The 72,089-nt window shown below is 40.5% G+C and overlaps 4 protein-coding genes across 6 annotated transcripts in view; 3 read left to right on the forward strand and 1 right to left on the reverse strand.

The window, feature by feature from the left end:
- LOC136678465 (unconventional myosin-Ie-like) overlaps positions 1–19,287 on the reverse strand; it is a 73,202-nt gene extending 53,915 nt beyond the window's left edge. Inside the window, exon 1 of the mRNA XM_066656518.1 lies at positions 19,081–19,287. Within this exon, the coding sequence (XP_066512615.1) occupies positions 19,081–19,083 (3 nt within the window). The 5' untranslated portion in view covers positions 19,084–19,287. The remainder of the gene's footprint in view (positions 1–19,080) is intronic.
- A 1,874-nt stretch (positions 19,288–21,161) lies between these two features.
- Positions 21,162–25,465, forward strand: LOC136677624 (uncharacterized). Its single transcript, XM_066655199.1, has 8 exons — positions 21,162–21,206; positions 21,409–21,726; positions 21,833–22,282; positions 22,398–22,484; positions 24,616–24,717; positions 24,823–24,844; positions 24,954–24,988; positions 25,098–25,465. Coding segments are annotated over exons 2-8 (867 nt in total). The 5' UTR covers positions 21,162–21,206; positions 21,409–21,725; the 3' UTR covers positions 25,268–25,465.
- An 11,465-nt stretch (positions 25,466–36,930) lies between these two features.
- On the forward strand, positions 36,931–43,655 carry LOC136679635 (uncharacterized). 3 transcript variants are annotated; one of them, XM_066658276.1, is made up of 7 exons: positions 36,931–37,282; positions 37,539–37,856; positions 37,963–38,424; positions 42,808–42,909; positions 43,015–43,036; positions 43,146–43,180; positions 43,290–43,655. In XM_066658276.1, exons 1-7 carry the CDS (start codon positions 37,231–37,233, stop codon positions 43,436–43,438), a joined length of 1,140 nt encoding a protein of 379 aa, XP_066514373.1. In that variant the 5' UTR covers positions 36,931–37,230; the 3' UTR covers positions 43,439–43,655. The 3 variants fall into 3 exon arrangements, with proteins under 3 accessions (XP_066514373.1, XP_066514374.1, XP_066514375.1); XM_066658277.1 differs by lacking the exon at positions 42,808–42,909; XM_066658278.1 differs by lacking the exon at positions 37,963–38,424 and having other exon boundaries at positions 37,539–37,652.
- A 7,396-nt stretch (positions 43,656–51,051) lies between these two features.
- LOC136678466 (uncharacterized) lies at positions 51,052–58,401 on the forward strand. The gene is made up of 8 exons (XM_066656519.1): positions 51,052–51,133; positions 54,374–54,541; positions 54,804–55,238; positions 55,354–55,896; positions 57,673–57,774; positions 57,880–57,901; positions 58,011–58,045; positions 58,155–58,401. The coding sequence occupies exons 1-8, from the start codon at positions 51,052–51,054 to the stop codon at positions 58,322–58,324; spliced, it is 1,557 nt and encodes a 518-aa protein (XP_066512616.1). The 3' UTR covers positions 58,325–58,401.
- The last annotated feature ends 13,688 nt before the right edge of the window (positions 58,402–72,089 follow it).

Below are 72,089 nucleotides of genomic sequence, written 5' to 3' on the forward strand. Positions count from 1 at the left end.
AGGGGGGAGATCTGTAACTTGATGCTGTACCCACAAATTAAACAATAATGAATCAATAAATCACTAATACAGAGATTGATGGCACCTCATATCGCTAGCTGTGACTATAGCGCCAAAAATAATAGTTCTAAAATCATAACACAAATGGACACAGTCATGTGGTGGTGGAGGGTTTGACCTAATTTCCTCTGTACCCTCGAAACAAGAGAGTGGTGAACTCTTACAAGTGGATTGCGGGGGGTCTTTCATGGGCTTTGGACAGATGACCACACACTTAAATGTAATCGTTCAAGATCCTTAATACCTACATTGTGACTGCCAACAATCGGCTTAGACCTCCAGCTCTGCTGTTGGGACCCCTGTGTGGGGGAGGGGTGAGGTCTGTCTGTTTGAATATCCTGTCTCCTTCAACCTCGGGGTCCACAGGTCACTAGCAGGTCTGACAATAGCCTCCTGTTAGACCTTAGCTGTAATACGCTTTAAAAGGGAATAGCTCTATTCAAGTAATTAAGTAAAGAAAGCAGCATTATCCAAATGGCTTCATGCTCACTGGTGCCTGCAAATTGCATTCACTGTTAGTAGAAATTTAAGTATGTCCCAAAGGCATGGTGGGTGCAGCGTAGTGAGTAACACCACCTGACCACAACATGGCCGAATGGGGTGATTCCCAGCTTAGGTAAATGCACAATGCCACAGCAATGTGCATCCTTGGGCAAGACTCTTAACACGGCCTATAACAGGATTAAATCTGTAAGACGCTCAGCACCTTTGAGTCTGTGATCAACTATAAATCCATCAGTCCCAAACCTGTTTGCTCAACAGACCACTATAATCTTAAGTGGTTCTGGAAAATGACTGACAGAAATAGCTCCAGACTGGCCCCGAGTCTCGATGGCACACTCTGTGTCTGAGAGGCATCAGCCGTCAGCTCTGAATCAGAGGGATTATGACTCTGTTTTCAACACCGTACCAGGGGAGAAGGTGCCAAAGCCTGGCAGCAGTGGAAAAAACTCTCCACACTTGGATAAAGTGTTCTCTCCACCACTAAAACTCACAAAGAAAACAGAAGAAGAACAGGTTCTCACACTGGAATCAATCTGAATCAATCTGAATCCAGTCTGTCATACTGACACGGGGTTGTTCCAATGACAACATGCTCGAGACTTCCAACACATCTCAAATGTATCAAATTCTTACTGAATAAATTCTTTTAAAATGACTTGGAGACCATATAAACTCAGAGAAGCATTCCTATAACAACTCTAATACAATACGTTCAACAGTTTACTGTTTTTTTAATAAACTTGCCATTTATTCATTCATTCATTATCTGTAACCCTTATCCAGTTCAGGGTCGCGGTGGGTCCAGAGCCTACCTGGAATCATTGGGCGCAAGGCAGGAATACACCCTGGAGGGGGCGCCAGTCCTTCACAGGGCAACACACACACTCACACACATTCACTCACACACTCACACCTATGGACACTTTTTTGAGTCACCAATCCACCTACCAACGTGTGTTTTTGGACTGTGGGAGGAAACCGGAGCACCCGGAGAAAACCCACGCAGACACGGGGAGAACACACCACACTCCTCACAGACAGTCACCCGGAGGAAACCCACGCGGACACAGGGAGAACACACCACACTCCTCACAGACAGTCACCCGGAGGAAACCCACGCGGACACAGGGAGAACACACCACACTCCTCACAGACAGTCACCCGGAGGAAACCCACGCGGACACAGGGAGAACACACCACACTCCTCACAGACGGTCAGTCGGAGCGGGACTCGAACCCACAACCTCCAGGCCCCAGGATGTGTGGCTGCGACACCTCCTGCTGCGCCACCGTGCCGCCCACTTGCTATTTGTACATTTATAAATGTAAAATATTTGTACGTTTATAATGTAATATGAGGTCTTTATTGTATATTTTAATTGCTGCTAATGTATTTTTACTGGCTCCTAATGGATGCTTAAATAAATCAGGAGAACCTTGATATCAGAATGTAAAGGTAAATGTAAAATACCCCTTTGGTCACAGATTAAACCCCTAAATCTAATTCTATTTCAAAGAAAAACATCATCAAATGTTTTAAAAGTGGCTCAGATGTAACTCTACACCTTCACCTTCATTCAGTACCTGAATGATCAATCGTCAGAAACCTGCTCTGGCTGAATTCGCCTGTTTGAGACGACCTGTTAAACACTGCAGCCCATTCATTCATTCATTCATCTTCTACCTGCTTCATCCAGCTCAGGACTGCAGTGCATGTGGAGCATGTGCAGAATCATTGGGCCCAGGAACACATCACGTACAGAGCTCCAGTCCCTCACAGGGCAGACACTGCCGTCCTGAAGCAGCTGAACCACGGTGTTGACGGCTAACAAGGTTAAACACTTGACTGACACTGGAGGGGGTCTTCAATCATTCAGGGGGCTCACAGTGGTGATGGGCACTGCTGACAGTTCACTGGTGGCAGTAAATACAATGACTACATCTGTGATGTTCTCATGAACCCTGGTTTTTATCAACAATCTGAGTCAGTAAATGAGAGAATTATGAAATCACTGTTGAATCATCCAAACTCTTAAAGTGATTATCTAAACCTATATGTCTTTACAGTGAACGCTGAGCTCACCAATGGGAAAATGGGAAAAAAGACGACAAAGAGCATATTATATTGCGGCTCTTGTGCCCTGTACCGCCTGCCCATTTAAAAAAAAAATGGCACAGCCCAGCTACAAAGGAGGGGTCCAAATCTTCAGTTACATAATCCAGCTGTAATTAATCTGGGTGCTTATGTATGAGGTAAGGCACTGCTGAATGGCGGTCAGCCTGAGAAGCGCTGAAAGGGATGCAGGCGAAGGGTGGAGACGTCTCCAGAGACAATGTCAGCAGGGGAACTAAGGTAAGCCGAGATGGGAGTAGCTTCAGAACGTCTGGCTACCGCTTGGAAAACTCTGCTATTTTCAGCCCAGCCGTTATTATTCCTGTCCTGGCCTTTAAGCCGTGAAAAATCATGTAACACATTCGTCTGGAGAAGTGATTCTGATGATCGTCTCAGACAAGGCGATGAGCAAGTGTCAGCATCACTGTCTTTTTCAGGCAACTGGATGAAGATGAATCATTTCTGTATCCATCTATATCCATCGCTTCCTGTGGCCCTGTTTGTCCAGGCTAATATTACAAAGCCTTGGCTAGTTCCTCTGTAGCGAAAGGTCGCCTGGTGCATTTGGATCTATTTCGGTACGCCAGCTTCCTCTAAAGGCTTTTAAGCATCATCAGCAGAAATGTATTATTTTGTAATCCATCTATCTCCAGTACTTACTGTTGCAACATGCGTTGTTAATATGCAACTACACACTTATTAGAAAGTCGAAGGCAAAGCTCCCCACAGTTCCACTGCAAGCTGAATTCAAACAATCTGTACAGCTTTGGGGACTGATAACTACAGCCCTCCTCACGCAAGTGGTTAGCACAGAACTGAAGGATGGTGCGACATGCCTTGCCAACTCTTCCCTTAATAAAGATGGAGCCTTCTCTCATCGCGTTTCTCTGGACGTGAGTTGGTGCCATTGTGGGTGGTCCAGGATTCACTCCCAGAGCTGGGAGAAGTAAGAGCACATCTGTGGCCATGAAGGTTTGTTTTTCCAGAAGAATTGACCACATCTAATCATGTTGTATTTAGGAAAACTGAAATTTAAGGCCACTTCTGAAACTTGGCTGCAGCCTGATCTACTCTCACCGAAAATAGAGAGATGCATTGAGTTGTACATCATTTCCACAATCCAGGGATCTGCTTGAGTGGCTAGAAGATCCATGTTAGAAGGAAAATACCATGAAACATAATGTTGTGCTCACTTTGCTAAGGCGGTACACATGAACATCTTCTCACATCATGCCCTACACGCTTCTGTCAATAAAAGCTGAAACAACAGCCCAGATTTCATGGGACAAAACCTACGTAGAACCTGCTTCTCTTCCTTTAACACCTTTGCTCTGCTTGTTTTGGTTAATGCTTTCAGAATGAGGCAAGATTCAAAGCAGCCATCACACGCCACTGCTTCATTATGGGGAAGTAACAGAGGATGGGGAAGGGGCATGTGAATATGAAGTTATTTTTGGTTCGTTATCCTAAACAAAAGCTCCTACGTGGATTTGAGGTACAGAAATAAAATGCAGATGTTGGACCTGTGAGACCAGGTCGATTACTGATAATAACCACAATGTGACTGGATCATACCGCCAATATTTACAGTCAAGCCAAGCCACCCACTCTTCTGAAAGCCCTGCCATGTTTGACACAGTGGGGTGTGTTTAAATCATCAGTGGTTGACACACAGTGGGCTCTTGTTTCGAAAAGTGTGCTGGAAGGCCTCTTGGCTGCAGATGGCAGAACTTACAGTCTGTGGTCTCTGATAACTGTCCCATTTAAGAGATGAACACATGAAAACAGGACCCCACACATCAAACCCGTTCAGGAATAAGAAAGTGAACCATTGCTGGAAAACATATCTGTGTGTGTGTGTAGTGCAGTGTTTAAAGTATTTACACACTGGCCAAATATAACGCTCAGGCTCAAGAGAAAGCAGAACCGAGGGAGCAGGTCTCCAGGGTGGGGCAGATTTACTGGAGCTCCACACAGACAGAGGGCAGCTGGGTTTTTTCCAGAAACACTTAGAGACCCTTTCAGCGTGGGCCTTTTACAGCCTTCGCTGATAATGTGACAGATATCTCAGACGCAGACGGTAGAAAGGAAGAATCAGGCTTAGAGAGAAGTGGGGAGTGTGTGTGGGGGGTGGGGGTCAGACATCCATGGACTGGAAGGACGAGGAAAGAACAGATGGAAAAACAAACTGTGGTCGAATGGTTTTTACCTGGTGAAAATGCCTATTCCCTGAAACGGGACATGAGCCAAAAAAAAAAAAAAGATTTATGGTTCACTACTTGGGCCAAGTTCTTCTTGATTTAGAAAAGCTTGGAAGCATGGCCTCGTCTTTCTGGGAACAGATAGAGCTGTTTCTCCTTCACCACACTGTCATCACTCACAACTGCTAATGAAAAATCCCTCACTGAACTACACGCTCCCTCCAAAATGACATCAGACCGGGACCACCCATGTTCCCCTCTGTTCTGTACCTCTCCAGTGCAGACGATGAGGGGCGAGGGTCCAGCCTCACTCATTTACACCTGTGGACTGTTTCACACACTCACACACACCTGTGGACTGTTTCACACACTCACACACACCTGTGGACTGTTTCACACACTCACACACACCTGTGGACTGTTTCACACACTCACCCAGTCACTTACACATTCTCACACCTGTGGATAAATACACACGCTCACCCAATCATTCACTCACACACACATGTGGACTGTTTCACACACTCACCCAATCACTCACTCACACACACCTGTGGATAAATACACACGCTCACCCAATCATTCACTCACACACACACGTGTGGACTGTTTCACACACTCACCCAGTCACTTACACACACACACCTGTGGATAAATACACACGCTCACCCAATCACTCACTCACACAACTGTGGATAAATACACACAATCACCCAGTCACTCACTCACACACACACCTGTGGACAAATACACACACTCACCCAGTCACTCACTCACATACACACGCTCACCCAATCATTCACTCACACACACCTGTGGATAAATACACACGCTCACCCAATCACTCACTCACACAACTGTGGATAAATACACACAATCACCCAGTCACTCACTCACACACACACCTGTGGACAAATACACACACTCACCCAATCACTCACTCACACAACTGTGGATAAATACACACAATCACCCAGTCACTCACTCACACACACACCTGTGGACAAATACACACACTCACCCAGTCACTCACTCACATACACACGCTCACCCAATCATTCACTCACACACACCTGTGGATAAATACACACGCTCACCCAATCACTCACTCACACAACTGTGGATAAATACACACAATCACCCAGTCACTCACTCACACACACACCTGTGGACAAATACACACACTCACCCAGTCACTCACTCACTTACACACCTGTGGATAAATACACACGCTCACCCATTCATTCACTCACACACACCTGTGGACTGTTTCACACACTCACCCAGTCACTTACACATTCTCACACCTGTGGATAAATACACACGCTCACCCAATCACTCACTCACACACACGTGTGGACTGTTTCACACACTCACCCAATCATTCACTCACACACACCTGTGGACAAATACACACGCTCACCCAGTCACTCACTCACACAACTGTGGATAAATACACACGCTCACCCAATCATTTATTCACACACACCTGTGGACTGTTTCACACACTCACCCAATCACTCACTCACACACACCTGTGGACAAATACACACACTCACCCAATCATTCACTCACACACACCTTTGGACTGTTTCACACACTCACCCAGTCACTTACACATTCTCAAACCTGTGGACAAATACACACACTCATCCAATCACTCACTCACACACACGTGTGGACTGTTTCACACACTCACCCAATCATTCACTCACACACACCTGTGGACAAATACACACGCTCACCCAGTCACTCACTCACACAACTGTGGATAAATACACACACTCACCCAATCATTCATTCACACACACCTGTGGACTGTTTCACACACTCACCCAATCACTCACTCACACACACCTGTGGACAAATACACACACTCACCCAATCATTCACTCACACACACCTGTGGACTGTTTCACACACTCACCCAGTCACTTACACATTCTCAAACCTGTGGACAAATACACACACTCATCCAATCACTCATTCACACACACCTGTGGACTGTTTCACACACTCACCCAATCACTCACTCACACACACCTGTGGACAAATACACACACTCACCCAATCATTCACTCACACACACCTGTGGACTGTTTCACACACTCACCCAGTCACTTACACATTCTCACACCTGTGGATAAATACACAAGCTCACCCAATCATTCACTCACACACACATGTGGACTGTTTCACACACTCACCCAATCACTCACTCACACACACCTGTGGATAAATACACACGCTCACCCAATCATTCACTCACACACACACGTGTGGACAAATACACACACTCATCCAATCACTCACTCACACACACCTGTGGATAAATACACAAACTCATCCAGTCACTCACTCACACACACCTGTAGACAAATACACACGCTCACCCAATCACTCACTCACACACACCTGTGGACAAATACACACGCTCACCCAATCACTCACTCACACACACCTGTGGACAAATTCACACACTCACCCAGCCACTCACACATTCATTCATTCATTCATTCATTCATTCATTCATTCGTTCGTTCATTCGTTCGTTCATTCGTTCATTCATTCATTCACACATTCACCCAGTCACTCACACATTCACTCACTCACTCACAAACACATTTTCAACAATGACAACAAACGTCTAAAACAAACTTGTGCAAAGAAAATGATTAACACGACATCTGAGCTACACACAAATAAGCAGCGAGTAAAGCCCTGAGATTCTGCTTTGAGAACCTTTTTCCTTCACATTAAACAGAGAGATTGTGCCCTACACGTTGCCTGCTGTACTCCAAGCCTTTATGTACACTACATTAATAACTGGAACCTCATAAAAGCTCCTTGTCTAAACAGATTTTCCACAGATTCGCAGAGATACAGGGCGACGGTGAGGTTTTTTACTGCCCACATGAGAGGCTGGTAACGAGGCCGTTAATCAGAGGCAGGCATGTGTGGGGACTTGATTAAAACTAAACACAGCGTCGTGCCTCCCTCAGCTGTCTGTTTGTGGCCTGCTTTCTTAAGACTTTCCTGAAGAGTTCTCCTTAACTCCAGGCCCAACGCCCTCCACCAACACCAGTCTAACAATGGGCAGTTTGAGAGTGAAAGCAGAAACGCCCAGTGTGTTAAAACAGGAATGGAAGGGCCAGTTGGACTGGTCGGCCAGGCTGCTGTTGGTTGCTGGAACGTGGTGTTGACGCGTGGTCAGCTTTAAAACTGAAACTGTGCTGGGGTTTAGTGCAGAGTCGGAGACTTAGAATTTATTTAATTTATTATTATTAATAATTTATATTATTTACGATTAAACACCATTCTGGGACTTCATGTAAAATCTTCGACCTGCTTTGGTCAAAATATCACAGCTATAAAGTCGCACAGCAGCATTCTCCTGCTGTCTAAGAACAGTGGGTTCAGCATCTGTTCCTTTAAATGAAAATGAGCCGCTCACTGTTCACCCCGACCCTGAGTGCACAGCAGTGAGAAACGAGGTGCAAAAGCTCTGGTTTTTAGCCATTTTCCCTTGATTCTCTTTCTTCCACTTTCTCAAAATAGAAATCTGTCCTAATTCAAACCGAGAAAACATAAACAAGACAGAACCTGTCAACAGCGCTCTTCTCTGACAGTCAGTAATAAAATCATTACAAATGAAGTGAACAAACTGTCGACACATGCAGCTTGTCCAGAATCAGTTCTGTTAATATTCAGTGCACTCTGACAACAGCTGGGGGTTTTGGAAGAGTAACTGATCAGAGATCAGTGTAGAAATGTCCTGAACTGTAATGTAACCATGACGGGGAGGAATGTTGAAGAAGCAGGAGCTCACTGGGGTGACTCTGTGTGGCTGAAGCTGCTTCTTTATGTGTGTGTGTGTGTGTGTGTGTGTTTCTGACGATGGCAGGGTCAGGGAAAAGTAAACAGGGTTTGGACTCTGGAATGTTGCTGGTTAAAGACTGTTACTCACTGCCAACGGGAAATGGGCGCTGGGAAACGGTGAGGTGCCCCGGAACGCCCCTCTGAGTAATGAGTAATGCCCCTCTGAGAACTCCCTTCAACAGAGCTGCACTCAGAGGTCCTACTTACACTCATTATATCAGTGCCTCTTCGTCCTGCAGCATCCTGAACTCCACAGTGTAGTGTTCTACCTTCTCTAACAGAGCAGGCCCAACATAGCAACTAATGGGGAATCAGGGCCACTGGGAGAACAAAATTTCTCGGCCATAAAACTACAACAATGATCAAATATTCGCTGAAAGCTCTTTAAGATGACGTAAACTCTTCTGAAGTCCACTAAGAAGAGATAGGAGCATTTTACTCATTAGTCAAAGAGGAGAAGAAGTCTAGCCATTCACTTACAACAGCACAAAAAAGCCAGACTGACAGCAGATATGTCCAGTGTATAAAATTATGAAGATTAAAAAGCATGCTAATTTAAGAACAACAGTTTGGAACAAGAGGGGATAGTAGCAATATCCCTGCTTCAGGTCACTGTCTGTTCTCCCTGTGTCTCCAGGGGTTTCCTCTGCATGCTTTTGTTTAGTCCTACAGGTGTGTGTGTGTGTGTGTATGTGTGAGAGAGGGTGACTGGGTGGCTGGGTGAAACTGTCCAGTGGTATGAGTGTGTTTGGGGGGGGGGGCATGAGTGACTGGGTGAGTGTGTGTCGCCCTGGTGATGGACTGGCACCTAGTTCAGGGTGTGTCTACTGATTCTGGGTGGGTCCCTAAACAAGATGAAGTGGCTTCATAAACTAAAGGATTAAAGCATTTTCCGTGGTGTGAACCTAATTAGGGTTTTATTGTAGGCAGTAGGAGTTTTATTTCTAACAGTAATGATAAATAACACCAACAGCAATAGGAGCGTGGCTTGTGATAAGACGTTTGACTGTACCATTCCTTCTGACTGCACAGTCCAGGGCTGGAATTCACCAAACTCTTCAACAGACTCTGATCAGATCAGAGAGACTACATCTGTTTAATGTAAATATTTCCTCAAGTTTAAAAGATTTTGTAACGAAATACCTCACAAAGCTCACATTAAAATCTCCTGCATGTCTCCCTTCTGTGGCACTTTACTGAAGCATCCCTCGTGCGCAGGTGTAGGTTTATCCAGACTCAGACACAGCACAAACATTTACATTTCTCTCAATGTGCCGTCACTGCAACTTTATATTTACAGACACTCACACACTAAACTGAAGTCACTGGACGGATTTCAAAGGAGAGAAACTACACACACACACACACACACAGTGAGACAGAAATAGAGAGAGAGAGAGAGAGAGGGAGAGAGAGAGAGAGAGAGAGAGAGATGAGATAATAAAATGAGGTATTTTAGCCATGTGGGTTCAAACTTTTCTCTCAGATACTAACTCCTGATTTCATTCTTTCATTCATTATCTGTAACCCTTATCCCGTTCAGGGTCACAGTGGGTCCAGAGCCTACCTGGAATCATTGGGCGCAAGGCCGGAATACACCCTGGAGGGGGCGCCAGTCCTTCACAGGGCAACACACACACACTCACACCTACGGACACTTTTGAGTCGCCAATCCACCTACCAACGTGTGTTTTTGGACTGTGGGAGGAACCCGGAGCACCCGGAGGAAACCCACGCAGACACAGGGAGAACACACCACACTCCTCACAGAGTCACCCAGAATAAACCCACACAGACACAGAGAGAACACACCACACTCCTCACAGACAGTCACCCGGAGGAAACCCACACAGACACAGGGAGAACACACCACACTCCTCACAGACAGTCACCCGGAGGAAACCCACACAGACACAGGGAGAACACACCACACTCCTCACAGACAGTCACCCAGAGGAAACCCACACAGACACAGAGAGAACACACCACACTCCTCACAGACATTCACCCGGAGGAAACCCACACAGACACAGGGAGAACACACCACACTCCTCACAGACAGTCACCCGGAGGAAACCCACGCAGACACAGGGAGAACACACCACACTCCTCACAGACAGTCACCCAGTGCGAGAATCAAACCCACAACCTCCAGGCCCCTGGAGCTGTGTGACTGCGACACTACCTGCTGCGCCACCGTGCCGCCCTAACTCCTGATTTTGATCTTGATAATCAGTCATAAGTGAAGTCAAACCTCTATGACCTTGACCGATTAATCACACTCCGAATCTCGCTGCTGCATCATTCTTCAGATTGCTGACCTAGAAAATCCGGACAATAACCCAGGGGCTGATGGAGGCTGATACAGAGACCTGGGTAAACAGCCTTAAGGTGGGCAATGCAACAACAAATGGCTGTGTTTTGGCTGATTGTAAAATGTCACTGTTCCTGAATCAGATTGAGAGACTAATGACATCACTGTAGCCCAAAGATACAGTGCTCAGCACAGAGTAAAGGCCACACGGGCTGGTCCTAATTTAGTCCTAATTTCACAAACAGTCCTGTGATCAGACTTCCTCTGGGAAGTGATGCAGGATGACGATTGTTGGAGTGACACACGATGAGCTGTCCCCAAACAAACAGCTGATGAGGTCAAATGTGGAGGAAAGTTGGGCAATCAGGGCTTTGGACGTCAGGCCTGTTTCAAAATTAAAATTTCTGAAGTTTAATCAGCTTCATATACAGCAGAACACATCAGGATTCACACAAACAGAGATTATGCAAGTCTCCCTCAGGCATTAAACATAACAATGCTTCAGTACTCAATACGTATACATGTATAACTCAATAATTAGTACTTCTCTACAGTACTCAGTACACAATACCTGTGCAGTATTCATATTTGTTCAGTATTTCACACTCAGAGTTACAATTAGAATTAGAATCACTTTATCGGCTACTGTGCTTTCACACAGAGAAATTTGTTCTCTGCCTTTAACCCAATCCGTGCCATGAAACACACATTTACAAACACACTACTGGACACTAGGGGGTGGGGAGCCCTAGCCACGGTGTCCAGGGAGCAATTGGGGGTTAGGTGCCTTGCTCAAGGGCACTTCAGTCATGACCTGCCAGTTCTGGAGATCAAGCCAGAAACTACCTGGGGATTAAAACTGGTCACTCCCTGTACAGTGCTCAGTATTCAGAGCTCGGTAGCTTGAAATTTGCAACTCAATAATTCAACAAACAAACCCTATCTAGACTCAGGGCACTGATACAATGAGCTAAAAATAGACCTTTGCAGGTTGAGTGCAGTCCTCTGCACCACCATGACTCAGCAAGCGCAAACCCAGCCCCGATAAACTGCTGTTCTGGTTAAGGTCATGCTGTGAAACCTGGGCAACAGCAGGAGAGTCCAGGGCATGTTTCTTAAAGACAATGAGAGTTTGCTACAGAGCCACATGCTTTTACCTCTGTAGTCTCAACAAGGTTGAAGGACTGTTACTGTTGTTCATACAAGGACACAGTGTCACTGATATGAAGAACAATAACCCATTGTGGTGCATTTGCTAACTGTGAGCGAGTATGTGTGTGAGTGAGTTACAAGCTAGTTTCTTGAGGGTCTTCTAAAATCATCTACAACTTTAAACAACTTTACTAAATACTGATCAGTAAAGTCCCATTCTCGCCAAGCGACAGACATCGTGCTAACGGTTCCTTACTAGCTTTCACTCACTGTTAACCACGTTAGCATTTCTGGGTAAGGCTTTCCCTTCAGAAAACCATTCAGGTCGTTCTTTCCACATTTTGGGCTTTGTTTTCGAATATGGTTTTGCAATATGCTCTGCGGCCCACTGCTGAAATGAAAAAAACACACTCTCTGAAGGACTATAAAATCAAATCAGACCATAAACACGGTTTCTATGCAAGAGAAAACACTGAAGCATTTAACGTTGCTTCCTTTGCAGAAGCTCTGAGAAAGAATAAAAGATTTCAAAGGCTTCTGTAGCTCAGGAAAATCACAGGGAGAGAGCATCTGCTCGTGTTTGCTTTGGGATGATATGAGCAAAGGCTGCAAGCCATTAGGCCTGGGCTAAACCGGTTGGGCTGGCAAATACAAACTGCTGATGCTTTGAAAAAAAATTATACACTTAATATCAATTCAAAGGCATCCATTAGCACTGGCGCTAAAGGAACAAAATGGCTGCTGTATTTGCAACTGTCCAAACAAGGCCTGCGTGTGCGTGTATGCGTGTGTATGTGTGTAAACACAGGCACGCTGGGCCGATGAAAAGACGCCTGGTGGACATCATTTAGGATCAAAGCTCTGGATCTTCTGGCTGATGGAACAGTTTGTGCTCGGGAGCTCCCTGACCGCTGTGAGGATGAGGAGAGGAGCTACATGCTCATTTACAGAATATCATTACGAATTTAAATAAAGAGGGAGAGCTTCTTAAGCCAAAAACTAAATGAGGAAAACAACAGTGCTCAGGTGATACTGCCATAACCGTGTCCCGCCTGTAGCCCCTTTAAAAGCTGATAGGGGTATGTTCAAAATACTGGCAGTGCTTTTATCTGCATGCTGACAAAGCCAGTGATACTATTTTGGTGCTTTTCCACTGCATGGTACTTTATTGTTTTTCCATGAGGCAAATCGTGCAGCTGGTCACTGAAAGCTGGTGCTTTTTTTAATTTCCCGGGTTCTAAGGGAGCAGAGTGGGTACTAAAAGTGATGTGTAAACCTTGCAGAGCACTGATTGGCCAGAAAAACTCGTCACAACAGCAGCTTGTAAAATTACGGCATGTTTTTTTGCAGAGGTTCACACACTCCTTGGATCGGTGTCTGAAGAAAGACGCTGCAACAAGTAAAGAACAAATGCTACTGATCTGTCTGAACTGGGGCGTGAAGCCGTGTTCAGTCCAAAAAACCCAAAAACAACACGTGAATACATGACGGGTAACCACTGTTGTGGTTTCTAAAGCTTGTGGTTCCCATTAGAGACTGGGTTTTGCAGCGTCACCAGTTACATTTCCTGGGGGAGCTGCGCTAATGGAAAAGCAACTAGGGAAAAGTGTGTTGAGTCGAGACCATGCATTGCTCAAAGCTCCGGACAAGTCCACCTGCTGCCACGACTCGCTGAACTTGAAACTGAGCACACATGCTTCCTCCAAGACACGCAAATCTGTTCCTTTTACTTTCTAACTTAACTGCTTTTATGTTTTAATTATATTCATGCGCTGTTATTCCCTCAGGTTTGGTTTTCCCTCAAGGAAAGAAAGACAGCGTTACTGACAGCTGCTGTTGTTCCCTCAGGTCACTGATATACACTGTCAGGTTTTGATAGACAGATAGATAAAGAGTTTCGAATTGTGTATGAAAGTTAAATAATCCAGCCTTACCTTGCTTTACTACTCTTTTTACTTTTACTGTTGCGTACACAGTTTAACACGCTTGGAGGAGAACACTCTCCAGAGCTGCTATATCAGCGAACAGATGCCCGTACTGGCTTGCATTGCGCTCACAATCAGTAGAGAAGGAAGGGCATTAAATCCACCCAGAAATGACCCAGAAAGCAAAGCCAAATGTGCTCTCTCAGACCCCAGACCTAAACAGACCTACACCACACTGAAGAACCTTTCAATTCTGAGCGCAGGACTAAACTACTATCAAAACAATATGGACCCAGAATCTACATTAGACCAGAATAAATCAGTTGTACTCTCAGCACAGTCCACTTCTCTGTCTCTAGAGGAAGCACTAAAGTCATAACTCTGTCCGATATGAGACAGAGAGAACACAGTCTGTGTACTGTTTGTGTTACACAGCGAAAAAAGACATGGTGTTTTATGGTTTGGCTAAAAACACTGCCACTGTGATCACTTCCAGAGAAATGCAACTCCTACAACAAAACTACAAAAACTAAAACACGGCCAGAGCCAACAGCGGCCGCTGTTCACACAGACACCGTGGGGTAAAGTTTCATTAGGAGCACAGGAGCAAAGATCCACACAGCACAGATTCATCGGTTGGTTGCTGGGTGGCGTAGTGTGGAGGGCAACACCGCTCACTTCAATGTGGCAGACCAGGGTTTAATTTTCTGCTTGGGTAAGCACACAAGGCTGCAACAATAAAGAGTCCTTGAGCAAGACTCCTAACACTGGAGTTGCCTACATTTGTAACATGATTATAACTGAAAGTCACACCACATGACAGTAATTGCCAAATGTTGTAAATGTAAATAATTTTTATCAGAATGTGGAAGTACAGGACTACAGGACAGTCTCAGAGCTGTAAAATGACACTTTCACAAATGGATAAACACTAAATATTCACACATGCCTTTGTCGTTTTTGTCTCCTCTAAGGTTTTAATGAGCGTGAGTCAACTCCAAAAATAATAAATAGATTGAATTGAGTGCAATTCAGAATATGTCCCATAACACGCACAGCAGGTTTGAGGTTATGTAGCTTGTTTGCGCCTGGAGCGGTGTATTAGCATATCAAACAAAGGGTAGGGTTAGAATACAATAATAAGAATGTCTTTTTCAAACAAAGATTGTACATTAGTAAATATACCATAATTATTTCAAAATAAAAGCACACGCCTGTTGTTTACGACGACAAAAAAAAACGGCTTATCCTCTTTTACTTGAGACGTCAGTACGATGAACACAGCGTGTGACAAACTACCAACTTGCTGTGGTTGTGATGTGGTTGTTTGGCTGTTGTTCATTGGTCAAACACATAATGATGTGTTATTATGAATTAAGGTATCATTGTTTTTATTACTTATCTGCTGCTATTAAGTTACATTCCTTGAATTCAAATCTACAGCATTAAGAAAAAGCTGTTGATGTTGTGAGCAATAATTTGAAAAGCAGCTGCTGTGATTTTGTAACTGAAGTTTGTTGCTGCAGTTTGGACATAAACCCGATGAATAATTCGGCCAAAGTTTTACTGCTTCGCTAAAGATGTTGAATTCATCTGCTGACTCCTGGCAGAGCAAAGCAAAGTGCAAAGAGCAGGTTTGTGTGTGTGTGTTGTGAAGTGGCATACACCTCCCCGCTGGAGGCCTTAATGCAAAACATATGCTGCCATACTGACCTACTATTCAACATCTGGAGAGAGAGACAGAAGCGGGGGGTGGACAGACAGACAGAGAGAAAGTGAGACGACGAGAGGGTCAGAGTGACTGACCGCTTCTTTTCACAAACGCCAAACACTAAAGCTTTCTCTGTTGAGCTCTGAACTGCCTTTCATTCTGAAAGAAAACACTGACAACAACTTAATTAAGGACAGTGAGAACAGAAGTGCACATTGAACACCCTGAAATTTACTAAAAGACTAGTGATACAGTAAGAATACAACAACATGTCCACCTCCTACGTGTTAGTGATGCCACAGGGAGGCCTCTGTCTCTCTAGGGTCATAAAATAATCATGGATCTCTCATCATTTCACTACATGACGTGAGCCAACACGGGCCTCAGTCGGCTTCTGCAGAATCAGTGCTTAGTGTTCTCCTCCAAGCGTGTTGAACTACATTCAGAATAGCGCAGTGGGATGTAATTTTTACCAGCTGTCTGGTAACACTAGGTGGCCTTCCCATGCAATCTCACATGAGCCGACCTGGGGTGGAGTCCTCTGCCGTCCTACCCACAATTCACTCTGATCTCAAACTAGAAAGCACCAAGTTGTGATTCTAATCTGTCAGCTTCGCTGATGTCATGAAAACAAAACCAGCCAGCGCAGTGGTTCTGGATTTGTGTAACAAAAGCAGATGACTGAATAAGATTCGCTTTGTCCAATGTCTAGACGCGCAGTGTTTGGAAATGCGCTCTTCAGTCCTCGTCTTGTCACAGACGACTGGGATCGCTCACGAGCTCCGTCCCTGATGTGGGATGTGTATTTATATCAGACGTGGACACTGAGCGTTACCTCAGAGTACGGAAACCACCCCATTTCCTTTGGGCTGTCATGAATGAAATGAGGACTATCATCGAGGACACGCCAACGCAGAGCCCTAGTCAAAACAATAACATCTCAGAGCTCCACACAGTTAGCTAATTCTGGAGAAGTCCACCACTGCCGTTTTTACACAGAGAAACGCCGGAGGCTTTGAGAAAAGCATACAATCTCAAACTCTGCATCAGCACACAGACACAAACACATCTCTTTCAGTTTGATTTTTAACCTAAAATGGAATGGTTAAAGTAGAGCAAAGGGTTAAGACTTTTATACCAAGTAAAAGTATCAAAATAAAGGATCAGCTGCTCATTACGTAGAGAGGTTTGTTTTGTGCAGAAAAGCCAGTTCTACTGGAGGCATAGCTCACAAAGCATCTGTTCATCTGCACGGACGAGATGACTGGACCGGCTTTACCTGTTCTACTACAGACAACAAATAGGCTAAATATTAAATACATTATGGGAGAGTTACGGAAAAAAAACAGAACCTGGTTCCTGCCAGTGCTGCAATCTTAAAGTAAAATATAAAAACACAGAGAGATACAACAACAGTTTCCTTGGATAAAGCTAAACGATCAGTGTAGGAGACTCCTCAATGCCTTAGGATCAATAAGGTACATATATTAATCACATGTTGAATGAAGATAAACCTGGAGATCAGCTCTAAAAAGCAATTTCCCCTCTGTCTCTCTTAAAACAGCCGAGCCAAGCCGCTGTGAAATGAAAACAAATGCCATTATGCAAATGAACCTCAGGTATGTACTTTCCACAAAAACAAACCACGACCTTAACCTACTTGGAGATAAAGAATGAAACACAGAGCCGTATCGTTTATGATCTGATGAAAGGTTTTGAAGGTGCTGTGAGCATTCACTTTCCATTCAGAACTACACAGAGTTCAATGGCAGCACCATCTCCTCAGAAGACTGTAGGTACAGGCCGAGCAGAGAGGAGAGAGGACACAGGGAAGGCATAAACTTAAACCTGACACCCAGCTGAGGGGCGGTTACTTTAGAGGCCTCAGTGCACACAGGTCTAGATGCTCAGGTTTCTGCTGGATAAGAGGCAACAGAGATTCTCAGACTAGTGTTAGAGTAGAGAGGTATCAGTGGAAGAGGAGTGTAAGGACTGTAATTGCATAATAAGTTGATGGGGGGGTTGTCCAAAGCCTATATACAGCATTTCAAATCTAAAACTAATGAAAAACAACAGTCAGAGGGACTATATTCTGATACTACATTGACAAACATTTGACAAACATTTACTCACATTTCTTGTTTCTACACTCCATTTTATCATCTCCAGTGTCTCAGGAGGATTTTGTAGTTCTACAATTATGTCGTCTGTTGTTCTGCATACTTTATTTCAATTTGAATTCAAAAGGTCGGGACCCAGACAGGACCATCATAGAGCAGGTATGATCTGAGTAGTGGATCATTCTCAGCGCTGCAGTGACACTGACGTGGTGGTGGTGTGTTAGTGTGTGTTGTGCTGGTGCGAGTGGATCAGACACAGCAGTGCTGCTGGAGTTTTTAAACCCCTCAGTGTCACTGCTGGACTGAGAGTAGTCCACAACCTATAATATCCATCCGACAGCATCCTGTGTCCACTGATCAAGTACTAGAGGATGACCGACACAAACTAGGCTACTGTCTCTCACTTTGCGTCTACAAGGTGGACCAACGAGAGTGGACACAGGGTTTAAAAACTCCAGCAGCACTGCTGTGTCTGATCCACTCTACACCAGCACAACACACACTAACACACCACCACCACGTCAGTGTCACTGCAGCACTGAGAATGATCCACCACCACGTCACACCTGCTCTGTGGAGGTCCTGTGGGGGTCCTGAGCACTGAAGAACAGGGTGAAAGAGGGGTAACTAAGCATGACATGCAACAGATGGACTACAGTATGTAACTGTGCAAACATACGGCCAGTGGAGCTGATAAAATGCACAGTGAGTGTAGAACCAATGAGGTCACTGAGGTCTAATTTGCTGTTAATAGTGACATTTACATTTACGAGAGAAAAATATTATTAGACCAGTGTGTGCCAAAGCTTATATACACTACATATATCTAATACAATATATACAATATAATATCTAATAATATTATTGATAAGATAAAGTCAGACTAATAAATATTACATATTATTTATGATATATTTACATGTCTGTAACACACACGCATGAGAACTGAGCCACACAAGGTTAGTAACAGACATTTAAATACATATTATTAGACCTTATTAGTCATACGTTTTCCATGTCACTTTCCTCTGAAATATGCACATATGCAAATGAGTATGTAAATGAAGCCAGAAAGCCCATGGTTAGGGAACGTTAACTCACCATACTGAGCGGCGGCTGTTGTTGTTGTCGTCAGAAAGTCACGGTTCCTCTAGAACAGTCCGTTTTACCTCGAGTTCGCCAAAGTAATGTATCCTCTCTCTTAAACCTTGCGCGGTTAGGGTTCGTGAGGCGGCGGAAAGCGCGGTCTTTGTGTGAGGGAAGCTGACAGAGAAGGAGAGAGTCCTGTCCTCAGTACCTGCCTCCTCCCCGCTCCATTCTACTGAGCTCCACAGCAGCGGGGCACACTGCGATATGTTTACCTCCCACCCGTTTTCCGACAAGCCCTCCTGCGCTGTGATTGGTCAGAAGTTCTCAAGCGTTCTGGAAAGCCCCGCCTCCTGTCCGTCCTCATTTTCTTGTACCCAAATGAAGTAAATAGTCATAATGTATGTTTATTTATCACATAAATATTTATACACAGCACAACTAGCAGTGAACTGCTTTGATGATTTCTCATTCCATTAAATTCTTTAAAATAAACATATATTGGCGTGTAAAACAAGCAGAAAAAAATATGAAAAAAATATACACAGATATAATAATATAACTATGGAAAATGTGCAAAATAAATAATACACATCTAATAAAGACAGATATCTGGGATCTACAAAAAAAACACACAAACAATGCCAACTGTATGTTATGAGAAAATAAATCCTGGGCTGTGGAGCAGTGTAACTGTATTCTCTGGAGTGATAAGCTTTCATCCAGGACCTGAGTTGGTGTGATGGGCCTCTCAGTTGATCCCCTTCACTTCAGAATAAATGCTGGGTCAGTAGGTGTCTGCAAACATAAGGACACAGGTTAAGGTATAGAAGATAACGCTTGGCATTTTAAAATAGAGCCAGTGGCGCCATCTGTCGGTGACCCCTTGTAGTTTTTCGTTTATTTCTTTCCTTCTTTTTTTTGTGTCTGTTTCGTATGCGAATAGTAATTTTATTTTATTGTGCTGTCGTTGGCTCAGACCCTGGATCAATTTGCTCTCGCTGAAAGCTCGTATTTTGGAGCATCAATGTTTTATTTTAGACTTAAAGGAGCAAGAACAATCTGCTAAGGTCCCACTGCAGTGGAGCACAGGGAGCACAGCAAACAGGGGATTTATGTGTCCTAGTTCTCAAAATCATCTTAGTCTTAAGATTACCTTTAAAGGAAGAGAGAGTGTTCAGTGTGATGCCCACTCTACCACTTCGTTGTTCTAAGATGTTTTGGGGAAACAGTTCTGATTCTTAATCAGTGAAGGTTTTTTCAGAAGTTGCTTAAATTTCACATCCGCTTTAAATGTGGTTTTAGTGCTTCCTTCACTGCACTGGGTAATATCGAACTCTAGTCTCGGCTATTCGTCACATCACAGAGATGAGCTGATGGTGTATATATACATTGATTATTCATAACCTACACCCACTCCTTGATTCTACACTCACTGTCCCCTGACTATATACGTGCACCTTATAGTTCTACATTTACAGACTGTAGTCCCTTCTGTTTCTCCACTTCCTCTTCTTCAATGGTTAGGACCCTCACAGGACCCCACAGAGTAGGTATCATCTGGGTAGTGGGTAGTTTATTTTTGGTTGGTGGACTATTTTCAGTCCAACAGTGACACTGAGGGGTTTAAAACTCCAGCAGCACTGCTGTGTCTGATCCACTCTACACCAGCACAACACACAATAACACACCACCACCACGTCAGTGTCACTGCAGCGCTGAGAATGATCCACCACCACATTACACCTGCTCTGTGGGGGCCCTGTTGAGGTGGAAACATGTTATGGCTGATCAGTGTAGATTTGTGTGTGTGTTATGGGAACTGCTATACATTTACTGTCAAACTGTGCTGTAATGTAGTGAGTAATCTCTGTGTTCACTATTGCGTGCCTCTTATAATTTCATCAGTGATGTTTTCAGTCCACAGCTGTTTTAGTTAATCACTGCTGATGGGGTCTTGTTATGAATCTGTAAGTGATTCACTGTTCATTGCAGCTACAATGACTCTGAAGGAGGCGTGAATAGGAAGTGTGACTACAATTTTTCCTTCTCACTTCTCTGTTTTATCACAGTGCATGAACCAGGAGAAATGGCGTTTCTGCTTCTCACTCTTCTCCTCTTTTTTCTTGGTGACTGCCTCGGTGAGTAATTTTTTCATGTGGAGATTATCACTGTGCTGTTATTGGGAGGGTGTTCTATATCGTATTGGACTGTTATTACCCTTCTGCAAAAACAGCTGAAGGAAAGCGAGTCTGTGGCAGTTTTCTGTCTTTTTTTGTGAAAGATGTCTGTTCTACAGAGAGTTTGTCTCAAACTTATAATAATGTATTTTTCCCCTCTCAGGTGAAACACAGTTCATTTATCCGGCAAAGAAGGAACAAACCATTACATGTGAAACAAAGAAATGGCAAATAAGCACAGATTCTAACAACATCATTAACCTGAACTGCACAAAAGAGTGTTATCGCCTCACGATTGAGATTAAGGATAAAAATGAAAAAGAATGTGAAAAAGAAAAAAATAAACCGGGCCTTTGTGAGCTAGAAGTAAAGAGTGGATTTGTTGCATGTGTTAATGTTTCTCTTCCTGGATTCTTATTTCCATTCAAACGATCTCCCAATGTTCTCCAGTCGTTCATATTCGCTGTTCCAAATAAAAGCAGTGAGTAACTTCCCACTCCTTCATTATCTTCTAAAATTCATGTCTGTTTTCTGTTGATGAACAATGACTATATATAAGTTAATAGTTAATAGTTGTATTTTAACAGTGACGTCTGAACGTGAGAAAACATCTTCACTCACTGTAACTGAAGGTGTATCAGTGAATTTAAACTGCAGCTTCACCTTCACAAAAGGACATGATGGAAAGTTTGTTGTTTACTGGATCAAGACCAAAGGACAGAGCAGCACCTGTTTATATTCTTATGATTTTTCAATGGAGGGTATAAGGGTTGATCACCACTGTGAAGTGGAAGAAACACTGAATAAACGACTCTCAAACAGAACCATAGAGTATCACACTCACAACATCGGGATCAATGGAGTGATGGAGTCAGACAGTGGTCAGTACCTGTGTGCCTTACACATGGACACAAGTAAAACAGAAAAAACAAATGTAAAGTGGAAGGTGATAGAAAGAGTTACAGTCAGTGTCAGTAAAGACAAAACACCTACAACAGCCAGGACTGAGAAAACACCTGAGGAAACACATGAACCTGGTGAGTTTGTAAAAGTCTATGTGACATTTCTTTGGCAAAATTTGGACATATTTCTGAAATTACACTTTGATCTACTACATTCTTTCACTCCATTTAAATCTGCCTGTTTATAAAGTCAGTGTCAGTAAAGACAAAACATCTCAGTCACCTGAAACAACCCGGACCGAGAAAACACATGAGGAGAAACCTGAAGAGAGAGAAGGTGAGTAATAATATTATGTCATACATTTTGCAAAAGTTTGGAGACACTGCTAAAATAACATGTAGATTATTTTATATTAAACATAGAAAGTAAATATATTTGGACAGGATTAGTTTTGCGTGGGGAGCTGGGGTAATGTCATGTGACCACAGGACAGCTGTAATGTTTGAGGTGGATTCACACTGTATAAGTACTGGTGAAAACAAACAGAGATGGGAGCAGCTACTCGATACATGCACTGCTATCACACAGTGGATCAGACACAGCAGAGCTACTGGAGTATTAGACCGTCAGTACTGTTCTGAGAACAACCCTCCCACCAAAAATATCTATCCCTCATTGGCCTTCTCTTCTAATCTTTCAAAATATATAATTTTCACGAAGATGGCAAAACGTCACTATTCCTTCACAGTTATTACAACTGATATAAACAGCTTAATGGTACATTAATGAGTAGAACACACATATTATAACGCTAGGCTGCTATTGTACATCAAACCTACTAACACCTACCAATAATTTCTCTCCACTGACTGATGCTTTAAGTTGTTTGTGGATGCGATTGTGGGGCGTTGTTCAGCAGCTGAGTTTAGTTTAAAATGTGAACCTTATTTCACCACAAAATGCCTCCATTCTTGAGAAGACCAGGGAAATACTTATTTTTCCCTGAATATGACGGAATACTCCCAGAATACGTCAATTCAGACAGGATTAATATGACCTGGGGTTACTTTTACTGCTCGTTTTACAGTAGATAAAAGGCTCAGGAATCTTTCCTGGGACAGGAGCCGGGGCACTCCAGAAAAATGACTTTAAATGGTCTGTTCAGAGGGGACTGAAACACTGAGATACTCCAGTGATAATGAATTTACCCCATGTCCAAAGGTAAAACTAATCCCACAAAACCTGACATTTAACCAGAGGCTTTTAGGTTTTACATGTGACTGTATGTACAGTCTGTATCTGAGCAGGATATTAATGACTCTGAGTGTTCTATATTATGCCCCGATTTCACCAAACTCCATATTTTCAGGTCAAAATGAAGCTCTCAGTTCAAAACCTTTCATTCTTGATGCAAAACAAGCTTTGCCTTTAGACAACCCTTAATCCCTCAAAACATAAACACACACACACACACACACACACACACACACACACACACTAATGCATAATCTTACACTTTCTAAATGACCACGTGGTGAAGGCAATAAGAAATTGAGGCATTTGTGTGAATAGTGAAAGCTTAACACTTAATTTTCTCAAAACAGTGGAATTGTGTTTAAAGTTTAGGGAAATTGAGGTGATTTTGATGAATGGTGTTATGGTTTTGAAAGTTTAATTTAAAAATGTGTTTATAGTGTTATAGTGTACTGTAACTGGTGTCTGTTGATCTCACGCAATATGTGGGAGCCCTGGTCAAATCAGGTTTTGTTGATTTTCTGAGTGAAAGTGATCTCTCTGTAACCGATGTCAGGGCTTGTGCTTATGAATGTATTTTGTGTTTGTGAGGACAGAACTTTGTATCTTAATTATTTCCCACATTATTGATACTATTTGACAAAACCAGCTGATGAACAAACCAATAGAAAACTTACAATTCATTTGAATATAACTAACTTCAATATAACTTTTATATTTTTTATATTTTATATTTCCCCTTTTCCTGTAACGCTGATATATATATAGTCAAAATATAGTACTGTATTCAAGAGGATTAGAGCCATTAGAGTCCAGATGAAGACAGACACCCAGTCTGAGTCTAGACCATGACATTTTCAGAATAAGAAATATTAAAAGAAGAAAGAGGAAACACTGAAACCTTTCTTTATTTTATTGTACATTTATTATAGATGACAGAGGTTAATCAAATATATAATAATATGTAATATGTTTTGAAATTATTACATTAAGGAATATACAGTTTTAAGCCAATAATTAGACGATTGAAAAACTGGACTTTGAGACCTGACTCAAGTACAAGACCATGGAGATACAAGGTTTTAGTTTGACAGTGATAATATACACTCTGTATCTTAGGAGGAATATATATGACCCTGACTGTTAATGTAGTATATTATTTCACTGATTGTGTTTCTGGTTTCTGATGTTTGTTAATGCTCTGTATTCACAGGTTCTAAACTCCTGTCTGTGTACATTGCTGTGCCTGTTTTACTGTGTGTCCTGCTGGTGGTTGTAGTTGTGTTTATAAAGAAGAGGAGGATGATCTCACAAGGTCAGCACACTGAAGAAACAGCTTGAAAAACTAAACCCTCTGAACTTTATCTGCTGCTGTCAGGTGTCATTAGTGCAGTCAGTAAAGGTTTTCTTTGTGTTTCAGGGTCTCAGTCTGCACAGAAAAGGTAAGACACTGTAGTTATATTTATCTTCACTTTACACAAACATGACTTCAACTACTGCATTACGTGTTCCTCACTTCTGTGTCTTCACTGTTTCCTCTGACTACTGCAGCTGCCACAGCAGAGAAGACAATGTTTATACGGACTGTAAGTGGTTTTACATTTTTGTCAACTCTCTTTTGCCTTTTCTTTTTTTAACCCTTGACTGCTCAGAGTCATGTCTGTAAAAGTCATTCTCCCCCCGTGCTGTGTCCAGGTTCTCCATACGCCATTGGGACAGGGGAGGAAGAGCATCATTTCGCCCCCAAGAAAGAGTCTTCCAAGATGCTTGATCCAGGCTGTAAAGAATCCACACCTGCTCTTGACCCGTATTCAGTTGTTCGACTCAACAGTTTGTACGAGTCTGGTGTAGCAGAGCACAACTAACCTGTTTAAGACAAGGGGTCTGTTTCTTCAGCAGGATGCTTTTGCAGTGGCTTGTGCGTATATTAATATTCTGATGTTGTAGAGAGATTTATACAGGAAGGAAGTGGTTAAATGCCTTTAGCAAACAGTATTTAGACATGTTTTATGTTGTTTGTTGCCTTCACTTTAAATGTGACTTTATTATTAACCAAATGTGAAAAAGAGAATAAAACATATATTACTGAAATATCTAAATGACTCATTACTCAAATGACTTATTTTATGTGGGTTGTGTGTGATGTGTGTTGTTTTTCTGTTGTGTGATGTGTTTGTGTGGTGTATTAATGAGATGTGTGTGGTGTGTGATTTGGCACCATAGTGCTACAGCTAGGGTTCTGGGGTTGTGGGTTCGAGGCCCACCTCGGGCAGGACCAGAAACCGTTGTTGAGGGGCAGCATTGGCCTTAAGGTTAGAAATGGGAGCGTGCATGAGTTCTGGCCGAGCTGTGAGGTCAACACTGTGTTCAGGGCGATGGAGGACAGAGACACTTCAACAGTCCGACAACAGAAAGCAGTAAACAAACCAAATACAAAATTTAAAACAGCTAACCCACTGATGTGCAATAAAACACAAGTAAGACAGTCCCACTAGTGAGACATCAGCTACAACCCCCACATCATATCTCTCACATAAACCACAGGGACATTCGTATGATGTAAACTAGATTCTGCTCTCAGAAAACTACACACAAACTTGAGGTCTCAGAAGCAGCCTCTGACACAAAAACACTTAGAGAAACAGATGCGGAGGTTAATTTATTCATGTAAATTTGTCATTAAATAGAGTAATGTTCCTGTAATCTGAATCCACTGTATATCAGTGTATAAGAAGAATAACACTTTCTCTGTCGGGTGTTTCAAAAATTTTTTTGTCCCTGACGCAGTTGTTTTAACCAACTTCAAAACAGTGTGAACTTGAAAGAAGGACTTTAGAGCCTGGGGCAGCACTGGATCAACAAAATAAATTCATATTTAACAATAGAAATATCATCAGAGCTTCACAGTAAATAGTAAAACCAAAATATCGATGTCATCCAGTAGGTAGCGACACTGCTCACTCTGCTGGAAACGTTTCACCCCATTACCCTCCGGTTACAGCAGGTGGCGCTACCGCACCATACTTCTCTGCTTCTTGAGACTTTTTCATATTCGTTTATTTTTTAAATTTTAACAGAGCAATGCAGACAAAACAAACATGTTCTTGAAATTGAATAATTGCTATTTATAATTTAGTTACCTTAGTTACCTATAATTTAGCACCTCAGACTGTTTGAAGGGCAGGGGTGAAATAATAAAAAGGGCACCACCTAGTGCACGACACGAGGCCTCACTAACGTGACAAAACCTATGATGTTATGATATAAGAGCACTTCTTAGTCACATAATGGAATTTCCTTGCTGTAGAGGGAGCCCTATCATAATTTATTGCAAGAAACAGCACTCAAGAGGGCAATCAGTTATTTATTTGGCACTTTGACTCATATTTGCTTCTCTAGAGGGCACTTTAGCACGTTTTTTTCATCAACTATAAGTGCAACTTTATCTCTGTATTATATTCAAACTGTCTAGCAATGTAGCTATCATTCTTTTATTATTGAAAATATTTGTGATATGTTACTATGCAACTGTTAAATATTAAAAATCATTAAGCCTTTAACATAATATCTGTGAATTAATAAATTGTGTGTATTACCTCTCATCTGCATCTCATCACCATTCCAGGTGGTACATTACAGACCTGTGTATAACCGCAAAATACACATAATTCGGTAACACTTCAAATTACAGTCCGCTAATTACTGGGTACTGAGTATGTAAAGTAAGCCTCAACAACATATTCAACATAATAACAATATATTTCTCATGTCATGCCCTTTACTTACTCAGTACGTATTTCATCTTATGGTTTACTTAACAGGTGCACATTCAGTACACAGTACATAGTACAGGCCAAGAGCACAACAGTGGCGGACTCAGACTGTGGCACTTTGTCTCATATTTGCCACTCTAGAGGGCACTTTAGCAATGTTTTTTCAACTATAATATTATTCAAACTCTCTAACAATGTAGCTATCATTCTTTTAAAGCTTTTGTGATGTTTTACCATGCAGCTGTTAAAATGTAAAACTCTTTTCTATTATATCTGTCAATTAATAAAATGAAAGTATTACCTCCCCTCTGCTTCCAGGTGGTACATTACAGACCTGTGTATAACAGCTACAAACACATAATTGTCCAAAACCCACTTCCTGGGAATTCCTTTTTTGAAATTACAAAGAAATGAAGGAGAAATTTCCAAAGAATCAAATATTTTCATTGATTCATTCTTCTGGGTTTAGTCCTGGATAAATACCATGTTGAACAATGTCCATGTTTCTGATGTTGTTCTGATAGTGTGCTGTGGTTCTGAAAAACTAATTTTACAGTAGATTTATCTTTAATAGGTGTGTATCTACACTTTCAGTTCATAATAATTGAAAAAGTAACCCCTGATACTGGGGCGGTACGGTGGTGTAGCAGGTAGAGTCGCTGTCACACAGGTTCTGGGGTTGTGTGTTTGAGCCGTGCTTCGGTTGATAGTTTGGTGTTTGGTGTGTTTTCCCACCCGTGTCCATGTGTGTTTTCTCCAGGTGCTCCGGTATCCTGCCTCAGTAGGTGAATTGGCTACTCAAAAGTGTCCATAGGTGTGTGGACTGGCGCCCCCTCCAGGGTGTGTTCCCACCTTGCGCCCAGTGAACTTGATATGCGCTTACAGACAATGAATGAATAAATCCATGTTTCTAACAACAAAATGTATTCTTTTCTAAACTTATTTCTAAAATAATAACTTTTTCCTCTCTAAAGGAAACTCAGCTCATTTTTAAAATAAAGGAGAATGTAAACGTGACATGGGACACGAATGTACCACGGCAAATAAACAGAGATTCTATCATCATTGACCTGAACTGTTCCTGAGCTGTTGTTACCACCTCATGATTGAGCTCATGTATAATGAGGAAAAACTCTTAAAATAAGCTTAAAATCAGAAATTGTTGAACTTGAAGTGTATTTTTCGCCTAATCCTCATCTTCCTGGATTCTTGTTTCCATTCAAACCATCTCCCAATGTTCTCCAGTCGTTCATAGTCGCTGTTCCAGATAAAAACAGTGAGTAACGTTTGACTCCTTTATTATCTTCTAAAATTCATGGCTGTTTTCTGTTGATGAATAATGACTATATATAAGTTAATAGTTAATAGTTGTATTTTAACAGTGACGTCTGAACCTGAGAAAACATCTTCACTCACTGTAACTGAAGGTGAATCAGTGAATTTAAACTGCAGCTTCACCTTCACAAAAGAACATGATGGAAATGTGTTTGCTGTGTACTGTAATGTAGTGAGTAATCTCTGTGTTCACTATTGTGGGCCTCTGTTATAATTCACAGCATTTCAGTCTACAGCTGTTTTAGTTAATCACTGCTGAAGGAGTCTTCTTATGAATCTGTAAGTGATTCACTGTTCATTGCAGCTACAATGACGCTGAAGGAGGCGTAAATAGGAAGTGTGACTACAATTTTTTGTTCTCACTTCTCTGTTTTATCACAGTGCATGAAGCAGGAGAAATGGCTTTTCTGCTTCTCACTCTTCTCCTCTTTTTTCTTGGTGACTGCCTCGGTGAGTAATTTTCTCTGTTTTCCTGTGGAGATTATCACTGTGCTGTTATTGGGAGGGTGTTCTATATCGTATTGGACTGTTGTTACCCTTCTGCAAAAACAGCTGGAGCACAGAAAGTCTGTGGCAGTTTTCTGTCTTTTTTTGTGAAAGATGTCTGTTTTACAGAGAGTTTGTCTCAAACTTATAATAATGTCTTTTTCCTCCCTCAGGTCAAACACAGTTCATTTATTCGACAAAGAAGAAAGAAACCATTACATGTGAAACAAGGAAATGGCAAATAAGCACAGATTCTAACAACATCATTGACCTGAAATGCCCAGAAGAGTGTTACCACCTCACGATTGAGCTTATGGAGGATGATGAAAAAAGATGTGAAAAAGCATTTATACCAGGCTTTTGTTTGCTAAAAGTAAAGAGTGGATTTGTTGCGTGTGTTAATCGTTATCTTCCTGGATTCTTATTTCCATTCAAACCATCTCCCAATGTTCTCCAGTCGTTCATAGTCGCTGTTCCAGATAAAAACAGTGAGTAACTTTTCACTCCTTTATTATCTTCTAAAATTCATGGCTGTTTTCTGTTGATGAATAATGACTATATATAAGTTAATAGTTAATAGTTGTATTTTAACAGTGACGTCTGAACCTGAGAAAACATCTTCACTCACTGTAACTGGAGGTGAATCAGTGAATTTAAACTGCAGCTTCACTTTCACAAAAGGACATGATGGAAATGACTTTGTTGTTTACTGGATCAAGACCAAAGGACAGAGCAGCACCTGTTTATATTCTTATGATTTTTCAGCGGAGGGTATAAAGGTCAATCACCACTGTGAAGTGGAAGAAACACTGAATAAACGACTCTCAAACAGAACCATAGAGAAGCTCACTCACAACATCGGGATCAGTGGAGTGATGGAGTCAGACAGTGGTCAGTACCTGTGTGCCTTACACATGGACACAAGTAAAACAGGTAAAACAAATGTAAAGTGGAAGGTGATAGAAAGAGTTACAGTTCGTGTCGTTAAAGACAAAACACCTACAACAGCCAGGACTGAGAAAACACCTGAGGAAACACATGAACCTGTGTACCATCACATTTCTTTGGCAAAATTTGGAGATATTTCTGAAATTACATGTTGATCTACTACATACGTTCACCACATTTAAATCTGCCTGTTTATAAAGTCAGTGTAGGTAAAGACAAAACATCTCAGTCACCTGAAACAACCAGCACTGAGGAAACACCTGAGGAGAGAACTGAAGAGAAAAATGGTGAGTTTCATCTGTGTTAAAACCTTTAAGATACATGTATATAATCTCTTCACTGTTAGTTCACATATTTACATTATTTACATTAGCAGTGTTTCTAATGACTAATGCTGTGTTTGTTGTCTGTGAACAGGAAGTGATCCTCTCATGCCCTTGTACACTTCATGGCCCATAGGTCTGGCTCTTCTGTTTTCTGTTTGGGTTACATTTGCATTCCTACGGAAAAAGGCCAAGAGTTCACAAGGTAAATGTCCAGTTTGAATCTCTACATTCATTTACCTAGTCTCTAATAATAGGCACTTAATGGTTACATAAAATAAGACTCTTGTTTCATAACTGTATTCCTACAGGATCTCAGTCTGTGGAGTTACAAAGGTAGGTCACAGCAGTAATGCCTTTAAATAACATGATTATTTCTGTCATTGTGAAGTCATTTCCTTTCTGTTGCATCGTCTTTTCCCTGTCACTGTTACAGCCACCAACAAGAAGCTACATCTGACGCTGACGGTGAGTTCTTCAGTCTCATGTCTTAGCATTTTCCTTTTTGATTGTTTTTCAGACTTGTATTTGAAACAGTAATGGATTTTATGTTATGTGCTTTTCACAGGCCCCCTTTACGCAAACAGAAATGCTGAAGAGGGGCATTAGGATCTGTGTGGAATTATTTCAAGACAGTTTAGATCTGCTGATCATCTATTCACCAGAATCTGAGACATCAGTGGAATACAAAAGGTTTTATGATAAAATGTATAATCAGGAGTCACCTGAACAGTGAGATTTTCCATTTGTTAGAAATGGACAAATAGAGAAGCGCCATGTAAGAGACCTGTACTGAAGGAGTCACTGTAAAACTGCTAAAGTAAAATATATTCACTGTTTAATGCACACTTTTAAAAGCCTATGTTTAATCTAGAATTTTTAAAATGAGCCTAAGAATAGTCATTAGTTTAGAAATAAAACTACCGTCATGGCCAGCAATGAGAGCAGATCTAAATCCCATAGAACAGATGTAGAGAGATCTTCAAACAGCTGTTGGGAGAAACACCCTTCAAACCTGAGAGACCTGGAGCTGTTGGCCAAAGAAGAGGGGTCCAGAATTTCAGCAGAGAGCTGTGAGAAACACGTTCATATGAAGTGACTGATTTCAATTATTGTTTCCGAAGAGTGGGTAAATGTTATATTGAAGGAGCCAGTGATTGTGTCCAGTTCATTTCTGGAGCTCTGTGTGAACTGAGATTAGATTTGACTGTTTCAATCTCAGCTTTTCTGTTTTTACAACACACACAAATATAAAGTGAAGACTAAAGCACTCGTAAATGAATGTGTTCTGGGTGAAGTGCAGCATCATCTGAAAGAGCAGGGGTGCCAGTGCTTTTGGCCATGACTGTACAATCTCATATGATGTGGGTGCAAGTTAAAATTATGATAACCACAGTGGTGTTTGTTTTTCTTTGGTTTTCTGGCCTGAACTGAAGATCTGTTCGGTGGCACAGTGGCGCAGCAGGTAGTGCCGCAGTCACACAGCTGGAGGTTGTGGGTTCGATTCCTGCTCCGGGTGACTGTCTGTGAGGAGTGTGGTGTGTTCTCCCTGTGTCTGTGTGGGTTTCCTCCGGGTGACTGTCTGTGGGGAGTGTGATGTGTTCTCCCTGTGTCTGTGTGGGTTTCCTCCGGGTGACTGTCTGTGAGGAGTGTGGTGTGTTCTCGCTGTGTCTGTGTGGGTTTCCTCCGGGTGACTGTCTGTGAGGAGTGTGGTGTGTTCTCCCGTGTCTGCGTGTGTTTCCTCCGGGTGCTCCGGTTTCCTCCCACAGTCCAAAAACACATGTTGGTAGGTGGATTGGTGACGTGAATGTCTGTGTTGCCCTGTGAAGGGCTGGTGCCCCCTCCAGGGTGTATTTCCCCGCCTTGCGCCCAATGATTCCAGGTAGGCTCTGGACCCACTGTGATCCTGAATTGGATAAACGGTTACAGATAATGAATGTTACCAATACTTTATACAAATTGAAATAAGTTATTATTCTAATATATGGTGTGAAACATGTGTCTGATTCAGAACACTATCACCACTGTTTTTAATTTTTCTGACCTCTTTACTGTAGAATATAAAAACAATGTTTTAAATACTGAATATTCAAACATAGGCGGAACGGTGGCGCAGCAGGTAGATGTCGCAGTCACACAGCTCCAGGAACCTGGAGGTTGTGGGTTCGATTCCCGCTCCAGGTGACTGTCTGTGAGGAGTTGGTGTGTTCTCCCCGTGACCTCCAGAGCTCTGTTTAATGTTTCACGGTGTCCTATGACAAAATGATCTAATACCTCAAGCCAGTGGTGGATTAAGCCATGGGCCACGTGGGCAGAAGCCTAGAGCAGCATGGTGCAGGGGGCGGCATGCGACGTTTAAAGAAAAAAATGGTGATTTTTATTCTGAGCATTACGTTATTAAATGAACGTATTTCAGTTACTTCTTTTGAAGCGGGTGCCCTCTCATCATGATGTTCTCAGGAGTCATGTAGCTTTGTTGTCTGTTTTCCTGTCAGTTCCACGTTACAACAGCACATGGGTTCACTTTGCTCCTTGATTCTGACAAGCACTAGAGGAGAGGGGCAGTGGGATGTCTCCACAGTGGAGACCCATTGCAGAGGGGAGCAGGTGAATTAATCTGATGAAGCTGTGTCAAATAGCACTCTTCCAAGGGTAATATAACAAGTAAAAACAGGCAGTGACACTATGTACAGTTCACCATTAAGGTTAATTGATTTAGTCTTGACTCTTGGTTGATGCTCCAGTGCCAAATTAACAACACAAACCTGGATAAGAAAATGTCTAAGTCTTCAGGTGCCCAGTTTAGGAAAAAGAGGAAAGAAGAAGAAGAGAAACATGCAAAAAATAAAGTTATGCAGCTGTTGTGTTCTTAATCTCTTTATTAATATACTTATTAGACATATAGGCTATACATAATCATTTCTGTCGTTCATGTCCCACTCATTACATCAATTTTCTAAAATATTACAATATTAACAAAGCTTACCTATAACTGTATGGCATTTAACAAGTTAAAATAAAGATTCTGTTAATTTAACATTTTTTACATTGTTTTCCAGACAGCTACCAGTATTGTCAGTATTGACAGTTACCATTATTTTTAGATGTGGGCCACATATGATTAATATGCAGTATTTAATAAAATGCTCTGATCAGTGTAGTGTGCTAACTGCAATAGCAATCTCCTCGCCAGCCGACTGTGCCAACGTGCAGCCGGAAATGGACCAGATACAGGGTGCCGCATTCAAGCAGAGATGGCAGCCAGCCGACAGTACCGAGCCTGAGCCAGAACCGGCCCCGATCTATCTTGCTAGCTGGGTAGTTTAAAACTACTGTTCTTTAGCTGATATTTCTGTGTTTCTTGCTTTGAGTGAAGTCACCACGTGACGTAGTTTTGGGAGCTAGATCACGCCCCAATTACTTCTCCACAGCTCTATTTATACCCCTTCACTCTCACTCCATCCCCGTGTCAAACAACATCGCATTGCGTTTTGTCTCTCACCCATCCGGCTTTTTTGCCACCATGGACATTGCTCTCGTCACCTCCGATGAGGAATTATTTTCCGTATCCCCCGGTCCCTCATCTACCAGTTCGCAACCTACCCCTATGGTCGAGGTTCCAGCCACTCCTGCTTCGACCGCCTCAGGCTCCTGATCCAGCCGCCTCCGAGCTCCGCACTAGGCATTCCCGCCATTCCTCCCCAACCTCTCCTCCTCCTTCTCGCCGCTCTCTTCACTCCAGTCGCCACTCCTCCTGCCAATTCCGCCGCTCACGGCAGGCCCCGCGTTTCTCCTCCCACTGCTCACGCTCACAGGATCGGGGCATTTCTTTTTCCCGCTCAGCCAACAAGAAAACACTATTTTCGCTACTCCAAGCTTCCTCTATTGGCCCCAGGCCCACTGCAGCCCAGCCCACCACTCTCTATCACGACACACCGGTTCGACCATTCATCCATCCCATGCTCCCCATTCATCCCACCCCAACCCTATTTCGTCATCCCAACCATTTCCATTTCCGGCTGCACCTTCTCAGGCCCCTCACCTTCTCTCACTCTCTCTGCCTACAGATGCTGCTGCTGAACTGTCCCAGCTCCCCATGCATCGGCCTCAGGACATGTCCTTCTCCTTGGCCTCAGCTTCCTCGGCTCCTCTCCCTCCCAACACTCTGCTGTTCAATCCACCGCTCGTGCCCCCCAGTCTCAGAGAAAGGATCTTGCAAGGTGCAGACATCGACCTTTCAGCCTTATTACGCCCTTCTCCAGCTCCTGTGGCCCCTCGCACAATCGACATAGGGGACCTTTCCTTTACTTTCAAGGCTGCTGAACCACAACCATCAAAGATCCTGACTGTTCCAGAATTTGCGCTGGCTTTCTCCATTTACCGCGACATTCTCTGCTCTGCCTTTCCAACCCGTCGGCAGGAACTTGACGATTACTTATCCATTATCCTCGATCTTGCCCTTCGGGGGTTCCGCCTTTTATGAGTACCATCGGCTATTCTCTGCCCGGGCCACTGCCCGCCTGCAGCAAAGGAACATCGCTTGCTACTGGGGTGCTCTGGATCTAGAACTGTACTGCTGCGTCTTTGCAGGTCGCATCACCCTTTCGTGCGATGTGTGCGGCAACCCATGCCATCCCGCCGCATCACGTTCACTCCTCTCACAAACTCATTGCTGCTACCGCCATCGCCCCCACTTCATCCACAGGCACCATCGCACCACGCATTACAACTTCCAGCTCTCGCGATAGTTGCGCAAGACGCCTGTCCTACCTCAATGGCCAGATGATTTGCAACAATTTTAACTTGGATGTTTTTCGGTTGTAAAAGCAGCCCCAAGATTTTGACTCCTTTGCCGAGGCCCTATCTTGGATATTGCCGATCGTCTATCACCTTCCTATGTCATCCACCTCCTTGACGACTTCCTGTTGCTCGACATCCCTTCCTCCCCACCAGCACACTGCATTACCCAACTCGACTCCGCCTTCAACCGCCTAGGTGTTCCCCTCTCAGCAGAGAAATCCCTCTGTCCCACTATTTCACTCGAGTTCCTTGACATCGTCCTGGACTCTGTCCTATTTCAAGCATCCCTCCCACAGGAAAAACAAGACCGCATCATCCAGTTCCTCTCTGACTTTCTTACCCAAGCTAGTTGCAATAAGCATCAGCTCCTCTCTCTGTTGGGTCACCTCAACTTCGCCATGCGAATTATACCCCAAGGTTGCGCTTTCGGTTCACACCTCCTTAATCTCGTCTCTTCTGTCTCCTCTCTGTTCCAGGTCATTAACCTAGATCCCGCTTGTAAATCCAAGCTGAATCTCTGGCTCCTCCTCCTCCGCCACTGGAGTGGTATCTCATTCTTCTATTACGATGCTCTTTCCAATCCCAAAGACCCCTCCATATTTACGGATGTCGCTCCTTCTACAGGTTTCGGCGGCTAATACGATGTAGTGGTATTCAAAGTCATTCAAAGTGTAGGGTGTTCAAAGTCACTGCCACACATGTTCCTTCTCCGCCATTTCGTTTGGCATTCAGTTATGCACCAATTCATTTTAAAGGCTACTCACATCCCTGGCCATTCCAATCCAATAGCTGATTCACTCTCTTGTTTTCAATTTCAGAGATTCGGAGCATTGGCACCTCAATCAGACCTTCATCCCATGCAGACGCCTCCATTTTCAGAAATCATCTTCCCACTTCATGCCGTCTTTCAATCATCTCGCAAGACCTCATCCTCCAGGCCGCAGCACCCAACACCCTCTCTACATACTGGATCGTCTGGCTAACCTTCAGACGTTTCCATCAACTTTATAGCATTCCATTTCCATGCTTTAACTTCCAAACCACCTCCATCTCCGTCGCATCCTTTCTCTCAGTGGTTTCAAAAACGCTTACTTCTTCACTCGCTCCTTTAGGATTGGTGCGGCTTCCTCAGCCTCCCACCAATGAATTCCCGACCACACCGTCCAAGTCCTCAGCGGCTGGTTCTCACAAGCCTACCACAGATACATCCGTACCCACACCCACGATCTGCTCGCGCCCCATGAACTATTGGCAACCATCTAATTTTGGGGGCACGGCTTTTACGCACACGCCTCTGAGCCACCTCGAACTCCAGCCCAAACCTTCTGAGTTCGCCCCCCTCTCTGACGCTTCTCTGGACGTGGTCTATGGTAGTAAAGTGAAGTCACCACGTGACGCAGTTTTGGGAGCCAGACCATGCCCCAATTACCTCTCCACAGCTCTATTTATACCCCTTCACTCTCACTCCATCCCCGTGTCAAACAACATCGCACCCACCACCCCCCTATCTCCCCCCTTTTTTCATTGTGACCACTTTAAGCCCTGGGAGGGGGGCATGGCTTTTACGCACACGCCTCCGAGCCACCTCAAACTCCAGCCCAAACCTTCTGAGTTCGCCGCCCTTTCCGACGCTTCTCTGGGCGTGGTCTATGCTAGTAAATATTAATATAGAAAGACAATATTCCATTTACTGTATTTCATAAGAATACTGCATCTACTTTACTGTATTTAATCAAATAATTACACTGTTTTCTTGAATGATGTGTGTAGCCTCTATCAGGAATTACTTAACAGCAGGGCAGGCAGAACAGGCTTCGTGACTGCACACGTATCAGCCAGGGATATCTGTGAGAGCATGAATGTAGAGGCTGCATCAAAAAAGGCTTAGGTTGACAAAGAGGCACTTTTTATATGAATCATTAGAAGAGACTTTGAGTGAGGCCTTGAAGAAGCTGGAGGTGATATATTTCAATGTTGTTGTTGATGCTGATGCTAAAGGGTGGGTTTGCCCAAGGCGTCACACAAACTAGAACTGCTACTGGCACATGGTTAACCTCAGCTTCACATATACTTCCTTTTAGACCCAAGATTTACAAACCCAAGCTGTAAAAGCATCTTCCGGTGAGAGGCTTGTTCGCATCATTTGCACAAAGAATAGAAGTTATGATGTTGCTGTCTTTAATTCTGCTGGGTTTAGTCCTCGATAAATGCTGTGGTGAGTGATATTCATCATGTTTCGATGTCGTCCTGTTACTGTGCTGTGTTTATGTAACTGAAATATTATAATTTAACTTTGTCTACAGTTTAAACTCAGAAAGGGTTTGAATACAGCAGTAGGTTCAGGTTCAACTGAAAAAAACTTACAGTGTAATGTTTATTTTCACAAATTATTCTACATATTTACACTTTTAGTTCATTAATATTAATTATATACTGGACAAACTTATAATAATGTCTTTTTCCTCCCTAAGGTCAAACACAAATCATTTATACGACAAAGAAGAAAGAATCCATTACCTGTGAAACAAAGAAATGGCAAATAAGCACTGATTCTAACAACATCATCGACCTGAACTGCACAGAAGGTTGTTACCACCTCACGATTGAGTTTGAGGATGATGATGAAAAAAGATGTGAAAAAAAAGATAATAAACCAAACTTTTGTTTGCTAAAAGTAAAGAGTGGATTTGTTGCGTGTGTTAATCGTTATCTTCCTGGATTCTTATTTCCATTCAAACGATCTCCCAATGTTCTCCAGTCGTTCATAGTCGCTGTTCCAGATAAAAACAGTGAGTACCTTTTCACTCCTTTATTATCTTCTAAAATTCATGGCTGTTTTCTGTTTATGAATAATGACTATATATAAGTTAATAGTTAATAGTTGTATTTTAACAGTGACGTCTGAACCTGAGAAAACATCTTCACTCACTGTAACTGAAGGTGAATCAGTGGATTTAAACTGCAGCTTCACCTTCACAAAAGGACATGATGGAAATGAATTTGTTGTTTACTGGATCAAGACCAAAGGACAGAGCAGCACCTGTTTATATTCTTATGATTTTTCAATGGATTATATAAAGGTCGGTCACCACTGTAAAGTGGAAGAAACACTGTATAAACGACTCTCAAACAGAACCATAGAGAAGCTCACTCACATCATAGGGATCAGTGGAGTGATGGAGTCAGACAGTGGTCAGTACCTGTGTGCCTTACACATGGGCACAAGTAAAACAGAAAAAACAAATGTAAAGTGGAAGGTTATAGAAAGAGTTACAGTTCGTGTGAATAAAGACAAAACATCTCAGTCACCAGAAACAACCAGAACTGTGGAAACACCTGAGAAAAAACATGAATCTGGTGAGTGTGAAAGATTCTATGTCACATTATTTTGGCAAAATTTGGAGATATTTCTCAATTTACATGTTGATCTACTACATTCTTTTACCACATTTTAATCTGCCTGTTTATAAAGTCAGTGTAGGTAAAGACAAAACACCTCAGTCACCTGAAACAACCAGGACTGAGGAAACACCTGAGAAAACACATGAGGAGAAACATGAGGAGAAAACTGAAGAGGGAAATAGTGAGTACACAGCTAATTCTCCAGTGTTAAATCAACACTACTATTAGTCTTAATTTAACACTGAGAGTGTTAAATTATTACACTAACAGTGTTGATTTAACACTGGAGAATTTGCTGTGTACTAAATCGTATGTCATACATTTTGCACAATTTGGAGATTTTTTTCATATTAAATATAGAAAGTAAATACATTTGGACAGGATTAGTTTTGCGTGGGGAGCTGGGGTAATGTCATGTGACCACAGGACATCATTAATATTTGAGGTGGATTCACACTGAACAAAAAAGTGTGAAAATAAGAGATGGGAGCAGCTACTCGATACAAGCACTGCTGTAACACAGTGGATCAGACACAGCAGAGCTACTGGAGCTACTGGAGTATTTAGACCGTCAGTACTGTTCTGAGAACAGCCCCCCCACCAAAAATATCCATCCCTCATTGGCCTTCTCTTCTAATCTTTCAAAATATATAATTTTCACGAAGATGGCAAAACATCACTATTCCTTTACAGTTATTGCAACTGATATAAACAGCTTAATGGTACATTAATGAGAAGAAAACATATTATAACGCTATTGTACAGAAAACCATCTAACACTTACCAATAATTACTCTCCACTGAGTGATCCTTTAAGTTGTTTGTGGATGTAATTGTGGGGCATTGTTCAACAGCGTTTAGTTTAACAATGAATCTTATTTCACCACAAAATGCCTCCATTCTTGAGAAGACCAGCGAAATACTTATTTTCCCAGAATATGACAGAATATTCCCCGCACATGTCACGCCCTCGTCCTGTCGTGTCTGTTTTCCCCGCCATGTGCTCTCTCAGCACATGGCTCTGTCTGCTATTGTCCATGTCTCCGCCCTTGTCCCGCCTTTGTTCCGCCTCCTATTTCGTCATCCTCGTTATCTGTTTCAGGTGTGTCTCGTCTGTTCATGTATTTAAGTTCCCTTGTGTAATTTCCTTGCTTCGTGTTTGCCCTCAAATCTGTTTGAGTTTGTTTTGTTATTTTGTTGTAAATAAAAGTCTGTGTTATTAGCGTGTGCATCCGCTTCCATCAGTCTGACTTCGCGTTCCTGACAGAATGACCAATCCAACAAAGGACGCAGCTAGCACCGACTGTTTGTTCAAAGAGACGTTCACAAAAGTACAGGAATCTCTAGCTGTAAAGGTGGGGGATCAACTTTGCAGTCCTTTATCGGACCCCCGAGTTTGAGGGGACTTCAAACTGTGAAGGTTTTCTGCTTCAGTGTCGCCTGTACTTTAACTACCTGACTGTTCCTGCGCCAAATGAATTTGTTAAAGTAATGTTTATGAGATCCCTTCTCAAAGGGAAAACATTGCAGTGGGCTGATCAAGTGCTGGGAGAGAGAGCCCTGCATCTTACTGTGGAGACTTACTGTAGAATATAAAAACAATAATTTTCCTGGAATGTTTTAAAAACTGAATATTCAAACATTTAGTTACATTAAAAACATATTTCAAGTTTCTCTTTATGGAATCATTTTGACTGTTCAATTAATTTACAGAACCAATTATTTATTCTCTGATCCAATGAATCGAGTGTATGATTCAATGATTCAAACATCCCCAAGTCAAATGTAATGTAGTCTATTGACAGACGCTAATCTCCATCAACTTGTGGGGGCGGAGCATCTGTGGCTGAGACTAAGTGTAGATAAATGTTCATTCACAGAGTCAGGTGTTTTACTCTCGTACAAAGAACTTATTCACACTGTAAACATATTCTTCGTAGGAAGATCCATCTAAACACCTGATGAAGACATGTTTTCTGGAGTAGACTTGTTAAGATCACTGAGTGCACTAAGAGCTCTGTTTAATGTTTCACAGTGTCCTATGACAAAATGATCTAATACCTCAAGCCAGTGGTGGATTTAGGCATGGGCCTCGTGGGCAGAAGCCTAGAGCAGCATGGTGTAGGGAGCGGCACACAATGTTAAAAAAAATGTGATATTTACGCTGAGCATTATGTTATTAAATGAACATATCTCAGTTACTTCTTTGGAAGTGGGCGCCCTCTCATCATGATGTTCTCATGAGTCATGTAGCTTTGTTTTCTGTTTTCCTGTCAGTTCCACGTTACAACAGCACATGGGTTTACTTTGCTCCTTGATTCTGACAAGCACTAGAGGAGAGGGGCAGTGGGATGTTTAGTCCTGTCTCCACAGTGGAGACCCATTGCAGAAAACAGCCATGAATTTTAGAAGATAATAAAGGAGTCAAACGTTACTAACTGCTTTTATCTGGAACAATGACTATGAACGACTGGAGAACATTGGGAGATGGTTTGAATGGAAATAAGAATCCAGGAAGATAACGATTAACACACGCAACAAATCTACTCTATACTTTTAGCAAACAAAAGTTTGGTTTATTATTTTTTTTATATTTACTGCTTGTTTTACAGTAGGTAAAAGGCTCAGGAATCTTACCTGGAACAGGAGCAGGGCCACTCCAGGAAAATGACTTTAAATGGTCTGTTCAGAGGGGAATAAAAACACTGAGATACTCCAGTAATAATGAATTTACCCCATGTCCAAAGATAAAACTAATCCCACAAAACCTGACATTTAACCAGAGGCTTTTAGGTTTTACATGTGACTGTATGTACATTCTGTATCTGAGCAGGATATTAATGGCTCTGAGTGTTAATCTACATTATTTTATTAGTTATATCTTGAACTTTTACAGTTTTTCTTGAACACATTTTGAATTTATGCCCTGATTTCACCAAACTCCATATTTTCAGGTTAAAATTATGCTCTCAGTTCAAAACCTTTTATTAACCCTCAAAACACACACACACACACACACACAAATGCATAGTCTTACACTTTCTAAATGACCACATGGTGAAGGCAATAAGAATTTGAGGCATTTGTTTGAAGAGTGAAAGCTTAACACTTAATTTTCTCAAAACAGTGAAATTGTGTTTAAAGTTTAGGGAAATTGATGTGATTTTGATGAATGGTGTTATGATTTTGAAAGTTTAATTTAAAAACGTGTTTATAGTGTTATAGTGTACTGTAACTGGTGTCTGTTGATCTCACGCAAAATGTGGGAGCCCTGGACAAATCAGGTTTTGTTGATTTTCTGAGTGAAAGTGAAGTCTCTGTAAACGATGTCAGGGCTTGTGCTTATGAATGTATTTTGTATTTGTTCTTTTTTTAATCTTAATTCTTTCCCACATTCCATCCATCCATCCGTTATCTGTAACCGCTTATCCAGTTCAGGGTCATGGTGGGTTCAGAGCCTACCTGGAATCTACCTTGGGCGCAAGGCAGGAATACACCCTGAAGGGGGTGCCAGTCCTTCACAGGGCAACACAAACACTCACACCTACGGACACTTTTGAGTCACCAATCAACCTACCAACGTGTGTTTTTGGACTTTGGGAGGAAACCGGAGCACCCGGAGGAAACCCACACAGACACAGAGAGAACACACCACACTCCTCACAGACAGTCACCCGGAGGAAACCCACACAGACACAGAGAGAACACACCACACTCCTCACAGACAGTCACCCAGAGGGGGAATCAAACTCACAACCTCCAGGTCCCTGGAGCTGTGTGACTGCGACACCTACTTGCTGCACCCACATTATTGGACACAATTTGACGAAACCAGCTGATGAACAAACCAATAGAAAAGCTTACAATTCATTTGAATATAACTAACTTCAACAAATATAGTACTGTATTCAAGAGCATTAGAGCCATTAGAGTCCAGACAAAGACAGACACCCAGTCTGAATCTAGACCATGACATTTTCAGAATAAGAAATATTAAAAGAAGAAAGAGGAAACACTGAAACCTTTCTGTAGTTTTTTGTACATTTATTATAGATGACAGAGGTTAATCAAATATATATATAATAATATGTAATATATTCTGAAATGATTACTTTAAGGAATATACAGTTTTAAGCCAATAATTAGACGATTGAAAAACTGGACTTTGAGACCTGACTCAAGTACAAGACCATGGAGATACAAGGTTTTAGTTTGACAGTGATAATATACACTCTGTATCTTAGGAGGAATATATATGACCCTGACTGTTAATGTAGTATATTATTTCACTGATTGTGTTTCTGGTTTCTGATGTTTGTTAATGCTCTGTATTCACAGTTCCTAAACTCCTGTCTGTGTACATTGCTGTCCCTGTTTTACTGTGTGTCCTGCTGGTTGTTGTAGTTGTGTTTATAAAGAAGAGGAGGATGATCTCACAAGGTCAGCACACTGAAGAAACAGCTTGAAAAACTAAACCCTCTGAACTTTATCTGCTGCTGTCAGGTGTCATTAGTGCAGTCAGTAAAGGTTTTCTTTGTGTTTCAGGGTCTCAGTCTGCACAGAAAAGGTAAGACACTGTAGTTATATTTATCTTCACTTTACACAAACATGACTTCAACTACTGCATTACGTGTTCCTCACTTCTGTGTCATCACCGTTTCCTCTGACTACTGCAGCTGCCACAGCAGAGAAGACAATCTTTATACGGACTGTAAGTGGTTATACATTTTTGTCACCTCTCTTTTGCCTTTTCTTTTTTTAACCCTTGACTGCTCAGAGTCATGTCTGTAAAAGTCATTCTCCCCCCGTGCTGTGTCCAGGTTCTCCATACGCCATTGGGACAGGGGAGGAAGAGCATCATTTTGCCCCCAAGAAAGAGTCTTCCAGGATGCTTGATCCAGGCTGTAAAGGATCCACGCCTGCTCTTGACCCGTATTCAGTTGTTCGACTCAACAGTTTGTACGAGTAGCAGCAGAGCACAACTAACCTATTTAAGACAAGGGGGCTGTTTCTTCAGCAGGATGCTTTTGCAGTGGCTTGTGCGTATATCAATATTCTGATGTTGTAGAGAGATTTATACAGGAAGGAAGTGGTTAAATGCTTTTAGCAAACAGTATTTAGACATGTTTTATGTTGTTTGTTTCCTTCACTTTAAATGTGATTTTATTATTAACCAAATGTGAAATAGAGAATAAAACATATATTACTGAAATATCTAAATGACTCAGTACTCAAATGACTTATTTTATGTGGGTTGTGTGTGATGTGTGTTGTTTTTCTGTTGTGTGATGTGTTTGTGTGGTGTTTTTATGAGATGTGTGTGGTGTGTGATTTGGCACCATAGTGCTACAGCTAGGGTTCTGGGGTTGTGGGTTCGAGCCCCACCTCGGGCAGAACCAGAAACCGTTGTTGAGGGCAGCATTGGCCTTAAGGTTAGAGAAGGGAGCGTGTATGAGTTCTGGCCGAGCTGTGAGGTCAACACTGTGTTCAGGGCGATGGAGGACAGAGACGCTTCAACAGTCCGACAACAGAAAGCAGTAAACAAACCAAATACTAAATTTAAAACAGCTAACCCACTGATGTGCAATAAAACACAAGTAAGACAGTCCCACTAGTGAGACATCAGCTACAACCCCCACATCATATCTCTCACATAAACCACAGGGACATTCGTATGATGTAAACTAGATTCTGCTCTCAGAAAACTACACACAAACTTGAGGTCTCAGAAGCAGCCTCTGACACAAAAACACTTAGAGAAACAGATGCGGAGGTTAATTTATTCATGTAAATTTGTCATTAAATAGAGTAATGTTCCTGTAATCTGAATCCACTGTATATCAGTGTATAAGAAGAATAACACTTTCTCTGTCGGGTGTTTCAAAAATTTTTTTGTCCCTGACGCAGTTGTTTTAACCAACTTCAAAACAGTGTGAACTTGAAAGAAGGACTTTAGAGCCTGGGGCAGCACTGGATCAACAAAATAAATTCATATTTAACAATAGAAATATCATCAGAGCTTCACAGTAAATATTAAAACCAAAATACCGATGTCATCCAGTAGGTAGCGATACTGCTCACTCTGCTGGAAACGTTTTACTCCATTACCCTCCGGTTACAGCAGGTGGCGCTACGGCACCGTACTTCTCTGCTGCTTGAGACTTTTTTTTAATTTATTTTTTAAATTTTTTTAACAGAGCAATGCAGACAAAACAAACATGTTTTTTGAAATTGAATAATATTTGAATGCTATTTATCATTTAGTTACCTTTTCGTGCACCTCAGACTGTTTGAAGGGCAGGGGTGAAATAATAAAAAGGGCACCACCTAGTGCACGACACGAGGCCTCACTAACGTGACAAAACCTATGATGTTATGATATAAGAGCACTTCTTAGTCACATAATGGAATTTCCTTGCTGTAGAGGGCGCCCTATCATAATTTATTGCAAGAAACAGCACCCAAGAGGGCACTCAGTTATTTATTTGCTTCTCTAGAGGGCACTTTAGCAAAATTTATTTCAACTATAAGTGCAACTTTATCTCTGTATTATATTTAAACTGTCTAGCAATGTAGCTATCGTTCTTTCATTATTTAAAATATTTGTGATAGTTTACTATGCAGCTGTTAAAATTTAAAATTCATAAAGCCTTTAACATAATATCTGTCAATTAATAAAATGATGGTATTACCTCTCCTCTGCTTCCAGGTGGTACAATACAGACCTGTGTATGACAGCAAAATACACATAATTCGGTAACACTTTAAATTACAGCCCGCTAATTACTGGGTACAGAGTATGTACCTGTGAAGTAAGCCGTAAGATAAAATAAGTTTTGAGGAAGTAAAGGGTATGATACTAGAAACATGTGGTTAATACTGGGTATCTTACAATTCGTTTAATCATTTCCTCATTAGTCAGCTATGTACATATAATGCTTCAATACATATAGAATAAACAGTGTAAAATATTGTGGTAAATTACATGTCCTGAACCTAGTGAGTACAAAGCACCATGAAACTCTGCTAGTGCTTGTAATGAAAGTAACTGACCTTGTCCTTCTCTGTGGGGGCACTGTAAATAATTTTACTATTTATCTATAATAATCTATAATTACAATCAGAACTACAGTCAGTTCAACTTACTCTGCAGTTATGTTTCTAAGATACTCATTAATAACAACATATTTCTCATATCAGGCCCTTACTGTACTTATTATATCTTATGGTTTACTTAACAGGTGCACATCCAGTACACAGTACATAGTGGGCCAAGAGCACAACAGTGGCGGACTCAGACTGTGGCACTTTGTCTCATATTTGCCACCCTAAAGGAAACTGTAGCAATGTTTTTTCAACTATAATATTATTCAAACTGTCTAACAATGTAGCTATCGTTCTTTTAAAGTTTTTGTGATGTTTCACCATGCAGCTGTTAAAATGTAAAACTCATAAAGCTTTTTCCATTATATCTGTCAATTAATAAAATTAAAGAATTACCTCCATTACTTCCAGGTGGTACATAGACCTGTGTATAACAGCTACATACACATAATTGTCCAAAACCCACTTCCTGGGAGACTTGCTTTTTTGAAATTACAAAGAAATGAAGGAGAAATCTCCAAAGAATCAGACGTAGAAAATATTTTCATTGATTAATTCTTCTGGGTTTAGTCCTGGATAAATACCCTGGAGAACAATGTCCATATTTCTGATGTTGTTCTATTAAAAAACTAATTTTACAGTAGATTTGTCTTTAATAGACGTTTTCCTAAGTCTGCAGTATTTTTTTTCATTCAGCAAGTGGCATATTTACACTTTCAGTTCATAATAATTAGAAAAGTAACCCCTGATACTAGGGCGGTACAATGACGTAGCAGGTAGAGTCGCTGTCACACAGGTTCTGGGGTTGTATGTTTGACCCGTGCTCCGATTGGTTGTTTGGTGTTTGATGTGTTTTCTGACCCATATCCATGTGGGTTTTCTCTGGTTGCTCTGGTATCCTGCCTCGTAAGGTGGATTGGCTACACGAAACTGTGCATAGGTGTGAATGTCAGAGTGTCTCCAGGGTGTGTTCCCACCTTGCACCCAGTGATTCTGGGTAGGCTCCTGACCCACCACGACCCTGAACTGGATAAGCACTTAGAACTCAGCTCATTTATAATATAAAAGAGTATGTAAACGTGACATGGGGCACGAATGTACCACGGCAAATAAGCACAGATTCTATCATCATTGACCTGAACTGCACCTGAGCTGTTGTTTTCACCTCATGGTTGAGCTCATGTATAATGAGGATACACAGTGCTTAAAACTAGAAAATCAACCAGAAGTGTATTTGTCATCTAATCATCATCTTCCTGGATACTTATTTCCATTCAAACCATCTCCCAATGTTCTCCAGTCATTCATAATCGCTGTTCCAGATAAAAACAGTGAGTAACTTTTCACTCCTTTATTATCTTCTAAAATTCATGGCTGTTTTCTGTTGATGAATAATGACTATATATAAGTTAATAGTTAATAGTTGTATTTTGACAGTGACGTCTGAACCTGAGAAAACATCTTCACTCACTGTAACTGAAGGTGAATCAGTGAATTTAAACTGCAGCTTCACCTTCACAAACGAACATGATGGAAAGGTGTTTGCTGTGTGCTGTAATGTAGTGAGTAATCTCTGTGTTCACTATTGTGGGCCTCTGTTATGATCTCATCAGTGATGTTTTCAGTCCACAGCTGTTTTAGTTAATCACTGCTGATGGGGTCTTGTTATGAATCTGTAAGAGATTCACTGTTTATTGCAGCTACAATGACTCTGAAAGAGGAGTAAAAAGGAAGTGTGACTACAATTTTTCATTCTTACTTCTTTATTTTATCACAGTGCATGAAGCAGGAGAAATGGTGTTTCTGCTTCTCACTCTTCTCTTCTTTTCTCTTGGTGACTGCCTCGGTGAGTAATTTTCTCTGTTCGCATTAAATTGTGGCAGTTGTCTTTTTTTGTGAAAGATGTCTGTTCTACAGAGAGTTTGTCTCAAACTTATAATAATGTCTTTTTCCTCCCTCAGGTCAAACACAGTTCATTTATTCGACAAAGAAGGAACAAACCATTACATGTGAAACAAAGAAATGGCAAATAAGCACAGATTCGAACAACATCATCGACCTGAACTGCCCAGAAGGTTGTTATCTCCTCAAAATTCAGCTTAAGGAGGATGAAGAAAAAGAATGTGAAAAAAAGATAGATAAACCAAACTTTTGTTTGCTAAAAGTAAAGAGTGGATTTGTTGCGTGTGTTAATTATGATCTTCCTGGATTCTTATTTCCATTCAAACGATCTTCCAATGTTCTCCAGTCGTTCATAGTCGCTGTTCCAGATAAAAACTGTGAGTAACTTTTCACTTCTTCATTATCTTCTAAAATTCATGGCTGTTTTCTGTTGATGAATAATGACTATATATAAGTTAATAGTTAATAGTTGTATTTTAACAGTGACGTCTGAACCTGAGAAAACATCTTCACTCACTGTAACTGAAGGTGAATCAGTGAATTTAAACTGCAGCTTCACCTTCACAAAAGAACATGATGGAAATGCCTTTGTTGTTTACTGTATCAAGACCAAAGGACAGAGCAGCACCTGTTTATATTCTTATGATTTTTCAGCGGAGGGTATAAAGGTCAATCACCAGTGTGAAGTGGAAGAAACACTGAATAAACGACTCTCAAACAGAACCATAGAGAAGCTCACTCACAACATCGGGATCAGTGGAGTGATGGAGTCAGACAGTGGTCAGTACCTGTGTGCCTTACACATGGACACAAGTAAAACAGATAAAAAAACAAATGTAAAGTGGAAGGTGATAGAAAGAGTTACAGTTCGTGTCATTAAAGACAAATCACCTACAACAGCCAGGACTGAGAAAACACCTGAGGAAACACATGAACCTGGTGAGTTAGAAAAAATCAATGTTAAATTTTTCTGGCAAAATGTGGAGATATTTCTTAAATTACATGTTTTTATGCTACATACTTTCACCACATTTAAATCTGCCTGTTTATAAAGTCAGTGTAGGTAAAGACAAAACACCTCAGTCACCTGAAACAACCAGCACTGAGGAAACACCTGAGAAAAGAACTGAAGAGAGAAATGGTGTGTTTCATCTGTGTTAAAACCTTTAACATACATGTATATAATCTCTTCACTGTTAGTTCACATATTTACATTATTTACATTAGCAGTGTTTCTAATGACTAATGCTGTGTTTGTTGTCTGTGAACAGGAAGTGATCCTCTCATGCCCTTGTACACTTCATGGCCCATAGGTCTGGCTCTTCTGTTTTCTGTTTGGGTTACATTTGCATTCCTAAGAAACAAGGCCATGAGTTCACAAGGTAAATGTCCAGTTTGAATCTCTACATTAATTTACCTAGTCTCTAATAATAGGCACTTAATGGTTACATTCAATAAGACTCTTGTTTCATAACTGTATTCCTACAGGATCTCAGTCTGTGGAGTTACAAAGGTAGGTCACAGCAGTAATGCCTTTAAATAACATGATTATTTCTGTCATTGTGAAGTCATTTCCTTTCTGTTGCATCATCCTTTCCCTGTGACTGTTACAGCAACCAACAATAAGCTACACCTGACACTGACGGTGAGTTCTTCAGTCTCATGTCTTAGCATTTTCCTTTTTGATTGTTTTCAGACTTGTATTTGAAACAGTAATGGATTTTATGTTATGTGCTTTTCACAGGCCCCCTTTACGCAAACAGAAATGCTGAAGAGGGGCATTAGGATCTGTGTGGAATAATTTGGACATGGTCCAGTTCTACTGATCATCATCTATTCACCAGAATCCAGGACATCAGAAAAAAGCATTTATGATAAAAGTTATACTTAGAATTCACCTTGCACAGTGGTTTTCACCTCAGTTGTTAGAAATCAAAAACAGCAGCAACTCTGTACAAGTCGTCTGTACTGAAAGAGTCACTGTAAAACCGCTAAGTTAAAACATACGAAATGTCTTATGCCACTAAGCCTATGTTTAATCTAAAATTACTAAAATGAACCTCAGGATAGCCATTAGCTTAGTGCTAAAATAAAACTTCAGTCATGGCCAGCAATGAGATCGATATCCCATAGAACAGATGTGGAGAGATCTTCAAACAGTTGTTGGGAGAAGGCACCCTTCAAACCTGAGAGACCTGGAGCTGTTGGCCAAAGAAGAGTGGTCCAGTATTTCAGCAGAGAGCTGTGAGAAACACGTTCATATGAAGTGACTGATTTCAATTATTGTTTCCAAAGAGTGGGTAAATGTTATATTGAAGGAGCCAGTGATTGTGTGCAGTTCATTTCTGGAGCTCTGTGTGAACTGAGATTACATTTAACTGTTTGAGTTTTTCTGTTTTCCAACACACACAAATATAAACGTGAAGACTAAAGCACTTGTAAATGAATGTGTTCTGGGTGAAGTGGAGCATCATCTGAAAGAGCAGGGGTGCCAGTCCTTTTGGCCATGACTGTACAATCTCATATGATGTGGGTGCAAGTTAAAATGATGATAACCACAGTGGTGTTTGTTGTTTTTCTTTGGTTTTTGGCCTGAACTGAAGATCTAGCTCTAAATGTCATGGTTTGTCATTGCTCAAAGTATTTGTTCAAACATGTTACCAATATTTTATACAAATTGAAATGAATTCTTATTCTAATGTTTGCTATGAAACATGTGTCTGACTCAAAACACTATCAGCACTATTTTTATTTTTTCTTACCTCTTTACTGTAGAATATAAAAACAATAATTTTCCTGGAATGTTTTAAATACTGAATATTCAAACTTTTAGTTACATTAAAAACGTATTTCAAGTTTCTCTTCATGGAATTATTTTGACTGTTCAATTAATTTACAGAACCGATTCTCATTAATTCTCTGAGCCTATGAATCGAGTTTATGATTTAATGATTCAAACATCCTGTAGTGGAAATAGTATGCACACGTTGCGGTGGCATAAGCACTACATAGCGGAGTCAATGATAATTAATTAGTATTTTATTAATAATTCATTATTTAATTCAATTTGCTAAGCTCCAGGTTTGGGAGCCATTAACGAATATGTAGTGTCTTAATTTCAGCACACAGATGGACAAGAAGGCCATCTTCACATATTATACAGCAGAATTAGCTAGAATTAACTATTATTAATGAATTATGCTCATTGACCCGCCGTGGGTTCTTGACTCTGAAATGGAATCTGAACTAGAAATTATAATTCCATACAAGAAAGGTGCACACACAAACAAATAACCAAGGACTGGTTTTATCACACAACTGGTTTATTAATTGTAATATCAAATAATGATTATTGATTAGACATTCAAATAATGAAATGGATTACAGAGATATATGAGGGAACAGGGAGATCAATATATGAGGGAATTCCTCTATGATAATTATTATCTTATTATCCATAATTATTACTATAATTATATATTTCTAAGAAAGGCTATTGTTTATCCCAGCAAACTTTCAGTACCAACCCATGAGCCATGAGAGACATGAGACCATGTGACCTTACGTATCCGGGAGATGGACAGGGAGCATGTCGCTGACGGTGGGGCATTCCTTTTCTCCCGAGGCTTTCAGATGCAGCCGTCGGACCTTTCTGAAGGTCTCTGTGTGGATTCTTCGTCGTCGCTTATCTGCTGCCTTGTGAGAGACAGTCCAAGCAGGTCTCTCCTGGAGCCTCATTACAGAAGGTCATTCTGAGGGTGCTTGCGGCTGTCTTCTTCGTCGTTGTCTTCTTCGGTCCGGAGGCGTTGTCGTCCTTTTGAAGATCAGAGGTCTAAGGTTTCCTTCAGGCTCTGGGTTTGCCGTTGAAACTTCACTAGGGTTAAACTATAGCTTTTCTTAATCTGTACTTGCTATCTGGACCATGCTTTAAAGGCCCAAGACTGTTTAAGAAAGCCATGAGTCTGACGCCTGCAGAGTCATTTCAAAAACTTTTTTCATTTTACCCTTTAGCCTTGAAAAAGACTAAAAGAGGAAATGCCCCAAGTGTCTGGAGCCTTGAAGTGAAGAGTCGAACAGTGGAGAAAAAGGGGAAGAAGCCGTGTCATTTGGTGCCACAGGGTTTTAACCAGAGTTTAGAAAACCCGCCCCGAATACCTGATTCATCCCTGATGAGTGAATATCCCAGGATTCTGAATCATACTTTGCAATAAAAAAGATTATGTTAACACAAAGTAATATCATTCAGACAACCATGTTCTACATAATTATTAAGCAACTACACACATAGTATGTGGCTACCTTGGTTCTACCTAAAATCATATAAAGAAAAATGACTTTAAACACATGTAAATTAATCCCACCCATTTTGATTGTCCAAATAGAATTAATTTCAAACAGCTATGCACATATGTAACTTTAAATTGTTTTAAACCAATGGGAATTATGTTTTAATTAAAGTTAAACTGATCCTCAGGAGTGTCTCTCTGCATCCTGCTTTTGAGAAGAGTTCCATGATCCCCCAAGACCTGGTCATAAACTTCCCTTGAAAGGACCTATAGTGTCAGTTTTATGACTCTCTGACACAGACAGCCAGGCACCAATTTGGGGCCAGTTCTATCTGAAAAGCTTATCTTCAAATTCCAATCTTACGTGGTGTGTCTCTGAAGTGAGCTAAAGTTTGGGTATATCAAATATTCTCGGAAAGTCATAATTTCTTATTAGAAATTAATACACATTCATCATATCCACTATAATCCCCAAGTCAAATGTAGTGTAGTCTATTGACAGACTGTCATCTCCGTCAACTTGTGGGTAATGCGTCTGTGGCTAAGATTAAGTGTAGTGTAATGTTCATGGACAGAGTCAGGTGTTTTACTCTCATACAAAGAACTTATTCACACTGTAAACATATTCTTCGTAGGAAGATCCATCTTAACACCTGATGAAGACATGTTTTCTGGAGTAGACTTGTTCAGATCACTGAGTGCACTAAGAGCTCTGTTTAATGTTTCACAGTGTCCTATGACAAAATGATCTAATACCTCAAGCAATGGTGGATTTAGGCATGGGCCACGTGGGCAGAAGCCTAGAGCAGCATGGTGCAGGGGGTGGCACACAACGTTTAAAAAAACCCTGATATTTAAGCTGTGCATTACGTTATTAAATGAACGTATTTCAGTTACTTCTTTGGAAGTGGGCGCCCTCTCATCATGATGTCCTCATGAGGCATGTAACTTTGTTGTCTGTTTACCTGTCAGTTCCACGTTACAACAGCACATGGGTTCACTTTGCTCCTTCATTCTGACAAGCACTAGAGGAGAGGGGCAGTGGGATGTGAAGTCCTGTCTCCACAGTGGAGACCCATTGCAGAGGGGAGCAGGTGAATGAATCTGATGAATCTGTGTCAAATAGTACTCTTCCAAGTGTAATATAACAAGTAAAAACAGGCAATGACACTATGGACAGTTCACCATTAAGGTTAATTGATTTAGTCTTGATTCCTGGTTGATGCTCCAGTGCCAAATTAACAACACAAACCTGGATAAGAAAATATTTAAGTCTTCAGGTGCCCAGTTTAGGAAAAAGAGGAAAGTAGAAGAGAAACTGCAAAAAATAAAGGTATGGAGCTGTTGTGTTCTTAATCACTTTATTAATATACTTATTAGACATATAGGCTGTAAATAATCATTTCTGTCATTCATGTCCCAGTCATTACATCAATTTTCTAAAATATTACAATATTAACAAAGCTTACCTATAACTGTATGGCATTTAACAAGTTAAAATAATGATTCTGTTAATTTAACATTTTTTACATTGTTTTCCAGACAGTTACCAGTATTGTATTTTATTTTTAGATGTGGGCCACATACGATTAATATGCAGTATTTAATAAAATGCTCTGATCAGTTACTGCAATAGCAATCTCCTTGCCATCCGACTGTGCCAACGTGCAGCCAGAATTGGGCCAGATGCAGGGTGACGTATTCACGCCGACAGTTTCAAGCCTGAGCCAGAATCAGCTGAGATCTATCTTGCTAGCTGGGTTGTTTAAAACTACTGTTCTTTAGCTGACATGTCTATGTTTCTTGCTATGATATTAACTCAGACAGAAAATATTCCATTCATATGAATACTGCATCTACTTTACTGTATTTAATCACATAATTACAGTTTTCTTGAATGATATGTGTAGCCTCTATCAGGAATTACTTAGCAGCAGGGCAGGCAGGACAACAGGCTTTGTGACTGCACACGTATCAGCCAGAGATATCTGTGAGAGCATGAATGTAGAGGCTGCATCAAAAAAGGCTGAGGTTGACAAAGGCACTTTTTATATGAATCATTAGAAGAGGCTTTGAGTGAGGCCTTGAAGAAGGTGGAAGTGATGTATTTCAATGTTGTTGTTGATGCTGGCGCTAAAGGGTGGGTTTGCTCAAGGCGTCACACAAACTAGAACTGCCACTGACACAGGGTTAACCTCTGCTTCTCATTTACTTCCTTTAATACCCAAGATTTACAAACCCAAGCAGTTAAAGCATCTTCCGGTAAGAGGCATGTTCACATCCTTTGCACAAAGAAAAGAAGTAATAATGTTGCTGTCTTCTATTCTGCTGTGTTTAGTCCTCGATAAATGCTATGGTGAGTGATATTCATCGTGTTTCAATGTCGTCCTGTTAGTGTGCTGTGTTTATGTAACTGAAATATTATAATTTAACTTTGTCTACAGTTTAAACTCAGAAAGGGTTTGAATCTAGCAGTAGGATCACGTTCAACTAAAAAAAACTTACCATGTAGTATTTATTTTCACAAATTATTCTACATATTTACACTTTTAGTGAATTAATATTAATTATATAATGGACAAACTTATAATAATGTCTTTTTTCTCCCTCAGGTCAAACAGAGTTCATTTATACGACAAAGGAGAAAGAAACCATTACATGTGAAACAAAGAAATGGCAAATAAGCACAGATTCTAACAACATCATCGACCTGAACTGCACAGAAGGTTGTTACAACCTCACGATTGAATTTGAGGATGATGATGATGATGAAAAAAAATGTGAAAAAGAAGATAATGAACCAGACTTTTGTTTGCTAAAAGTAAAGAGTGGATTTGTTGCGTGTGTTAATCGTTATCTTCCTGAGTACTTACTTCCATTCAAACGATCTCCCAATGTTCTCCAGTTGTTCATAGTCGCTGTTCCAGATGAAAGCAGTGAGTAACTTTTCACTCCTTTATTATCTTCTAAAATTCATGGCTGTTTTCTGTTGATGAATAATGACTATATATAAGTTAATAGTTAATAGTTGTATTTTAACAGTGACGTCTGAACCTGAGAAAACATCTTCACTCACTGTAACTGAAGGTGTATCAGTGAATTTAAACTGCAGCTTCAACTTCACAAAAGGACATGATGGAAATGACTTTGTTGTTTACTGGATCAGGACCAAAGGACAGAGCAGCACCTGTTTATATTCTTATGAGTTGTCAGTGGAGGGTATAAGGGTCGGTCACCACTGTGAAGAGGAAGAAACACTGTATAAACGACTCTCAAACAGAGCCATAGAGAAGCTCACTCACAACATCGGGATCAGTGGAGTGATGGAGTCAGACAGTGGTCAGTACCTGTGTGCCTTACGCAGTAAATCAGAAAATAAAGCAAATGTAAAGTGGAAGGTGATAGAAAGAGTTACAGTCAGTGTCGTTAAAGACAAAACACCTACAGCAGCCAGGACTGAGAAAAAACATGAACCTGGTGAGTTTGAAAAATTCTATGTCACATTTCTTTGAAATACTTTGGACATATTTCTCAAATTACATGTTGATCTACTACATTCTTTCACTACATTTAAATCTGCCTGTTTATAAAGTCAGTGTCAGTAAAGACAAAACCTCTCAGTCACCTGAAACAAACCGGACTGAGGAAACACATGTGGAGAAACATAAGGAGAAACATGAAGAGAAACATGAGAAGAAACATGAGGAGAAACATGACAAGAAACATGACAAGAAACATGAGTACAAACATGAGAATAAACATGAGGAGAAACATGACAAGAAACATGAGAAGAAGCATGAGAAGAAACATGAGAAGAATCATGAGAAGAAACATGAGGAGAAACATGAGAAAAAACATGAGAAGAAACATGAGGAGAAACATGAGAATAAACATGAGGAGAAAAATGACAAGAAACATGAGAAGAAGCATGAGAAGAAACATGAGAAGAATCATGATAAGAAACATGAGGAGAAACATGAGAAAAAACATGAGAAGAAACATGAGGAGAAACATGAGAAGAAACATGAGAAGAAACATGAGAAGAAACATGAGGAGAAACATGAGAAGAAACATGAGAAGAAACATGAGGAGAAACATGAGAAGACACATGAGGAGAAACCTGAAGAGAGAAATGGTGAGTAATAATCTTATGTCATAAATTTTCCAAAAGTTTGGAGACACTGCTGAAATGACATGTAGATTTTTTCATATTAAATATAGGAAGTAAATACATTTGGACAGGATTAGTTTAGCGTGGGGAGCTGGGGTAATGTCATGTGACCACAGGACAGCAGTAATATTTGGGTGGATTCACACTGTATAAGAAATGGTGAAAATAGCAGAGATGGGAGCGGCTACTCGATACACGCACTGCTATCACACAGTGGATCAGACACAGCAGAGCTACTGGAGTTTCAGACAGGATTAATATGACCTGGGGTTATTTTTACTTCTCGTTTTACAGTAGATAAAAGGCTCAGGAATCTTACCTGGAACAGGAGCAGGGCCAATCCAGAAAAATGACTTTAAATGGTCTGTTCAGAGGGGAATAAAAACACTGAGATACTCCAGTAATAATGAATTTACCCCATGTCCAAAGGTAAAACTAATCCCAAAAAACCTGACATTTAACCAGAGGGTTTTATATGTGACTTTTATTAGTTATATCTTGAAGTTTTACAGTTTTTCTTGAACACAATTTGAATATTACCAAACTCCATATTTTCAGGTCAAAGTGAAACTCTCCATTCAAAACCTTTCATTCTTGATGAAAAACAAGCTTTGCCTTTAGACAACCCTCAAGACCTCAACACACACACACACACACACACACACACACACACACACACACACACACCAATGCATAGTCTTACACTTTCTAAATGGCCACAAGGTGAAGGCAATAAGAAATTGAGGCATTTGTGTGAAGAGTGAAAGCTTAACACTTAATTTTCTCAAAACAGTGGAATTGTGTTTAAAGTTTAGGGAAATTGATGTGATTTTGATGAACGGTGTTATGATTTTGAAAGTTTAATTTAAAAACGTGTTTATAGTGTTATAGTGTACTGTAACTGGTGTCTGTTGATCTCACGCAAAATGTGGGAGCCCTGGTCAAATCAGGTTTTGTTGATTTTCTGAGTGAAAGTGAACTCTCTGTAAACGATGTCAGGGCTTGTTCTTATGAATGTATTTTGTGTTGTTCTTTTTTGAATCTTAATTATTTCCCACATTATTGGACAAAATTTGACAAAACCAGCTGATGAACAAACCAATAGAAAAGCTTACAATTCATTTGAATATAACTAACTTCAATCTAAATTTTATATTTTTTATATTTTATATTTCCCCTTTTCCTGTAAACTCTGATATATATATAGTACAAATATAGTACTTTATTCAAGAGCATTACAGCCATTAGAGTCCAGAGGTTAATCCAATATATAATAATATGTAATATATTCTGAAATTAGTTGCCCTGTGAAGGACTGGCGCCCCCTCCAGGGTGTATTCCCGCCTTGCGCCCGATGATTCCAGGTAGGCTCTGGACCCCCCGCGACCCTAAATTGGATAAGCGGTTACAGATAATGGATGGATGGATGGAGATAATACTTGGACCGCGACCCTGAAATGGAGAAGCGGAGAAGAAAATGATGATGATGATGATGATGATTCTGAAATTATTACTTTAAGGAATATACCGCTTTAAGCCAATATTTAGACGATTGAAAAACTGGACTTTGAGACCTGACTCAAGTACAAGACCATGGAGATACAAGGTTTTAGTTTGACAGTGATGATATACACTCTGTATCTTAGGAGGAATATATATGACCCTGACTGTTAATGTAGTATATTATTTCACTGATTGTGTTTCTGGTTTCTGATGTTTGTTAATGCTCTGTATTCACAGGTTCTAAACTCCTGTCTGTGTACATTGCTGTCCCTGTTTTACTGTGTGTCCTGCTGGTGGTTGTAGTTGTGTTTATAAAGAAGAGGAGGATGATCTCACAAGGTCAGCACACTGAAGAAACAGCTTGAAAGACTAAACCCTCTGAACTCTATCTGCTGCTGTCAGGTGTCATTAGTGCAGTCAGTAAAGGTTTTCTTTGTGTTTCAGGGTCTCAGTCTGCACAGAAAAGGTAAGACACTGTAGTTATATCTATCTTCACTTTACACAAACATGACTTCAACTACTGCATTACGTGTTCCTCACTTCTGTGTCATCACTGTTTCCTCTGACTACTGCAGCTGCCACAGCAGAGAAAACACTCCTTATACGGACTGTAAGTGGTTTTACATTTTTGTCACCTCTCTTTTGCCTTTTCTTTTTTTTAACCCTTGACTGCTCGAGTCATGTCTGTAAAACTCATTCTCCCCCTGTGCTGTGTCCAGGTTCTCCATACGCCATTGGGACAGGGGAGGAAGAGCATCATTTTGCCCCCAAGAAAGAGTCTTCCAAGATGCTTGATCCAGGCTGTAAAGAATCCACGCCTGCTCTTGACCCGTATTCAGTTGTTCGACTCAACAGTTTGTACGAGTCTGGTGTAGCAGAGCACAACTAACCTATTTAAGACAAGGGGTCTGTTTCTTCAGCAGGATGCTTTTGCAGTGGCTTGTGCGTATATCAATATTCTGATGTTGTAGAGTGATTTATACAGGAAGGAAGTGGTTAAATGCTTTTAGCAAACAGTATTTAGACATGTTTTATGTTGTTTGTTGCCTTCACTTTAAATGTGACTTTTTTATTAACGAAATGTGAAATAGAGAATAAAACATATATTACTGAAATATCTAAATGACTCAGTACTCAAATGACTTATTTTTTGTGGGTTGTGTGTGATGTGTGTTGTTTTTCTGTTGTGTGATGTGTTTGTGTGGTGTTTTTGTGAGATGTGTGTGGTGTGTGATTTGGCACCATAGTGCTACAGCTAGGGTCCTGGGGTTGTGGGTTCGAGGCCCACCTCGGGCAGGACCAGAAACCGTTGTTGAGGGGCAGCATTGGCCTTCAGGTTAGAGAAGGGAGCGTGTATGAGCTCTGGCCGAGCTGTGAGGTCAACACTGTGTTCAGGGCGATGGAGGACAGAAACACTTCAACAGTCCGACAACAGAAAGCAGTAAACAAGCCAAATACAAAATTTAAAACAGCTAACCCACTGATGTGCAATAAAAAGTAAGACAGCCCCACTAGTGAGACATCATATGATGTAAACTAGTTTCTGCTCTCACAAAACTACACACAAACTTGAGGTCTCAGAAGCAGCCTCTGACACAAAAACACTTAGAGAAACAGATGCGGAGGATAATTTATTCATGTAAATTTGTCATTAAATAGAGTAATGTTCCTGTAATCTGAATCCACTGTATATCAGTGTATGAGAAGAATAACATTTTCTGTGTGAGGTGTTTCAGAAATAATTTGTCCCTGACGCACTTGTTTTAACCAACTTCAAAACAGTGTGAACTTGAAAGAAGGACTTTAGAGACTGGGGCAGCACTGGATCAACAAACTAAATTCATATTTAACAACAGAAATATACGACGGAGTTTTAGGGCCACAGCGGTAAAAAAAAAAAAACAAGATTCCGAGATTAAAGTCAGAATTCTGAGAAAAAAAGTCGGAATAATTCTGAGAAAAAAGTCGGAATAATTCTGAGAAAAAAAGTCGGAATAATTCTGAGAAAAAAAGTCGGAATAATTCTGAGAAAAAAAGTCGGAATAATTCTGAGAAATAAAGTCGGAATAATTCGCTGCGTATAATGGAGCAGACACAGTGTAACTGTGGAACGCAATGTGCTGCTTAAGTTATGCTATGGTATAGATTTCAGGAATAAACACTCTTCTCTTCCACATCAGGGCCACAGTGTGATTAGTGTTTCAACCCTGAATCAGTGCACGAACCCATGGCATGTAGTTTCACGATACAATTAATGATCACGAAAATGATGGATACAGAACAAGTAGAACTCCGGCGCCCACGAAGCTCCATCGCGTTACGGCTCGGACTCGTACAAAAAACTAAAGCCTTATGCATGAATTATTTATTAAACGCATTCACACGGCATGACGCAGCCCCTGACTGAGATGCATAAAGGCTTTAGTTTTTTTTAGTCCGAGCCGTAACACGATGGAGCCTCGTGGGCGCCGGAGTTCTACACTTTTACACTGTGTCTGCTCCATTATACGCAGCGAATTATTCTGAGATTTTTTCTCAGAATTATTCTGACTTTTTTTCTCAGAATTATTCTGACTTTTTTTCTCAGAATTATTCTGATTTTTTTCCCAGAATTATTCCGACTTTTTTTCTCAGAATTATTCTGACTTTTTTCTCAGAATTATTCCGACTTTTTTTCTCAGAATTATTCCGACTTTTTTCTCAGAATTATTCCGACTTTTTTTCTCAGAATTCTGACTTTAATCTCGGAATCTTGTTTTTTTTTTTTTTTTTTTTTTACCGCTGTGGCCCTAAAACTCCGTCGTATTACTGTCCGAGCTTCACAGTAAATATTAAAACTAAAAAAATATCGATGTCATCCAGTAGGTAGCGATACTGCACCATACTTCTCTGCTGTTTGAGACTTTTTTTGTTTTAATTTTAACAGAGCAATGCAGACAAAACAAACATTGTTTTTGAAACTGAATAATTGCTATTTATCATTTAGTTACCTGTTCGTGCACCTCAGACTGTTTGAAGGGCAGGGGTAAAATAATAAAAAGGGCGCCACCTAGTGCACGACACGAGGCCTCACTAACGTGATAAAACCTATGATGTTATGATATTAGAGCACTTCTTAAGTCACATAATGGCATTTCCTTGCTGTAGAGGGCGCCCTATCATAGTTTATTGCAAGAAACAGCACACGAGAGGGCACTCAGTTATTTATTTGCCACTTTGACTCATATTTGCTTCTCTAGAGGGCACTTTAGCAACGTTTCTTTCACCTATAAGTGCAACTTTATCTCTGTACTATATTCAAACTGTCTAGCAATGTAGCTATCATTCTTTTATTATTGAAAATATTTGTGATATTTTACTATGCAGCTGTTAAAATTTAAAAATCATAAAGTCTTTTCCATAATATCTGTCAGTTACAGTTTTTCTCAGTTGCTTTGGTGCATTTCTCTGATCAGAATTAAAATTCTCATAAATGTTAGTTCAACCTCCTGTCAAAAGCATAATTTTTTTCTGAAATTGTCTCCCAAATTGAACAATTCCTCTCAGGTGAACCTCAGCTTTCAATGATGAGGAGTGTTTGAAGCGTTAGTTGTAACCAATGATAAGCCACTTCTCCACAGGCACTCAAAGCTGAATCCCATGAACCCTCAATTGGCAACATATATGAACCAAGCAGGACATAATGTGTACCTAATTGACAATACAGTGACACAGAAATGGAAGGTCAGCATTGTGGAAGAGGGGTGAGGATGCGTGGAGGAAGGGGAAGGGGACAAACCAGGGGAAGAGGAAGAAGACGCCAAGTACATAGGCAGATTCCTAATGAAATTAGGGCTACAATTGTGGACCATGTCGTCAACCATGGCCTCACAATGGCTGAGGCTGGGCGAAGGGTGCAGCCAAATGTTGGACGATCCACTGTAAATTCAATTATTCAAACATTTTGTTGGGAGAACAGGTGTGTATACTGGACAATGACTCAGCACTAAACAATCTGCACTGCTCTACTGTGTCATACATGAAACTTACAGTGAGACAAGAACTCACTTTTACATTTAGACTTACAGCGTTATTGCAGCACAGATTTACTATATTGTAGTTTAAAGTAGTGTTACAGTAAAGATTTGCCATATTTACAGTATGGTACTTTACTGCAACATTTTACAAGCAGTAAGCACTGTTATTGTACACTACAGTAATACGGGTTAAAGAAATATATCTCATGTTTACTGTACATTACTGTAATTTTACTCTGCACCACATAGGATTGCAAGACAACCTCACAGAAGTGGAAGAGGGCCTCTTTTTACTCCGCAACAAGAGGAAGCCATTTGTGCAATGGTGATGTCAAACAATGCCCTAAGGTTGAGAGAGATACAAAGTGCTGTTATAAAGGATGACAATATTTTTGGGAATACTGAATCCCTTTCAATCGCTACAATTGACAGAGTGCTCAGAAGAAATGAAATGCGCATGAAACAATTGTACAATGTGCCATTTGAATGGAACAGCGACAGAGTGAAGGAGATCCGTCACCAGTATGTACAGGTAAAGCATTTATGTGTTCTATGCATACTCTAATGTACAGTGCTGTTAACTGGTTACTGTCCAAAATGCATTATGTTACACAGGAAAAGTTGGTATAGTTTTTCTCTCTCTCTCTCTCTTTTGGTATAAAGCATGTACTGGAGCTGGAGGCCAGGGAGCTACTGCACACATTCATATACGTTGATGAGGCGGGTTTCAATCTGGCAAAAGGTAGAAGGCGTGGAAGAAATTGCATTGGACAGATAGCAACCATTGATGTCCCAGGCCAACAAGGAGGGAATATTACAATGTGTGCAGCCATCCCAGAAAATAGCGTCCTCACCCATATCCCCCATCTTGGTCCATACAACACACAACATTTGCTGAATTTTTTAGACACTTTACAGGGACATAATCCCTGAGAATGAAAGGGGTCTAAATGGAGACCATCTGAACAAGTTTGGATAAGTATAGGATAATGTGCGTTTTCACCACTCAGATTTGGTCAGACAGTGGTTTGCAGCACATGAAAGGCTGCTGGTGGAATATCTCCCTCCCTACTCCCCATTCCTTAATCCAATAGAGGAGTTGTTCTCTACCTGGAGGTGGAAGGCATATGACCGGCATTCACAGACCCAAATGGCCCTGTTAGTGGCCATGGCTGCAGCATGTGATGACATCACAGCAAAGTCCTGCAGTGGGTGGATTCACCACTCGAGTAGATACTTTCCTTGCTGCATTGCCAGGGATGATATTCGCTGTGATGTTGATGCAAATATGTGGCCAGACAGACAGGAACGTCTGGATGTGTGAGAATGATTTACAGTACTTTGTATGTTCCTATTCAGTTCCAATATGTGCTGCAATATTGTTTACAGTTGTGCACAACTCTATCCAAAGGGAGTTTCTTATGTTTGTCGTAAATATGTTTGTACTTTGCTTTTGCACAGTGCTGTGAACAAATTAAAATTTCAAAGAACATATGGAGTAAAAATGTGAAACATACATATTGTGTCTTGTACTCATTTACCTCACTAAATACAATAATGTGTAACTTAACTGTAGACTTCAGATGGGTGTGTGCTTATACTGTATAGTGCTGTCTTTGGCATTTTCAGGTAGTGTCACCATAATCTTTATTCCAGTTTTTTGCACTGGAAAACACTTACAGACTTACTTCATAAAGAATGGTGTCAGGAGTTATTATTTTTATGACACACACTTTCATTGATATGAATACTTGCTTTTGAGGAATGAACTATTCATTTTGAGCAAGTGACACGCTTTTGCAGATTATCAGCTAGGTTTTACACTTTGTACTAATTGTTTTGAGAAATTCACTTACTGTTGTGCAAATGTTAATAGTGATGTGAGAAATGCACCAAAGCAACTGGGAAAAACTGTAATAAAATGATTGTGTTACTTCTCCTCTGCTTCCAGGTGGTACAATACAAACCTGTGTAAAACAGCAAAATACACATAATTCAGTAACACTTCAAATTACAGGCCGCTAATTACTGGGTACAGAGTATGTACCTGTGAAGTAAGTCGTAAGATAAAATAAGTTCTGAGCAAGTAAAGGGTATGATACTAGAAACATGTGGTTATTACTGGGAATCTTACAATTTGTTTAATCATTTCCTCATTAGTCAGCTATGTACATATAATGCCTCAATACATATAGAATAAACAGTGTAAAATATTGTGGTAAATCACATGTCCTGAACCTAAAAAGCGCCAAAGCGCCATGAAACTCTGCTAGTGCTTGTAATGAAAGTAACTGACCAAGTCCTTCTCTGTGGGGGCATTGTAAATAATTTTAAAGGATCTATAATCCCAGACAGTGAGCATATATCGGTCCACTGGCATGAAAAGGCTGGCACACCACTGACTGTAGACCACCGCCGGTCCACCATCAGACCCCTCAGATCACTGTCCTGTACAGGATATAACTCATTTATAATCTCCTCAAACAGACTTTACATTCACAGGGATTTTTATTCTGGAAAACTAACTAATACAAATATTACAAACAATTATGAGAGATATAATAATGAGTATAAGCCTGATATAAAATGATTATGATAAAAATATTGACACTGTGCTGATTAAAATTATTTACTAATCTTATTTATAAAGAATAACAAAAAGAACCTAATGAAGGAAAAAAATGTAAATTGGACTGTGAATGGAAAAGTGCTAAAATGTGGCATTTTGTCTAAATCCTGTTTGATCAGAAGTGGTCCGCCCAGAAAATGCTGTGCACAACACTAATGGACCTCCAACTTTGCCCTCATAGTACAGGCCAAGAGCACAACAGTGGCGGACTCAGACTGTGGCACTTTGCCTCATATTTGCCTCTCTAGAGGGCACTTTAGCAATGTTTTTTCAACTATATTATTATTCAAACTCTCTAACAAAATATGATATTTGTGATGTTTTACTATGCAGCTGTTAAAATGTAAAACTTAAAGCTTTTTCCATTATATCTGTCAATTAATAAAATGAAAGTATTACCTCCCCTCTGCTTCCAGGTGGTACAATATAGACCTGTGTATAACAGCTACATACACATAAATGTCCAAAATCCACTTTCTAGGAGACTTGCTATTTTGAAATTACAAAGAAATGAAGGAGAAAAAAAGAATCAGACGTAGAAAATATTTTCATTGATTCATTGATTCTGGGTTTAGTCCTGGATAAATGCCATGGAAAATTTTACAGTAGATTTATCTTTAATAGATGTTTATCTAACTCTGCAGTATTTTTTTCACTAAGCAAGTGGCATATTCACACTTTCAGTGAAGGAAGAAGTCATTACATGTGAAACAAAGAAATGGCAAATAAGCACAGATTCTAACAGCATCATCAACCTGAAGTGTCCAGAAGAGTGTTATCACCTCAAAATTCAGCTTAAGGAGAATGATAAACAAAAATGTGAAAAAGAAGATAATAAACCAGACTTTTGTTTGCTAAAAGTAAAGAGTGGATTTGTTGCGTGTGTTAATCGTTATCTTCCTGAATTCTTATTTCCATTCAAACCATCTCCCAATGTTCTCCAGTCGTTCATAGTCGCTGTTCCAGATGAAAGCAGTGAGTAAGTTTTCACTTCTTCATTATCTTCTAAAATTCATGGCTGTTTTCTGTTGATGAATAATGACTATATATAAGTTAATAGTTAATAGTTGTATTTTGACAGTGACGTCTGAACCTGAGAAAACATCTTCACTCACTGTAACTGAAGGTGAATCAGTGAATTTAAACTGCAGCTTCACTTTCACAAAAGGACATGATGGAAATGACTTTGTTGTTTACTGGATCAAGACCAAAGGACAGAGCAGCACCTGTTTATATTCTTGTGATTTTTCAGCGGAGTATTCAAGGCGGGAATACACCCTGGAGGGGGCTGATTCAAACATCCCCAAGTCAAATGTAGTGTAGTCTATTGACAGACTGTTATCTCCGTCAACTTGTGGGTAATGCGTCTGTGGCTGAGACTAAGTGTAGTGTAATGTTCATGGGCAGAGTCAGGTGTTTTACACTGGTACAAAGAACTTATTCACACTGTAAACATGTTCTTCGTAGGAAGATCCATCTTAACACCTGGTAAAGACATGTTTTCTGGAGTAGACTTGTTAAGATCACTGAGTGCACTAAGAGCTCTGTTTAATGTTTCACAGTGTTCTATGACAAAATGATCTAATACCTCAAGCAGTGGTGGATTTAGGCATGGGCCATGTGGGCAGAAGCCTAGAGCAGCATGGTGCAGGGGGCAGCACTTGACGTGAAACAAAACAACAGTGATTTTTACGCTGAGCATTACATTATTAAATGAACGTAGCTCAGTTACTTCTTTTGAAGCGGGCGCCCTCTCATCATGATGTTCTCATGAGTCATGTAGCTTTGTTGTCTGTTTTCCTGTCAGTTCCACGTTACAACAGCACATGGGTTCACTTTGCTCCTTGATTCTGACAAGCACTAGAGGAGAGGGGCAGTGGGATGTGAAGTCCTGTCTCCACAGTGGAGACCCATTGCAGAGGGGAGCAGGTGAATGAATCTGATGAATATATGTTAAATAGCACTCTTCCAAGGGTAATATAACAAGTAAAAACAGGCAGTGACACTATGTACAGTTCACCATTAAGGTTAATTGATTTAGTCTTGGTTGATGCTCCAGTGCCAAATTAACAACACAAACGTGCATAAGAAAATGTCTAAGTCTTCAGGTGCCCAGTTTAGGAAAAAGAGGAAAGAAGAAGAGAAAGGTGCAAAAAATAAAGGTCTGCAGCTGTTGTGTTCTTAATCTCTTTATTAATATACTTATTAGACATATAGGCTATACATAATCATTTCTGTCGTTCATGTCCCAATCATTACATCAGTTTTCTAAAATATTACAATATTAACAAAGCTTATCTATAACTGTATGGCATTTAACAAGTTAAAGTAATTATTCAGTTAATTTAACATTTTTTACATTGTTTTCCAGACAGTTATCAGTATTGTCTTTTATTTTTAGATGTGGGCCACATACGATTAATATTATATTTAATAAAATGCTCTGATCAGTGTAGTGTGCTAACTGCAATGGCAATCTCCTCGCCAGCCGACTGTGCCAACGTGCAGCCGGAATTGGGCCAGATGCAGGGTGCCGCATTGACGCCAAGTCACAGCCAGCCAACAGTACCGAGCCTGAGCCAGAACCGGCCCAGATCTATCTTGCTAGCTAGGTATTTTAAAACTACTGTTCTTTAGCTGACATATCTGTGTTTCTTGCTTTGACATTAACATAGACAGACAATATTCCATTTACTGTATTTCATATAAATACTGCATCTACTTAACTGTATTTAATCACATAATTACACAGTTTTCTTGAATGATATGTGTAGCCTCTCTCAGGAATTCCTTAGCAGCAGGGCAGACAGGACAACAGGCTTCGTGACTGCACACGTATCAGCCAGAGATATCTGTGAGAGCATGAATGTAGAGGCTGCATCAAAAAAGGCACTTTTTATATGAATCATTAGAAGAGACTTTGAGTGAGGCCTTGAAGAAGGCGGAAGTGATATATTTCAATGTTGTTGTTGATTCTGGCGCTAAAGGGTGGGCTTGCCCAAGGCTTCACACAAACTAGAACTGCCACTGACACAGTGTTAACCTCAGCTTCACATTTACTTCCTTTTAAAGCCAAGACTTCACAAACCCAAGCTGTTAAACATCTTCCGGTGAGAGGCTTGTTCACATCATTTGCACAAAGAATAGAAGTTATGATGTTGCTGTTATTTATTCTGCTGGGTTTAGTCCTCGATAAATGCTGTGGTGAGTGATATTCATCATGTTTCGATGTCGTCCTGTTACTGTGCTGTGTTTATGTAACTGAAATATTATAATGTAGCTTTGTCTACAGTTTAAACTCAGAAAGGGTTTGAATCTAGCAGTAGGTTCACGTTCAACTAAAAAAACTTACCATGTAGTATTTATTTTCACAAATTATTCTATATATTTACACTTTTAGTGAATTAATATTAATTATATAATGGACAAACATATAATAATGTCTTTTTCCTCCCTCAGGTCAAACACAGTTTATTTATTCGACAAAGAAGGAAGAAACCATTACATGTGAAACAAAGAAATGGCAAATAAGCACAGATTCTAACAACATCATCGACCTGAACTGCACAGAAGAGTGTTACCACCTCAAAATTCAGCTTAAGGAGGATGATGAAAAAAAATGTGAAAAAGAAGATAATAAACCAAACTTTTGTTTGCTAAAAGTAAAGAGTGTATTTGTTGTGTGTGTTAATCATTCTCTTCCTGGATTCTTATTTCCATTCAAACCATCTCCCAATGTTCTCCAGTCGTTCATAGTCGCTGTTCCAGATAAAAACAGTGAGTAACATTTTACTCCTTTATTATCTTCTAAAATTCATGGCTGTTTTCTGTTGATGAATAATGACTATATATAAGTTAATAGTTAATAGTTGTATTTTGACAGTGACGTCTGAACCTGAGAAAACATCTTCACTCACTGTAACTGAAGGTGAATCAGTGAATTTAAACTGCAGCTTCACCTTCACAAAAGGACATGATGGAAATGACTTTGTTGTTTACTGGATCAAGACCAAAGGACAGAGCAGCACCTGTTTATATTCTTGTGATTTTTCAGCGGAGGGTATAAAGGTCAATCACCACTGTAAAATGGAAGAAACACTGTATAAACGACTCTCTGACAGAACCATAGAGAAGCTCAGTCACAACATCGGGATCAGTGGAGTGATGGAGTCAGACAGTGGTCAGTACCTGTGTGCCTTACACATGGACACAAGTAAAACAAAAAAAAACAAAAGTAAAATGGAAGGTGATAGAAAGAGTTACAGTCAGTGTCGGTAAAGACAAAACACCTCAGTCACCTGAAACAACCAGGACTGAGGAAACACCTGAGGAGACACATGTGGAGAGAAGTGAAGAGAGAAACGGTAAGATATGTGTATATAATCTCTTCACTGTTAGTTCACATATTTACATTATTTACATTAGCAGTGTTTCTAATGACTAATGCTGTGTTTGTTGTCTGTGAACAGGAAGTGATCCTCTCATGCCCTTGTACACTTCATGGCCCATAGGTCTGGCTCTTCTGTTTTCTGTTTGTGTTACATTTGCATTCTTAAGGAAAAAGGCCAAGAGTTCACAAGGTAAATGTCCAGTTTGAATCTCTACATTCATTTACCTAGTCTCTAATAATAGGCACTTAATGGTTACATACAATAAGACTCTTGTTTCATAACTGTATTCCTACAGGATCTCAGTCTGTGGAGTTACAAAGGTAGGTCACAGCAGTAATGCCTTTAAATAACATGATTATTTCTGTCATTGTGAAGTCATTTCTGTTGCATCGTCTTTTCCCTGTCACTGTTACAGCCACCAACAAGAAGCTACACCTGACGCTGACGGTGAGTTCTTCAGTCTCATGTCTTAGCATTTTCCTTTTTGATTGTTTTTCAGAATTGTATTTGAAACAGTAATGGGATTTTATGATATGTGCTTTTCACAGGCCCCTTTTACGCAAACAGAAATGCTGAAGAGGGGCATTAGGATCTGTGTGGAATTATTTCAAGACAGTTTAGATCCGCTGATCATCATCTATTCACCAGAATCTGAAACATCAGTGGAAAACAAACATATTTATGATAAAATGTATAATCAGGAGTCACCTGAACAGTGAGATTTTCCAGTTGTTAGAAATGGAAAAGCACAGAAGCGCCATGTAAGAGGTCTGTACTGAAGGAGTCACTGTAAAACTGCTAAAGGAAAATATATTCAATGTTTAATGCACACTTTTAAAAGCCTATGTTTAACCTAGATTTTCTAAAATGAGCCTAAGAATAGTCATTAGTTTAGAAATAAAACTACAGTCATGGCCAGCAATGAGATCTAAATCCCATAGAACAGATGTGGAGAGAAACAGTTGTTGGGAGAAACACCCTTCAAACCTGAGAGATCTGGAGCTGTTGGCCAAAGAAGAGTGGTCCAGAATTTCAGCAGAGAGCTGTGAGAAACATGTTCATATGAAGTGACTAATTTCAATTATTGTTTCCGAAGAGTGGGTAAATGTTATATTGAAGGAGCCAGTGATTGTGTCCAGTTCATTTCTGGAGCTCTGTGTGAACTGAGATTAGATTTGACTGTTTTTATCTCAGTTTTTCTGTTTTCCAACACACACAAATATAAACGTGAAGACTAAAGCACTCGTAAATGAATGTGTTCTGGGTGAAGTGCAGCATCATCTGAAAGGGCAGGGGTGCCAGTGCTTTTGGCCATGACTGTACAATCTCATATGATGTGGGTGCAAGTAAAAATGATGATAACCACAGTGGTGTTTGTTGTTTTTCTTCAATTTTTGGCCTGAACTGAAGATCTGGCTCTAAATGTCATGGTTGGTCATTGCTCAAAATATTTGTTCAAACATGTTACAAATACTTTATACAAGTAGAAAAAAATTCTTATTCTAATATATGCTATGAAACATGTGTCTGATTTAGAACACTATCAGCACTGTTTTTAATTTTTCTGACCTCTTTACTGTGGAATATAAAAACAAAAAATTTCCTGGAATGTTTTAAATACTGAATATTCAAACTTTTAGTTACATTAAAAACATATTTCAAGCTTCCCTTTATGGAATCATTTTGATTTCTGCTGGGTTTAGTCCTCGATAAATGCTGTGGTGAGTGATATTCATCATGTTTCGATGTCGTCCTGTTACTGTGCTGTGTTTATGTAACTGAAATATTATAATGTAACTTTGTCTACAGTTTAAACTCAGAAAGGGTTTGAATCTAGCAGTAGGTTCACGTTTAACTGAAAAAACTTACAGTGTAGTATTTATTTTCACAAATTATTCTACATATTTACACTTTTAGTGAATTAATATTAATTATATAATGGACAAACTTATAATAATGACTTTTTCCTCCCTAAGGTCAAACACAGTTAATTTATTCGACAAAGAAGGAACACACCATTACATGTGAAACAAAGAAATTGCAAATAAGCACAGATTCTAACAACATCATCGACCTGAACTGCACAGAAGAGTGTTACCACCTCAAAATTCAGCTTAAGGAGGATGATGAAAAAAAATGTGAAAAAGAAGATAATAAACCAGACTTTTGTTTGCTAAAAGTAAAGAGTGGATTTGTTGCGTGTGTTAATCGTTATCTTCCTGGATTCTTATTTCCATTCAAACGATCTCCCAATGTTCTCCAGTCGTTCATAGTCGCTGTTCCAGATAAAAACTGTGAGTAACTTTTCACTCCTTTATTATCTTCTAAAATTCATGTCTGTTTTCTGTTGATGAATAATGACTATATATAAGTTAATAGTTAATAGTTGTATTTTAACAGTGACGTCTGAACCTGAGAAAACATCTTCACTCACTGTAACTGAAGGTGAATCAGTGAATTTAAACTGCAGCTTCACCTTCACAAAAGGACATTATGGAAATGACTTTGTTGTTTACTGGATCAAGACCAAAGGACAGAGCAGCACCTGTTTATATTCTTATGATTTTTCAATGGAGGGTATAAAGGTCAATCACCACTGTGAAGTGGAAGAAACACTGTATAAACAACTCTCAAACAGAACCATAGAGAAGCTCACTCACAACATCAGGATCAGTGGAGTGATGGAGTCAGACAGTGGTCAGTACCTGTGTGCCTTACACATGGACACAAGTAAAACAGAAAATAAAACAAACGTAAAGTGGAAGGTGATAGAAAGTGTTACAGTTCGTGTCGGTAAAGACAAAACACCTCAGTCACCCGAAACAACCGGGACTGAGCAAACACCTGTGGAGAAACATGAACGTGGTGAGTCTGAAAAGTTCCATATCACAAATCTTTGGCAAAATTTGGAGACTCAAATTCTCAAATTACATACTGATTTTCAAAATCTTTTCTGCCATATTTAAATCTGCTTGTTTATAAAGGCTGTGTTCACGTATTATCACTTAGAAAACCAACAAACCTGTCATGTGTCCAGGGTCTACAAATTGTGTAAATGTCTATATGTGCAGTGTGTATCTGTGTGGGTATTAAAGACCCTGACTCTAAAACTATTTTATTAATTATTTCCTCATGTTTCTCAGTTTATCTTGATTGCTTAAACCCGTTTCCTGAAACTCTGAACACAACCCCATAACGTCTTAAACAATTCCCAAAACATCCTGTTTTCAGGTCAAACTGAATGTCTCTATTCAAACCACTCGCTCTCGCTGATAAACCAAACTTTGTCTTCAGTCATGAACCCAAGCCAAGGGCGTAGATTTGCTCTTGACATTGATGAGGATCTTTGAATCTACATGACCACCCCCTCCTGCTACAGACAGGTTTAGTCTACTGTATGCTGTGCACTAAAGCCTAGCTTTGCCATTAACGTTATTATGATGGACCCATATCATTAGTGAACTTGACTTTAAGTGACTTACACATTTCTTTGAAAAACAGTTCCTTGTGTCCTCCTTCTCTGCCATTCCCATTCGCTTGTGTCACCCACATTGCTCAGTCCTGCGCAGTAAGTCTCGCATATGACTGGAACAGCCAATCACACTGGCCATAGTAGGT

The sequence above is a fragment of the Hoplias malabaricus genome, chromosome Y, assembly GCF_029633855.1.
Source record: "Hoplias malabaricus isolate fHopMal1 chromosome Y, fHopMal1.hap1, whole genome shotgun sequence".
NCBI classification, from domain to species: Eukaryota; Metazoa; Chordata; class Actinopteri; order Characiformes; family Erythrinidae; genus Hoplias; species Hoplias malabaricus.

Bases quoted from the DNA above. Each gene is read 5' to 3' on its own strand.
- LOC136677624 (XM_066655199.1), top strand. The intron at 22,485-24,615 runs GTGAGTAATAAT...CTGTATTCACAG, and splicing joins GAAACCTGAAGAGAGAGAAG to GTTCTAAACTCCTGTCTGTG. The intron at 24,845-24,953 runs GTAAGACACTGT...TGACTACTGCAG, and splicing joins TCTCAGTCTGCACAGAAAAG to CTGCCACAGCAGAGAAGACA.
- LOC136679635 (XM_066658276.1), top strand. From the start codon at position 37,231: ATGATGTTGCTGTCTTTAATTCTGCTGGGTTTAGTCCTCGATAAATGC. The intron at 37,857-37,962 runs GTGAGTACCTTT...GTATTTTAACAG, and splicing joins CGCTGTTCCAGATAAAAACA to TGACGTCTGAACCTGAGAAA. The intron at 38,425-42,807 runs GTGAGTGTGAAA...CTGTATTCACAG, and splicing joins TGAGAAAAAACATGAATCTG to TTCCTAAACTCCTGTCTGTG.
- LOC136678466 (XM_066656519.1), top strand. From the start codon at position 51,052: ATGGACAGGGAGCATGTCGCTGACGGTGGGGCATTCCTTTTCTCCCGA. The intron at 55,897-57,672 runs GTGAGTAATAAT...CTGTATTCACAG, and splicing joins GAAACCTGAAGAGAGAAATG to GTTCTAAACTCCTGTCTGTG. The intron at 57,902-58,010 runs GTAAGACACTGT...TGACTACTGCAG, and splicing joins TCTCAGTCTGCACAGAAAAG to CTGCCACAGCAGAGAAAACA.